This window comes from Carettochelys insculpta, chromosome 24 (assembly GCF_033958435.1).
Source record: "Carettochelys insculpta isolate YL-2023 chromosome 24, ASM3395843v1, whole genome shotgun sequence".
Classification (NCBI taxonomy): domain Eukaryota; kingdom Metazoa; phylum Chordata; order Testudines; family Carettochelyidae; genus Carettochelys; species Carettochelys insculpta.
Window position 1 is genome coordinate 11,101,648 of NC_134160.1, and position 50,817 is coordinate 11,152,464.

The window sequence follows — 50,817 nt, forward strand, 5'->3', positions numbered from 1 at the left end:
CTGCACCTTCCTGGCCCACTGAGCAACACATCTCCATGGGCAGCTGGGAGTGGAGGCTGCTCATGTTGCATGGTGAATCCAGGGCCAGGGGCTCAAATGGGAGGGGGGGAGACCCCCTGCCTGCCTGCCTGCCCCTCAAAAGCACTGGGCCTGGGGTAGCTGCCCAGCCTCTTCCTATGGACTCTAGCTGGGTGGGAGGCAGGTGCTTGTCCTGCTCCACCCAGCCAGATGCTCCTATCAGGAAGTGAGGTTCAGGTGCTCCTGCAGATGAGCCCAGTTGGGGTGGGGTGCTTGTCCTACAGCTCAGTGGGAGTGCCAGGCAGGGTGCAGTGGACTAGCCCCCTACTCCTTGGCAGGAGCACCTCAACTCCACTCCTTGGTAAGCACCAGGCAGGGCAGAGCAGGACAAGCACCTGTGTAGATCCCTTTCTGCAGAATCCTTTGTGATGGGGTTCAGGGGTCCCTGAGTACTGCACCCCAGCTGCAGGCAGGAGTGACTCTCACTCAGCAGCTAGAACAGGAAGTTTATTAGGTGACGGAGACACAGTTTTGTACAGAAGAGTCAGTGCAGCAGTCATTCCAACCCGTCCTGGGGAGAGGAGACCACGGGGTGCCCCTCTGGGTGTAGCTTCCCCCCTCGCCAGGCTGGCTGCCTTCCAGCTCCCTCTCCCCCAGCATCTAACTGCCACCCCCGATTCAAACCCAGGTCAGCTCCTCCCTCCTCTTTGTTCAGGGCGGAGGTGTTACCTGCCAGCCTAGGTTATAGCCCCAGGGTCATCCTTAGCTGCTGCGAGCTGCTCTGCTTGTCTCTCACACATCCAGCCTGAGTCTCACACTTGCACTCTCCCCCCCAACTCCCTCACATCCTTAGCTGCTCCAATAGCCATAAAAACAAACATGGATAGAGTGCACAGATTATGGAGCTCTGCACCCCCTGGTTGTGGGCCACTGATCTCTCCTGACTTCCAGCACACTACAGGTGACAGAACCTCACCTATCTGCCCCTGTAACAGACCCCCAACCCTGCCTGAGCCATCCAGACTAACACGGCTACCCCTCTGATACTTGATGTCCTCAAATCACCATTTAAAGAGCTCAAGCTACAGAGAACCCATCATTTACACTAGCTTAAGCCTGCAAGTGCCTCATGCCCATACTGCAGAAAACAACCAAAAAACCCCTCTGGACTCTGCCAATCTGACCAAGGAAAATTCCTTCCCAACTCCACATCCCTCTGCAGAGTTTAAACTCCTAAATCCTCGTCTCAGTCCAGAGCCCCCCTCTCCAGCTCAGGGCCTTGCTTCTCCCTCCTTTTTACCTTGCTCAGGTGTGCCAAGTGGAGCAAGGGCCCAGGCCCTTCCCTGGGGATGAGGAAGGAGAGCTGCCCCAGATCACAAAAGGACCAGGTGCCAGCTGAGCCTTTTTATCCCATCCCTTTGCTCCGCCCCTCACCAATGCTCATTGGTCAGCCCATCTGCCAGGGCACTTGCTATTCTCCTGCAGTGTGTTAAGTTTCATTTCTCCTGTTGAAATGCTCGTTATATTCTGGCAGAAACTGCCACGTGAGTCCAGGAAACTGAAAAGGATGTTTAAAGGGACCTAACTCAGTCAACAAATACGCATCTCCTGCCAAACATTTTACCTCCTATGTCCCAAGCCCCAGTCACTACTAGACTCTCCCCCTGCCCCCACCAGCATTGCTTCCAGTTTGTTCCCTTTGCATGCCCCACTTTCCTCTTTTGCACCTGACCCTATGAACTTTTACCCTCACACATCAGTAACTTTGCTCATGACAGGACCTCTTTCCCCCCAAGTAGGACACCCAACTAGCAGAGAGGTTGAGGCTCCAGCCACAGCTGCAAGAATGGGCAGCAGGGGCTACCATAGAGTGGGGGGAGGCACCAGGCCCTATACCCCCACCCCCTGCAGTCGGATGTGACTCCCACTCAGCCGGGAGAAGAGAGGGGTTATTAGGCGACAGGGACTCAGCTCAGAACAGACTTGTCAGCATAGAAATCAGAAGCTGTCAGTGCAATCCATTGTGTAGAAGCAGACATAGGTGTGTTTGTGTCAGAAGTCTACTCCTCTTCCTGAAGATGAATAAGCTATACTGGCATAAGATACCTTTATGCTGATGTAACTGCATCCACACTGAAACAATAATATTTTAAGTGCACTGATATAGTACAAATTGTGCAGTGAGGAGGTCTAGGTGACTTATTTTTACAGCAACAGGAATTCTCCTGGAACACAGGCAGCAGAGGGCTGTCATTTAGAACAAATGACCCCAGAGTTCTATCTCAGCATAAGAGTCATTCCTCTGCAAAGCCTCGTTTGTACCTGTCTTCAGCTCTGGAGAGACTGATCTTCTTTTGGGGGCTAGGATTCCAGCCAGCATGAGGCAGCATAGCGTTTTCTTGTTTTTTTTCACTGGGCCTTAGATTGATTTAGGTTATTTTACAATTTACTGTGATGACTCAGAAATGAGCTCTTTCCTCATTCCCAGCAGGATGCTAACTTGAATTCACATTCTACAGAGGAGTGATAGCTATGCAGAAATAAGACAGTGTAGGCTGTATTTGCAAAATATCTAAGGAACCCAGATTTCCAGATCCTTTATTCCCTTGATTGCAGTAACAAAACACAATTTTGGCTTTTAGAGTGTCATGATCTCGACTTTTCTTTCAACTGGTTAGTTTTGTATTTGTTACAGAGCAAATGGCTGAGTTGCCAAGTTCTATGGATTTTTTTTTCCTTTTCCATAGCAAACATTTTTCACACGTTGGGCATATTAGCTATAGAAGAAATGGAACGGAACCTCCAGATAGGTAGCTAAGGAACCTCCAGATAGGTAGCTAAGGAACTGTTTTGGAGGCCTGGACCAGACTCAGGCTTTGCCAATTGTGGCAATTGAGTTTTTGTCATTCAAAGGTGCTTAAATCCCATCACCACCACCCCCTACCTACACACCATCATGATAAAAGCTGTGTCAGGGCAAGCACTAGTGTAGACCATTCTCTCCTGCCAACAAAACAAACACTGGTGGAGGGTCATAAATTTTCTGTCCACAACAGTGCAGTGTTTATGCTGCCTGAGGTTTAGTGACATGGCTGTGTTGATTTAGCCATATGGCTAAAATCTGTGCAGTGTAGGCATACCCTCACATTGGCTTGAAAAAAGATGTGCTGTTCATAGTTTAGAGAGGATATATCTGAAGACATGCATCTCCAGATTCAACACAGATTTACATGTTGGTAGCAGATCATAATCTATTTTGACTTCACTGGAATTAGTCCAGATTTATTCCAGTGTAACTGAGATCAGAAGCTGCTCCTTACTCAATGGAGTCACTTCAGATTTACTCCTTGCACAACTGAGACTAGAATCTCACTAAATTTGGACACTTTTAGGTTGTCTGTTGGAAAAGAGACATTTTCTATCAGTTCTAGATCAAACACAACCCTGTTCAGAAGTCCCTACACAACCATCTGTAGACGCCCGTGCTATGATAACGCCCCTTGCTGGGCAACACGGGCTACCCCAGCTTGTCCCAAGTCCTAACGGACCCCGGGCTCTGGCTCCTTTAAGGAGTCGGCTGGCGGTCGGCCCAGCTGGGGAGGCCACCTCTGGCCCAGGCATGGCGGCCTCAAGCCTCACCTCTCCCTCTAGGCGAGGCAGCAGGCAGCCTGCAAGTAGTCCAGATGGCCCAGCCCTTGCAACAGGGTGGGGCAACAGGTAAGGCTGCATAGTTTGGGGACAAGAACCCAGCCCTCAGTTCAAGGCAGGGCAGCAGTCAAGGTTTGGCTCTCCCCTACGTGGGGTTGGCTTCACTTCGGTGAGGGTTTACCCTGCCGGGTAGGGGGTCCCAGTCAGCCTGGTCGGTGGGTCCCGGCGGGTAGGTCCCCTCCAAGTCGTCTGCCTTCGGGGGCTCCAGCCAGTCTGACATCTCTACGTCATTGGGGTAGTCTCGCGGCGGCAGCACGGTGGGTCCAAGGATGTCAAGGGCTTCTGCACTGCAGGGGTCCAGTGGAACTCCGGGGTCAGCCGCTCCCGGGGCCTCTGTGTGGCTAGGCCCAGGCCATCTGTTTAGCCCTGGCAGGCCCTCTGGGGAGGGGGTTCTCCACCGGCATGAGGGCCCTGTTAAATCTGGGAAGTCCGGACAGGTCCCCTGGGGCATCGGTATCGGTAGCAGCCCAGGCTGGGTAGCGGCGGGCTCTCTGCCCCTGGCGCCCAGGAGCCCAAGCAGGAGCTCCCTCCCAGCATGGCGGCCCAACAGTTAATGGGCACTGAGCTCCTCCCCTGGCCCTCTGGCTTCAGGCCCTGCCCTCTGAGGGGCGGGGCACTGGTGTTCCGGCTCAGGGCCCGCCCACCAGGGCCTCTGAGCAGCTGCCTCCTCCTCTGAATCTGCAGAGGGCCACAGCGGCTCGCTACAATCACTAAGACTAGTATTCTGGAAAGTGTTTAAGGAAGTTAAGTATCCAACTCCCAGTGATGTTCAATGGGATTTGCCACCTAAACTCATTTAGGTTCCTCTGCACATCCCAGCCCAAATTCTTCTGTGGCATATACCACACTGAGGCTGTGTTTACACTACAAAAATAACCTCAAAGCTGAGTATCTACACACACCCTACTTCAAAGTTAAACTTTGAAGTAGGGGACTACGCCATTTCCAGGAATGGAGTAAGGACTTGGAACTTGAGCTCCCTACTTCGAAGTAAGGGTAAATGCGTGTAGACTCTCTGCTGGCTACTTCGATGTAGTGCCTAACTTTTGAAGTTAGTTCCTAGTGTAGGTGCACCGTGAGTGTGCTATTTGCTCATTAAGAAGTAAATGTGCCTGCGTAGACATTTATGAGGCAGAATTTATTGAGGCTGAGGGCTGTTATTCATGGAAGGGTCCCATTTATGAATTGGCTATATCAGATGGTAAATCCAGGTAGATCAACAGCAACCCACAAACCTACTTCCTTGGCTCCTGCTAGCACTTCCTATGCGTAGATCACGGTGGTAGTTTGGGTAAATTGGAAAGTCCAGCTGCAAGTGGTGACAACAAACTTGTTCGGTTTTGTTCTGTTGATGCCAGAGGTGCTGTTACTGAGGCGTTTAAGTCCTGGGAGGGAACTCCCTGAGAGCATTTTCATAGAGCAAGACCTCCTCCTTTTCAGCCATCCAGTTGGACTCAGCCAGGCAAAGGCCTGCTGACATTTTTCCACCATCTTTTTCTTGGCCAGCAAGGTGAAGTAGTTAAGGATGTCTTCTGAGGTCTGCTTGACACTGAAAGCGCAGGACTGAAGATAGTTCTTGGTAGCCAGTTTCCATTTCTGTGCCCTGTCCTCAGCTCGATATTTCTCAGACTCCATCGCTAACTTCTGTATTTCCTCTTTGCTCAGTCGTCCTTTGTTGGCCTCCACGACAATGGGGTTCATGCTGCCAGCAACTTTGTCCAGGGCAAACACAGTCAAGATGCCATCTGCGTTTACGTAGAAGGTCACTTCCACCAAGACCATGCCACGAGGGGCGGGGGAAATGCCCTTCAAAAGAAAATGGCCAAGCAGGTGGTTCTCCTTGGTGGTAGGGCTCTCTCCCTCATAGGGTCGGATGAGCAGGTCAGACTGGTGGTCATCAAAGGTAGTGAAGGTCCGAGTTACCACTGCTGGGATGGCACTGTTGCGTCTGATCAAGGTGTGCATCTTCCCTGCACCCGTCTCAATCCCCAAAGACATGGAGACCACATCCAGAGCAAGCAGGCCCCTTGTGACTTCTGACCCGTCTCCCAAGAGGACGGCAGCTTGAAGAGCTGCCCCACGGGCAACAGCTTCATCTGGGTTGAGGCTTTTATTCAGCTGCCGACTGCCAAAGAAATCCTGTAGCATCTCCTGGATCTTGGGGATGCGGGTGGAAGCACCCACCAGGACTACATCATGGATCTCGGCCGGGCCCAGCTTTGCATCCTGTAGCGCCCTCTCCACGGGCTTCAGGGTCCCTTGGAAGAGGCTGGCACATAGCTCCTCAAACTGCGCCCGGGTGATGTCTGCATGGAAGTCGATACCTTTGTACAGACAATCCAAGTCAATACTGGCTTTGATGTTAGAGGACAGGGTACGTTTGGCAGCCTCACAGGCCATCCTGAGCCTCCACACCACTCTCCGGTCTTTGCTGATGTCCTCCTGATGTTTCTTTAGGAATGTCTCTATGAAAAAGCTCACTAGGCAGTTGTCAAAATCATCCCCTCCCAGATGGGTGTCCCCAGTGGTGGCCTTCACCTCAAGGATACCCCCATCAATGGTTAGGATGGAGACATTGAAGGTTCCTCCACCCATGTCAAAGATAAGCACATTGCGTTCTCCATTGCTAGGGCTGTCTAGACAGTAGGCTAAAGCGGCAGCTGTAGTCTCACTAAGGATCCTCAGTACATTGAGACCAGCGATTGCCCCAGCATCTTTGGTGGCCTGACGCTGGGAGTCATTGAAGTGGGCTGGCACAGTAAGAACAGCATGGGTGATGGTTTGGCCCAAGTAGTCCTCAGCCAGCTCCTTCAAGTTACCCAGCACCATGGCAGAGATCTCCTCTGGGTAGAAAGCTTTCTCCTTCCCCTTGTAGGACACCTGTACCTGGGGCTTCCCCTCAGCTCTCACTACCTGGAAGGGCCATAACTTCACATCTGCCTGTACAACAGGGTCCTCATATGTTCGGCCAATCAAGCGCTTGGTGCTGAATATGGTGTTAGGAGAGTTGAGGGCTGCCTGGTCCTTGGCCTCGTACCCTATCAGCCTCCCTGTCTCAGTGAAGGCCACACAGCTGGGCATGGTGCGGAGGCCCTGGCTGTTACCAATTATTTCCACCTTGCCATCTCGAAAGAGCCCCACACAGGATTTAGTGGTGCCCAAGTCGATACCAATTGCTGGGTGTTTCAGAGCAGGCTTGGGTGAATTCTTCTCCATGACATCACACTTTGCCAAAGAGGGATTCTCTTCATAGGCTGGTTAAACTCTCTTAAAAGTCCCCTCAGCAGAGCTAGCGGCAACGCCTGCTTTGATTCAGATGTGTCTCAACAAGGTGAGTAACCTAGCCAGTTCATCAGGTTCTCTCCAACAGGGCAGGTGGTAGCCCCTTCCTGGGTCCCCTCCCACTCAGCCGTGCTGGTAGCTTTCTCTTGGCTGCCTCTTGATCAACATACTCTGCAGCCCCTGCATACACCTTGGTGACCTCACAACATGTCACAATACAATTGAAGGCTTTCAGCCAATAACAGCAGAAATTGTGGATGCAACTCTCAGCTCTATCCACATTACTCACCATGGAGAGTTCTCTTGATTACTTTAACCATCATGGGGGTTGGCAAATCATCATTAGGTGGGAGAGTGGGCTGTTCTTGGGGAAAACAGCAGGGGATCTTATGAATCAGATGCATTCCAATGTGGAGGTCAGTCTGGACATTTGGACAGAATGTTAGGATGACTGAGCTCACTAAAGCTTCTAGTGCAAGCCAGCTAACTCCATGTCTCCCTAAATTTCAGCTGGACTGGGTTTTCTCCTTGCACTAACTAAACTGTTGCACAACATGTGACACCCACCCCAGAGGCAGCTGCACTTTTCTGGGTGAGTCATCTTTGTACAGCTCTGCTGTGTGGTTGTTAACAGCTACCATGCTCTAATCCCACAGACAGCTGCATTTCAGCACTGGATGATTATCTCTGTAATACATTTTCTGATTCTTGAAAAAGCAAGTTAATTATTCACAAAGCACTGGACAAAAGGAGAGTCAGAAATGGAAGAATCTGTCCATAAAACTTACTGAAGTAACTGTTTGGGTATTGAAAAACCCTACAATGTGAAACAGAAGAGAACCTGAATCAAGTTTTTCTTTGGCAAATTCTTTTACTCCTTGAACAGCCAAACCATTTGCTTTCTAAGCTGTTGAACATAAACTTCCAAATACAGACTCTATGGAATGGGATATAGGCTTATGTGCAAATGCAAAATATGGCACAAGACTGAAGGGAAAAAACCTGCCTACAACATGAACCTAACAAGCCATTTTTCTTGACATGTTACTCATAATATTTCAGATCCTAAGAAATAAGTTTTAAAACCCAACATAAGCCAGTTTGTTTTTTACTTTTGTCAGGGAGGGCAAAGAAAACCAATTAATATCATTCAATTTTCAGAATAATGAAAGTTAAAAAGTGGCACAAAAATTAAATGTAAAAACTTTTTTTCTGAAGTCTTAAAATCAGAAAACATTCTATCACTTTCACTTTTTACGAAAGCTTTCTTTTGAGAAAAAACAGGTTTTGGGCCACATTTAGATTCAGAGCACCTGATCTACATCAGTCAAGATGGCAGTTCTTGTCAGTTAATTTTTATCATTAAATTTAATACACTTCTGCATTGTAATGGTTTAGCCTTATATCGTTCCAGTAACTACACTTCCTAAGGCATTACTCTTACAAATACGCTCCAGTTCCCCAGCAGTTGATGAAGCTATGCCATGGGCTGCTGTGCATACTTTTGGCGCAAAGGAAGCTGCAATTTGAAATGCCAGTCCTAACCCAAACTTGACAATAGTGGCAAACTGCAGCTTGCATTATCTATTGCCATCCAAAAAAAAGCCAAAATCTCACTGGTCTCCACACACAGAATCCTACCTCCCTTTCTCACTTCTCTTTTAGACCCACTTTCCTTCCACTTTTGATGCATCTACACACCCATCAGTTTCCTCTCCTCTGCCCCCCTCTTAGCTCCTGGCTCTCACACAGCTCCCCCCAATCGCATCTGCTCCCCCTCCATTGGTACTGGCAGTATTATGCTAGCACCTCATGTGTCTCTCCTCAACCTAGCTGCTCCACCTCCCCCGTCTTCCTCCTCTACCCCATCTCCTGTTTTTCCCCATCCTCTCCTCCACCATCTCCACTTCTTCCTCCCCCCATCTCCACCCTCATCCCCTCCTCCACCTCTTCCATCATTTCCTCTCCTTCCCCCTGTCCCCTCCTCCACCGCTTCCTCTCTCTGCCCCCGCCCCCACTTCTCCCCCATCTGGCTCCGCCCCGGAAGCCGGCAGACCTCACTCTCACGAGCCTTCCCCACTTCCTGTCACCACCGCGCAGGGGCTTCTGGGGCCCTTCCGCCTCAGTGGTGCCCTCGCGGGAGGTGCCGGATGCTGGAGGAAGCCCCAGGGCGGGCGCCAGGGGTGACGTCACGGCGCCGTTCACTGCCCGGATGGGAGACCTCCCCAGTGACGTAAACGCTCCCGCTCCACCCAACCCCAAGCACTTCGACGCTCCCCGCCCCCTCACACACGACTGGCATTCCGGAGGACCAATGGGCGCCGTGAGACTGAACATGGTCGCCCGCCGCTCCCGATGAGCGACGTCCAATAGACCCAATGGCGGTGAGGGGTGGGTCATCCCCGCCTCGCGGCTGCCCGACTGCCCGGCCTAGGTTAGGCTGCGTCTGTCAGTGAGGGCGGCGGGATGGCGGCGCTTTACGCCTGCACCAAGTGCCATCAGCGCTTCCCCTTCGAGGCGCTGAGCCAGGGGCAGCAGCTGTGCAAGGTGCGGGGGCGGGGCCTCGGGAGGGCCCGAGGGGGCTATGGGAGGGGTTGGGTAGTCCTGGCAGGGGTGGGTGGATCTGGGGGAAGTGAGGAAGGGGCTGGGGGGGGGTTGGTGGGTGCAGTGGGGGCGGGGGTGAGGGCCGCGGGAGGTGGGGGGTTGGGAGAGCCCTGGGAGGGGATTGGAGCTCTGGGAAGGGTGGGGGGCTGGGAGAAATGGGGAGATGATGTGGGGGCCCTGGGAGGGGGTGGGGACACTGGGAAGGATGGGGGAGAGGAAGGGGACTGGGGTGCCAGGGGAGGAAGGGGGGTGGGGGCCCTGGGAGAAATGGGGAGAGGCTGTGGGGGCCCTGGGAGGGGGTGGGGACACTGGGAAGGATGGGGGAAAGGAAGGGGACTGGGGTGCCAGGGGAGGAGTAGAGAGAGGATGGGGACTCTGAAGGAGTTGGGGTGCTGGGAAGCGTGGGAATCTGGGAGGGACTGGGGGGGTCTGGCAACAATGGAAGAGGGGATGGGGGCAACCTGGAATGGGTGATGGTAGGATGGCTGGCAATGGCCGCTGTGAAAGATATTTCTGCTTTGTCCAAGCTGCTCCATTGTTGTGTTTGAGGGGGATTGCTGAGCTTTTGGGGCACTTGTGTGGGAAAAAAGTTCTAACTCTACTTTTTGCTGCAGGAGTGTCGGATTGCACATCCCATTGTCAAATGCACTTACTGCAGGACTGAATTCCAACAGGAAAGGTACATTTCTGCTGAGCTTAAATCAGGGGTGGGCAATAATTTTTGCAGAGGGGCTACTTTGGGAATTTTGGTAAATTGTCTGGGTCCAGCTCCTGGTCCCTAGAAGAGATGGGGCTGGAATGGGGTCTAGAAAGAGGGTGTGTGTATAAGACCAGATCTACACTAGACATTACGTTTGATTGTAGCTGTGCAATTCTAGCTATGGCAATCGAGTAGCTAGAATCAGCTTATCTACAGTCGAGTGAATTGGCCATTCTCATAGAGGGAGGTCAACAGGTGAAGACATACTCTGAGAGGGAGACTGTGTGTGTGTGTGTGCGCCTGTGTGCACTGGGTAAGTTTCTGAAAGACTCCATGTGCTGTCTCTTTCAGACAGGGGAAGTTGTCTTGCTCTGTTATGTCTCTCCTCCCCACCCCCTGCAGAGATGGGGTATATGGGTGCAGGAGGGAGAAGAGTGCATATGTGAGTGAATGTGAATGTCACAGCTGGCTGCTTGAGAAATCTTAGAAATAGTTCACTGCCTCTTAAGACAGGCCCTGTTCTCAGTCACTCATGATCCTTCAGGCTGGAGCAGTTCTGTTGTGTGTGTTCCTCTCCCCGACCCCTGCCCAGTAGAGATGGAGTGCAGGGGGGCAACCTGACTTCAGCACTCCCCTTGTCCCTTCCTGTACCAGCATCTCATACCCTGGCCCACCCTGATCTTTACATATCACCCATAAAGACTGAAGAGACAGTTTGACGGCCTTGCGAGTTAAGCTGAAAAAGTGAATGTGGTACATGATGTCAGTTGGGATTGGGTTTATAATGTGGGAACAAGGCAGAGAGCTGCCAAACTAATTTCACATAAGCCAGTGAGTATCAATCAGTTGGTCATAAACTTTGGTTAACTAGTGGCCTATGCTGCCTATGATTTGGTGAAAGTGTTCCTATTGTGTTGTTTAAACCCCTGAGCCATCCTTTCTCTCCACTACTGTTTTCTGTTGCAGAATGTTCCTGACATTAAACAGCTGTCCCCCTCTCTTCTCTTCTCATCTCCTTTCATTTCTTTGTGGCCATGACTCGTATATCATTTGGTTCCCTGAAACTGTTGTTATGACCCTTGCATTGTGCCTTGAAGGATGCAGCACTCGAAGTCATACAACATCCAGGTGGCCAGTGTTGTGCCACTTGAACGGGCTCTAATTTTAGTTCCAGTCTCTGTCAGGGCACACACATTCTGTGCTTTTAGTTTTGTAGCATGGTGTGGACCTGGCTTGGGAGTGGTCAGCTGTATCTTTCTGTGGAGGGGGTGCTGGGGGCAGCCAGCCCTCCATGCTGACCAGAGTGCACTGAAGCACCCAGAAGTGGCATGCTGGTGTGATTTAAAGGGCCCAGGGCTCCAGCCACCATTGCTCCTGTAGCAGTGGTGGTGCTCAGGAGCCCCGGGCCCTTTTGAATCACTGGGCCCCAGGGCAACTACCCCCTTCCCCACACTCCATCGGCTGGCATGGTTGTCTGTTAGAGGAAACTCAGCTCTCAAAATATTGTTGACACAATTGTCCTTCATTCTTGCTTTTTCTAAATCTTTTGTTTTAACAGCAAAACTAACACAATATGCAAGAAATGTGCTCAGAATGTGAAGCTCTATGGAACGGTAAGTACTAAGGATTCTCTTGTTCACATTCATTATAATTGTGTCTTTCATCCCAAAGCATGTTAGAGCCTGTCTGTGTGGAGGTTGTTTCACCCACTGCTGATACTGAAATGTAGTGTCCTTATGATGAACTGCAATACTTCACATTAGTTTAGGACAGTAAACTACCTGGAGGATTTAGGGAAGCCTGAATGTGATCACCTACATAGAAATTTGACCAGGAAACTGGATGAACATTTCTTCCATTTAGGATGGGGTTTGAAACTGAGGTCCTGACCACTTGTCATTAAAGATCCTTTGGCACCTTATAGAGAAGCGTATAACTTCAGGTGTCCTGGCTAATCACATATACTGAAGTTAGATTGGACCCCTGATATGTGGCTTATTTAGAAACGTACAAATCTTGGGTCACATGAATATGGGAGTGTTTGAGTAACAGGGCAAAAAAAAAAAGCAAATGCACAGGTGCAACATACTCACAAAGCATTGTTAAACTGTACAATATCTGTCTTTTTTTAAAAGCCAAAACCATGTCAGTACTGCAACATAATAGCAGCATTTATTGGCAACAAGTGCCAGCGCTGTACAAACTCTGAGAAGAAGTATGGGCCACCACACTCCTGTGAACAGTGCAAGCAACAGTGTGCATTCGACAGGAAGGATGATAGAAAGAAGGTAAGTTTCCATGGATAATGGGGCTGGAAACATCAGTATCAGTCTGTTCATCTTCTGTACAGGGTCACAGGATTTCTGTAACAGTAACACATCAGCTATGAAGTATTTGCTGGCCATCTCATAAATTTACATTTGCCATGAGAGGTGTTACAATGCTAACTTCATTGGATTGCTTTATATTTTTACTACTGTAGCTCCTTGATCACAACGTATTCTGAACTGGACTGAGTGTAGGTGCACAAACAAGTGGAAAGGGACTCTGGTATATACATCGGACAAACGGGACAGTCTCTACGTAAAAGAATAAACGCACACAAATCAGACATCAGAAATGGCAATATACAAAAACCCGTAGGAGAGCACTTCAATCTCCCAGGCCACACAGTAGCAAACTTAAAAGTAGCTATCCTACAGCAAAGAAATTTCAGGACCAGACTCCAAAGAGAAATTTCGGAGCTACAATTCATCTGCAAATTCGATGCCCTCAGCTCTGGCTGAAACAAAGACGGCGAATGGCCGGCTAAATACAGAAGCATCTCCCCCTCCCTTGGTATTCACACCTCCAGATCAACTGCTGGTAGTAAGCCTCACCCTTGCTGACTGAGCTAACCTTGTTATCCCCACCCTTGCTCTGGCTTATTTATACCTGGCCCTGCAGATTTCCAAGACCGGCGTCTGATGAAGTGAGTCTGTGCTCATGAAACCTCATGCTCAAAACTTCTCTGTTAGTCTATAAGGTGCCACAGGACCCTTCATTGCTGTTACAGATCCAGACTAACACGGCTACCCCTCCGATAATAGAGTATTAGTGTCTAGATTTCCAAAATATGCTCCTTGAAGGTCCAGGTGTTTATAAATACCCAAATTGTCTCGGATGTGAGTTTGTATTTCAAAATGTCTAGGAGAACACATGATGCAATAAGAAAAGAAGCGTCCGCTCAGAACAGATGGCAGGCTGTACAAATTGTTTTATCATTCTCACTTCACTAGCAGCGCTGAAAGCGGTCAACACCTTTCCAGCCACTTCAGGGATCCTGCGAGTCACTGCTTGTGTGTTGTTTGTGATTGTGTACCTGGGGCTTGTCTAGTCTGTGGTTGAGATGTGGGGGAGGAGGTGAGATAAAATCCTCTGACTCTACTCCTTGGCCTTTCAGGTGGATGGGAAACTGCTGTGCTGGTTGTGTACATTGTCTTACAAACGGGTCCTACAGAAGGCCAAAGAACAACGTAAACACCTGAGCAGCTCTTCGCGGACGAGCTTGCAGGAGAAGGAGCAGTTCAGCAGGCTCAGCAGTGGTAGCCACTACAACAGGTAATGTGGTGCATCTGTGCTGCCTTTTAGAATGTTCCTCCTTGTGTGGAACACACACACTGGGGGTGAGCCAGCAGGAGAACTGAATGTTTCAAACTCCTCAGACCCTCTTCCAGCAAAGGTGGGAAAATGTCTTCGGCCTCACTGCTGCGGTACTGTGGTGATGTTTAACATAGTTTATATGTTTTTTCAGTTAAGCCAGAATAATTCTGGCCTAACGAATATGCAAACCCGTTAATTCTGGCCTAAACTCCTAAGAGTGTCACAGCACTACTCAGGGAGGCAACTCTATGGTGAGATCTGTTTTAGGTAACATCGCCTGACATGTTACGCTGTTTTCTCAAATAATTAAAGGTAAGCAGCGTTTGTCAAATTGCCAACAGAAGTGCATTGACTCATGCAGTAGTCCTGCTCTTCAGTGGGGGTGAAGCTGCGATATGGACAAGTGAAATGACTTGTCCCTGATGACACAGCAGGTCAGCTGACAGGGGCTAGGACTCCTGACTTCCACTCTACTGATCTGACCACTAGGCATGTTTCCCCAGCATTCAGAACTGATTCAGATCAAACACTGTAGCTGAGATCGCCTGGGAGTTTCTTTATTATCATCGCTAGTTCATACATCTGGGGGCTGCTGTTGGGTTATTCTCAATGGGGGAACCCAGACCTTCAATTCCCACATGGGGGTGAGCTGATTGGGAAGGTGGCCATTTCTGCTCCTTGCGCAGAGGATTACCGTTCTTGTTGGTGTTGGGTCAGCATTGTTTGAAGCATACAATGTTCATGTACCTAAAGGTTTGACTGAAACACTGTATAAAATAAACTCTAGTTCCTCTGTAAGGAACAGTCTTTTATTTGGTCATTGCTTTGCTTTGAGCTCTCATCTCCCTAAGCTGATTGTTGAGGGTGTGTTTTAGGAAGGATGGTATGTATCTGTGCTCCTTTCTTGCTTCCAGATAGTCTCTGATTCACAGGCCTTCTAGGTTCTGACATGTTTCTTCATTGTTTTTTCATCATAGCCAGAAAACTTTATCCACCTCCTCTATTCAGAATGAAATTCCAAAGAAGAAACCCAAGTTTGAGGCCATATCAGCCAATGGTGACAGGTGAGCCAGGTGACAGGGGAAGATGCCAGCGGGTGGTCTCATTTAAGTTTGCAAAAGAGAGAATTGAGTGCAACTAGCAGGATACCTATATGACAGAATGGGACTCTCAAACATTGGGACTCAAGGGCTCCATTGAGCAGCTTTCTGGGACCCCATGGGCCAAGCCTCAATGGCACACAAACATATGCTTGAAAAATCAAAAGATGCCCAATATTTATACTTGTAAGAAACTGTTTGTTGGTTGAGTTCAGCAGCAGTTACAACTAGCAGCATGGATCGGCTTCATCCTTGCCCTGCAATGATGGGGGACTGTGGCCACAAGCTGTATGATAGGGTGCTGGTCTGTAATTTGGGCTCTTCTGGGCTAGAATGTTGTTTGAGTACAAACGAGGCTGCAATCAGAATACAGGATAGAATGCAGGGAGACAATTACAAGATGACAGAATATGGATAGAAACCTTATTTTCCCTCTTCCTGTGGAGGAGGGAAAGTGGACCTGATTCAGCTGCTGCTGTATGCATGCTGCTCCTGTTGACATCAGAGCTTGCTTGCAGCAGACACAAACTCACTAGTAATATCAGGAGAGAGTGAGATGGATTTTTTTTTTTACACTCTTGTACATGCATATTTTCATTCCTCCCTTTCCTCTCTAATTCTCAGCGTTCCTTCCTCTCCCGAGATGCTTTGCCCCCCTACACAGAGTGCCCCGTCCGTCTTGGTGCAGTGGGCAGCTTCCCAACAGAGTCCCGGTGCCCGTCATTATCCTGTTTCTCAAGGCACTGACGTCCTGAAGTGAGATCACCTATCGTTTTCTCCCCTGTTGCCCTCCTGCCCTGGGAATTGTCTTCTCTATGAAAACTGTCCCTGTCGATGGTTCTCCTTCCATATGACATTGAATTGGGAATACAGAGCAGAGCGTAGGCTCATTAGTGCTGGGGGGGGTTTTATTAAGTCTGTTGAAGTACTGGTAGAGCGCTCACCGTTTATTATTCATCATTTAACTCCAGGTCACCTCTAAGCCCATTGTCTGTGACTACTGATGTAAGAAATGCTGAAGCATGAAACTGAGTTTAAAGAATTCTTTAGGGTGTAGCCATTGCAGAATTCTTTAAACTGAGCTTAGTACTGATTACCTACATCTACACGAGCCCCAAACTTCGAAATGGCCACGCAAATGGCCATTTCGAAGTTTACTAACGAAGCGCTGAAATGCATATTCAGCGCTTCATTAGCACGCGGGCGGCGGCAGCACTTCGAAATTGACGCGCCTCACCGCCGCACGTCTTGTCCAGACGGGGCTCCTTTTCGAAAGGACCCCGCCTACTTTGAAGTCCCCTTATTCCCATCATCTCATGGGAATAAGGGGACTTCGAAGTAGCCGGCATCCTTTCGAAAAGGAGCCCCGTCTGGATGAGACGCACGGCGGCGAGCCGCATCAATTTTGAAGTGCCACGGCCGCCCGCGTGCTAATGAAGCGCTGAATATGCATTTCAGCGCTTCATTAGTAAACTTCGAAATGGCCATTTGCATGGCCATTTCGAAGTTTGGGGCTCGTGTAGACACGGCTATTGACTGGCAATCCAATGCCACCTCCCATGGCCAGAACAGGTTTGGCACTAGCAGTCGTCGAGCAAGCTGTCCTCTACTAGTACACCTCAAACTTGTCCTCTGTGGTCTGTTCAATCTTTGGCACCTCCACTGGGGCTGCCAACTGTATTGCAGAACAGTGCCATTTACGATGTTGGAACTTGTTAAATATCTGATCGCTAGGAGCTGGAGTGAGCTCCTTTAACTCATTTCACATAAACTACCATGCAGCAAGTAACAGAGCTTGCTCACAGGTGACCTGGAAGCACAAAGGCTCCACGTCCTATTACCAATTCCTAAGTTATCCGTTCATAAAAAGTTGCAAGTGATAAATAAATTACTTTATTTCAGGTTACTCTGGTACCATCTCTTGATCTCACTTTAAAGCTGTGGCAGGCAGTGATCCTCACCAAAACTTGCTCTGGTGTAAATCCCATTAAGAAGTTCTATGTAATTATAATGACTGCTACGAAGTTCCAACAATGGGCTCTGTACTGTCCAAGACAAAAGGTGCAGCCATTTTAAATACATGTGGCTTCACTTTTGTGGGGCAGCAGTGACACTTGCTGGTTGGTGAAGTTTAATTCCGGGCGTAATTCCTGGGAGAGGTTCCAGAAAGATAAATTCTGTGACTCAGCTGCCCCTATTTTTAACTCCAAAGTGTGGCTCACAGAGACTCTTTCTGCGTGGATGAGTCCTTTGTATTTGAGATGAAGGCAGCTACATCTTTATGCAGGGTAGGTGCTTGCCTGAGCGCTGGCACACTGCCAATGCCCAGCCTTTGGATGGGCCAAATTTGTGTGTTCTTGGGCTGACTGACCTGGTAACAACCCTTTCATGGTCCAGCTTTTCTCTGCTCTTCACCTGCGGGGGCTTTCCATCTTGGTGGGTGCAGGTTGGGAGGGGGGCGCTGTGTTGCATTTAGCTGCAGAACTCTCTCTGGGCCTCATGTACATGTTAAGTATCTGAGTTGATGATTCTCATGTTCTGTCACATGTATTGAGGATTCTTGAGTGACATCTGAGTGACTCATTTTAAAATGTCATGTTCTGGAGTTTTTTTTTTATGGTTAATGAGGGCCTGGGGGTTTGAATTCTGAAGTGTAGGGAGCAGAGTGGCTGAGAGCACTGGCTAAACCTGGGATAGCACAGGCTGAAGTTAGGTAACCCTCACAGTCCAGCTCTGTCAGTGCCACTCAGCACTGACCCAGAGCAAATCCTGCCCACAAGTCTGACAATACAGATCACTCAGTTCACTGCTCTTCCACTCATGAGTCCCACCCAGCTCTGATGTCATGTTCCGCACCTTGACTTGAGCACCTGTCTATGCCAATTCTGAGCCACTTCAATCCTGGCCAGCTGCACCCAGCCAGGGTTCTCCTGAACACAGGCTCACAGATCAGGTTAATTTCACCTGTATTCCTCCTCCATGGTTCCTTGAGGACTCCCAGTCCAGAGACCCATGTGTCTCCTCTCCTGAACTGGGGTTGATCAGGCTGCACAATTCCTTGCTTTCACTGTGATGTCTCCAGCAAGCCAGACTGCCTGACCAGGTGAGTATCTGGATTTTGCTCTAAGGTGAAGACAAGGCAGAGAAAACACATCAATAAAAATCAAAGAACCTGCATGCATGCTCAGAAGCTTAACAGAGATCACACCCCAACTCCAGCAGGGCCTCTTGTAGCAGTTTTCCATACACATAAGTTGTCCCCATGGTTACACATTCATGCCAGCCTTGGGTCAGAACTAGCATACTCATGAATAGTTCAGTCTAGTCGTTTCTTGGGCCTTTGATCTTGAGACTCTGGGAGACGCTGATTTCCAGACCATGAGTCTCTCCTGGGACATAGCTTTAAAAGAGAGGGTTTTGCATTGCGGTGGTGGAGAATTTGGATTCGTCTTCTGCCAGAGATTTTCCATGCAAACCACTTGACACTGTTGCAGAAGTCCTTGTCTAGTCCAGTGGCTCTGAACCAGAAGTCCGGGGACCACAAATAGATTTCAGGGGGTCCACCAAGCCGGGCTGTGATTAGACTTGCTGAGGCCTAGGACAGGAGGCTGAAGTCCCACCACCTGGGCTAAAGTCCGGAGCTCCAAGCCATGCCACCGGGAGCTAAAATTAAATCTTGAGCAACTTAGCTTTGCAGGGCTCCCTGTGGCCTTGAGGCCTGGGGAACTGCCCTGCTCTGCTTGCTATCCCTTAAGTTTGCTTGTTCTATGCAAAATAAGTTTGTTATGCCACAGGTGGGCCATGGGAATTTTATAGCATGTGGTGGGGGCCTCAGAGAAAATGTTTGAGCACCCCTGGTCTAGTCTGTTATTCAGTACAGTCCTTTGAAGTGTAAAACTTTCCCAGGGGTCACATCCTCTGTCTCCCTAAGATGGGTTACATGCAGTTCCAGCCCACAATAATACACTTTTCATTTAATACAGTGGGCCCCCAATTCAAGAAAGTTTTCAAGAATATTGCATGAAAGTGCCATGTTTGTCTCAATGAGGGATTAGATTAAAACACTAAAGTAAACCCTCAATTTTTATGAAACCCAGTGGACTTTGGGAACAATGGATGTCCCCCCCGCCCCATTTTTTCCTGAAGTCCACTGGGGTTCATCAAATCGCTGCTCCCCCACCCCACCCCAAAAAAAAAAAAAAAAATTAAAGGACTTACCACTGGTGCAGCCTGGAGGAGCTGCCACCGCCTCTGCTGGAGCTGCCAGGAATACATGGCAGCTCTGGCGGCAGCTCCTCCAGGCCCATGCGTTGGCCCCTCCAGCTGCTCCAGTCACGTGGAGGGGCAGCTTCAGCCACACACAGTGAGGCATCTCTGGCTGTGTGGCAGGGCACCTCCAGCCATGTGCGGCGAGGAAGCTGCAGCCATGGGGAGAGATGCCTCCGGCTGCAAGGCAGCTGCAGCCGTGTGGCCAGGTGCCCCCAGCCACGTGCAGCAAAGCAGCCCTGGCCACGTGGTGGGGCACCTTCAGTCATGTGTGGTGGGGCAGCTGCAGCCACATGGCCAGGTGCTTCCAGCCACGGGTGGAGAAGCAGCTCCGGCCGTGCGGCGGGGAGCCTCCAGTGACACGGCAGGGTCCAGCAGCTCCTCTGGTGAATGGCAGAGGTTTTTTGGGGGGTGGGGGCGAGGGAAGGCTGAGACTGGGGCTGGGGGACCCTGGAAGGGGGGGGTGGGAGGGTGGGTGGGCAGGTAAACCCTCACATATAATGAACTTTTGGCAACAGTGGATAACCTTCCCCCACATTAGTCTGCTATGTTGAGGGTTTACTGTACACTCCTTTCCAATTTGACCACAGACAGAGTCCATTTCCAGGACCTGAAGGGCTGGTGTGCTGACTCGGGCCGTCTCTTCAGCACAGAAAGATCATAAAAACCTTTACCTGGTCCTTGTGAGCAGCAAGACAGAGATGTGTTCACCCATATTGTCTTGAGGGAATACTGAGCCGGAAGTGTTCCCATGTGCAGAAACCTTCTGTGCTGATTACTGAAAAGTACTCAGTTTGCAGATGTGAAGAGAGTGGCTTGGAGTGAACTGCTTCTGCTCTGATGCCATTAGAGCAACCTTAGGCCAAGCTATTTCCATTTAGAAAATAATTGTTTCGGCAGGTATTTCATAATAGGGAGGAAATGTCTCAGTCATCTTCAGTGTAATTTGAATGTTGACCTTGATTGTGTCTCTTTAAACCTACTCAACTTTAGTAACAATGTCTCCAAACAGCTGAAACATCATCCCTGAGTAAGACTTCGGTTGTAGGAAAAGCGTCACCCCAGAATTTGGCCTTTTCTAACATGTGCAGGTATCATTGTACCATGGTTTGTATGTGTCATGGGCATTTTTCAGTTGGACTTCTTAAAGAAGCCCTTTTTGAAAATGTCGTATTGTTTGTTTTTCACTCTTATTTCTAATTTTGTAGACAACTTTGAAGCTTCCACTCCTAACTTGAAGTTAGGGTTTGAGATTCATTCAAGACAGGGAATAGAAACGCTTGTCTTGTTAACATGATTTTAAAAAAGTACCTTCTGATTTCTTTTTTCACCTTGAAGTAATTGCAGGAGCATGTTACTGCAGTTCGACCTACAATTATCTGATTATACTCAGAGATCAGTAAAGCAGATGCCTTGCCATTCTGGAATGTACTTACAGCCTGCACTTGCATAATTGACTCCCTTCCTCAGCATCTATTTCTAGGCACCAAACCCAAGAGTGAGTTCAGGATCTTTTTTGGTATGGGGCCTCCGTTCTTTCTTGTGACTTGCCAATATTTCTTAATGATGCAACAGGGCGAGAAGCTCTCTTTAAAGCAGGCTTCAGATGACTATCCTTTTAGTTTTTTGCTGCGGAGAGCAGGTGGGTCTTTCTTCCAGTATTCTCTTCTGCCTTAATGAGTACTTTTGCCCAGAAGTAAGCTAGGGAGTGAATAATTTCCCGAGTGGATGGCCCTGGGAAGGCTGTGAATCTCATGACAATGTTGATTGCCTTTGGATGCAGCAGGGGGATTCATGGAGCAATCTTGGAACTGCTAGCTCCAGGAACTCATGGAGGGTGGGGCAGATCCCACAGAACAAAGACGACCCAGGACATTGTAGACTGGTCAGACTAACTTTGCTACCACAACAAATGATTAAACAGTTAATTTGCAAGTATGACTAATAGGTTGATGAGGAGTAGCCAGTGCAGATTTGTCGAGAACGAATTGTGCCATATCAACCACATTTCCTTCTTTGACAGAATTACTTGCCTAGTGGATGAGAGGAAGCGATAGATGTGATATGTCTTGGTTTTAGCGAGTCTTTTGACACAGTCCCATCTGACGACATTGAGAAATGTGGTCTAGATGGAATTACTCTAAGGTGTGTGCACAGCTAACTGAAAGGCTGTACTCAGAGAGTAGCTATCAGTTGTTCGCTATCAGACTGATACAGGGTGACACGAGGGGTCACATGACCTCCAAATGCCCTGAATGGAAGCGCCAGCCAGCCGCTGATGGGTGGGAGGGTCCAGCCCCCTGCACACACTGGCAGTGGCAGGGGAAGAGAAGCAAGGCTGCTCCAGGGGAAAGGAAGAAGTTGGGGCGGGGTGGAGCAAAGGCAAGGAGAGGCAGGGCCTGGATGGAGGAGAGATGTCTTGGGCTGGGGGTGGGTCACATGGCCAGTGGTCCCCTAGGTTTCCCTCTGAGCAGTCACTTCTAAACTGATAGGACTTATTTGGTATGGTCCTGCTAGTGTCTGTTCTGGGTCTGATACTAGTCAGTGTTTTCACTAATGATTTGGATGATGGAGTGGAGATTATACTTCTAAAATCTGCAGATGACACCAAGCTGGAGAGGTTGTAAGCACTCTGGAAGACAGGGTTAGAATTCAATGTGACTTTGACAGTTTGGGAGCATCTCTGAAATCAACAATATGAAATTCCATAAAGACCAGTTCAAAGCACAACAATGAGGAATAAAAAATTAAATATGCCACTACAAAATGGGGGATAACTAGCTCGGTGGTAGTACTGCTGAAAAGGATTCGGCAACTGTAGCAGATCACAAAATGAATATTAGTCAACACTGGTGCAGCTGTGAAAAATGCTAATGCCATCCTGGGGTGTATTAACAGTAGTGATGTGTGTAAGGCGTGGGAGTTAATTGTCACACTTTACTTAGCACTAGGGTGACCTCATCTGGGGTACTGTATCCATTTCTAGGTGCCACACCTTATGAGATATGTGGACAAATTGGAGAGAGTCCAGAGGAGAGCAGCAAACATGACAAAAAATTAGAAAACCTGACTGAAAGGGAAGGTTAAAAATTGAATGTGTTTAGTCTTGAGAAAAGCATGTTGAAGTGGGGATCCTGAAAGGCTGCTGTAAAAAGGATAGTGGTCAGTAGTTCTCCAGGTCCATTGAAGGTAGGGCAAGAAGTCATGGGCTCAATCCACACAAAGGGAGATTGAGGTTAGATATTAGGACAAACTTTGCAATTATAAGGCTAGTTAAGCACTGGAATAAGCATCTAAAGGAAGTTGTGGAATTCTTGTTTAGCACCAGGTTGGACCTTTCACAGATGGTTTATATTTCCTTGGCCTTGCCTCAGAACAGGGGGTTGGACTTGATGGCCTGTCTATGATTTTGAAAGCCCATTGTGGCCAAGGAACAGAGCAGGATAGGCATTGACTTACTTGTAAATACAAAATTCAGTGAAGAAATGTGGCTTCCCCTCTCCTCCCCACACACAGAGTTTAACACTGACATGCTGTTCAATACCTCTTGTCTAGATCAAGCCTGTAACACAGATAAATCCGCACAGACCCACAGCATTAAGCTTCCATTTGCTCCCTGGCCAGGAATTCTTCCCCATCCCTGCAAGACTTTCCTGTTACTCGTATGACCTATGCTCCACTGGGAGTACAAGGATGTCAGTCACATAAGTCAACTCTCTTAATTGAATTTCTTGCCTTGGACCCCCAATAGTGACCCTCCCACTCACCACCAAATAAGGGCCTTTCTTCACCATATCCATGAGCCTTTGTTCCATCATTCAACCTCTGTCCAGTTAGCTTCTGCCTTTCAAAGGGCTGAAGAAACACCCTGGGAAGGCAGGCAGCAGATATTCTTATTCCCATTTTACAAAGGGTGAAGCTGAGGCACGAGTGATGTAACTTGTCCCGGGCCACAGAGTGAGTCAGTAAACAGTTATGGTTACATTTGTAATCTGGTGATCCTTGGCTTTCTGTGCATTAAGCAACAGTGCATTTGCCTGAGACTCCACCCATGTTAGTTCAGAATTCACATTCCAAATCCTGAGTCCAGGTGAGATACTTGCATTATTTATTATTAATTTTTTAAATAACGTATACAGCATTAACATATAATATTGGGAAACTATTTCTTAGCACCAATGAGTAACTATTAGATATATTCAAAAACACCAAGAAGTCCTGTGGCACCTTATAGACTAACAGATATTTTGGAGCATAAGCTTTCGTGGGCAAAGATGCATCCATCTGATGAAGCAGGTCTTTGCCCACGAAACCTTATGCTCCAAAATATCTGTTAGTCTATAAGGTGCCACAGGACTTCTTGGTGTTTTTGAAGATATGGACTAACTCGGCTACCTCTCTGATATTAGATATATTGTAATGACAGGCTAAACGGTCCAGAAGTGGTGGCTAGGTAGATACGTGGGGCAGGGACTGTCTCTCTATTTTGTGTTTGTACTATGACAAGCACAGTGGGAGGTCTGGCCATGACTGGGTCTCCTAGGTATTACTGCAATTTGGACAATATTAAACTTACCTGTACAGAACATAGATACTTCATGGGGAAACTTCGTGCTTTATCTGAGGTGGGTAATGTGCATCTCACTCAAACAAGCTCTGAGCCAGGCAACTAGATTCATAGTGTCTGACAGCATGTGACTGGCATCCCAAAAGGATGTCCATGTCTTTTCTTCACCCCTTACTTCCTGAATTATCTTTTTCTCCTTTGATGTGATAATGAAGTTTTTCCTCGAATTATTGGGCCATGGCTAGAATCAAAATACGAAAAGCCCAATGCTTCTCTTCCTGGTTCCCTTCTCTCCCTCCCCTTTCTATTGTTTGTTTACTTCTCAGGATTAACTTGTTTCTTTTCCTGTTCCATGGTTACCAGGATCTTGATTTGCATTTAGTGAAAGGTTTCTCCCTCTACACTTCCATGGATTCCTTCTGATCTAAAGAGGCTTCACAGTTGATTGTGTAAAATTTCATTAACTCATTGATTGCTTTTCCCCACGTCTTGGTTTGAAAATGGATAATTTCCTTGCAAGTAAAGGTAGTCACAGACAGTGTCTAATGGTTGAAAACATCCCTAGAAGTCCTCAGTTGTTTCTTACTGAACACTTGAATATTCAACATGTTGTCATAGATACAAATCAATATTGCATATCAGGACATCACCATCATGCCATGTGACTACCTCTGAATCCCAGTGATGTCGGTTTATTAGGCTGCGGGGCAATATCTCCTGTAGCCTTTGAGGTAACTTTGAAATGAGGTTACTTTGAGATGAAGTTATTCGGATGCAGCTTCCGGAGACGAAATCTCCTTTTTCCTGATGTCATCTCTGAACGGAGGTCCATGTTCCAGTGAGTAAAAGGAGGTTTGATGAGATCCTTTCCCTTCTCTCTCTTACAGCTTTTCTCCAGACCTTGCCCTGGACTCCCCGGGCACTGACCACTTTGTTATCATCGCCCAGCTGAAGGAAGAAGTAGCCACTCTGAAAAAGATGCTGCACCAGAAGGATCAGATGATCTTGGAGAAAGAGAAGAAGGTACAGCTTTCTCTCACAAACTGCAGAGGGGATTACAAATTAAAGGTCCTTACCTTGCATATGTGTACAGTGTCTGTCTTGGTAGCCTTGTGGAAACCAGCTAACACTCAGGTGGGTGCTGTCTGCAAGTGGGTTAAAGACTCAGGCACTGTGGCAGGAAGAAAGGTGGCTTTCTGGCTGTTTGAAGGTGGGATGGCAGAGAGGATCAAGTTCTGACCATCCACCGCCACTTAATGAATATGATCCCTTTGCCTTCTACTCCCAGTATGCCCAGTCTGACATGCTGCCAGTCCTCGAGCATTGCTGCAGGCCATGAAATGGCAATAAGCAGGTCAGCTGCATAAGGGGACCAAGAAAGCCCAGAGCTGCTCCGTGTGCACAGGTAACACTGACGTGAGCCTCAACCCCAATTCGTGGCGTCCCAGGCAGCTCTGCTAATGTACCCTCCAGCCTGGCAGCTTTCACAGCATAGTGGGAGAATCTTCTTTCTTACTCAGAGTATGTCTAGTAACAGTCAGACTTTATATAGCGCGCTACAAATGTTAATTAATCCACTCCCACAAACCCCACTCCAACAAGGATAATTACCATGATCTCCATTTGAGGGAGAGAGAAAATGAGGCACAGAATGGTTAGTGGACTGTTGGTGCTCAGCAGGGCAGAAGTGAACGAGAGCTGTCAGTGGTCAGCTCCTAGGGAAGTGAGGGCAGAGACTAAATGCTCAGTGTCACAGAAAGCACTGGGGTTATAATAGATTCACCTGAGCTGGGGCCCTACAGGGATCCCACCTTTGCTATCAGCCTCAACTCTTGATGCAAGTCCTTTGGCCTGCAACCGGGCAGTTAAATGTTCTGAACCCTCTTTGGCCGACAGGATCTGTTACCCCACAGGTGCCAATTTCTGGATGTGTCCCTTTCGCCAAGGTGGCTTGCACTGATACGCTTCCCAGGCCAGGACATCCATCCATCTGGGACAAAGGAATCTGGGCACTCCCCTTTTCTCCTCACTCACCCAAATGCTGCTTGCTTGTTTCTCCTTAGATCACGGAGCTCAAGGCTGACCTGCAGTACCAAGAGTCCCAGATGAGGGCAAAAATGAACCAAATGGAGAAGACACACAAGGAAGTGATGGAGCAGTTACAGGTGACATCATGTCTGTTCTAATTTGTTGCATTCTGATCTCTGCAGGAGTGAATGAAAACACTGCCTAGATCAGAACGCTTCGCAGGCTTCCCCCCGCACAGGTCTGCTATTGCCTTGAATACTGCCTGTGGAATTAGTATATGGCCCCACAGTACTCTGCCAGTACACCTGAATCTTTGCAGCTCCCCTTGCTAATCTCTGTCTGAGCTGTTTTATTGCATTGTGTGGCATAGTTGTGTCCCCAGTAAATTGAATGGACACCATGAAATGCATTTTACTTATTAGATATGTCATGTTTGAACACAGGCCTATTTGTCTACCCATTGCATCATGGAGCTCTTGATTTATTAGTTCAGTAGCCAAGGAGAACAAAGGGTAACAAACAAATTTCAGAGAGGTAGCTGTGTTAGTGTGTATCATCGCAAAAACAAAAAAGCAGTCCTGTACCACTTTAAAGACTATCAATACAATTTATTAGGTGAGCTTTTGTGGGACAGATCCACTTCTTTAGATCTGGAAAATCTTGATAAATGATAACTGAGAGGAAGAGAATTTAACAGAAGATAGAAAAAAATGAAATAAAAACTGACAAATCAGCTAGACAGGAGAGGAGGAGGGGTGGAGAAAGCGGAAGAGAAATACAACAAGTCCTGTGGCACGTTATAGACTAACCGATATTTTGGAGCATAAGCTGATGAAGCGGGTCTTTGCCCACAAAAGCTTATATCGGTTAGTCTATAAGGTGCCACGGGACTTCTTGTTTTTGAAGATACAGACTAACTCAGCTACCTCTCTGATACTTACCACCATGCAAGGAAAAAAATAGTTTCTGCAAGTGTTTATCAAGTTGTGGGCTGCCTGGGATCACTACAAATATCAAGGGCGGACAATCTGTCCATGTAATGCCTAAGGTCGTTGATATCTTTGAGTCCAAGGTAAAAAAAGTATCCAACTTACGAATGAACTCCAGTTCAGATGTCTCCTGTTGTAATATGGTGTTAAAACCTCTTTGTTTTAGAATGCAGATTTTTAAGTTTTGGATGCTATGACCTGTTGTGTGGTTGCTAGTGAGAATTTTCCTGAGGTTAGGAAGTTGTTTGTAGGAAAGAACAGGTCTGTCACCCAGGCATGTAAGAATGCAGCAGCATGTTCCAGTATAGATTGTTGATAATGTGCTGGAGGGGTTTGAGTTGGGGGCTACAGGTGATGACAAGTGGTGTTCTGCTATTAACGTTCTTGGGCCTGTCTAGAAGTAGCTCACTAGCAACCACATGCCACACCACAGAACTACTAATCCTGGACCTTTCCTTGCAACAAATGCCATTGCCAGCTCTGTCCACATATTTACACTGGGGACACCATCACTGGACCTAACCACGTCAGTTACATGATCAGGGATTCATATTCCTGCATGTCCACCAATGTGATATATGCCACCATGTGCCAGCAATGCCCCTCTGCCATGTATGTTGGATGAACTGGACAATCGCTTCGCTAAAGAATAAATGGGCACAAATCAGACATTAGGAATCTGAATACATATAAGCCTATCAGTGAGCATTTCAATCTAGCAGGTCATAGCATCCAACACTTAAAAATCTGCATTCTAAAATAAAGAGACTAACCCCAGATTACAAAGGGAGAGATCTAAATTGGAGTTCATTCTCAAGTTTGATGCTTTCCACCTTGGACTTACACATTATGCACCTTATGCATTACAAGTATAATTTCCCCACCTTTGTAGTGATCCCAGGCAGCTGACTTAACTCCATAGACACTTGCTGAAGCTATTTTTCTTCCCCTTTCCTCCCTCCTTCTGTCCTATCTATCTGATTCATAAGTTTTTATTTAATTTTTTTCTGTCTTTCTGTTAAATTCTGTTCATCTCAGTTATCATTTTATTAGGATTTTCCAGATCTGAAGAAGTGGGTCTCTCTCATGAAAGCTCATCACCTAATAAATTATATTGTTAGTCTTTAAAGTGCTACAGGACTGCTTTTTTGTTTTTGTAAACAAAAATTTGTTGGACTAAATAAATATCATTGTAAAGAAATCTGTTTGCTTACAGGAAATGTCTATTTTTGATCAGGCCATGAAAAGAGTATGTTGGTGGGATGGATTTTGGTCTGAAGAAGAGAGCAAGTCAACAGGGAATTGGTTAAAAGAATTCATATACAGGATGCAAAGTTCATCTCCTTAATTACTCTGTCTGGAGCTTACAATCACCTAAAGCTCTAGCAATGAGGGGAGGGAAAAACACTCGGGTGCAGATAAGACAAACCAGAAAATGTTCTTACCCCATCACCACACACCCAAGTTAATTATTAGGGCAAGACAAGTTTTTGTAGATTACAGTTGTCAGAAATCTATCACTACTTGAGTTCAGGTCCATTGTGCAACTTAATTTGTCTGAGACTATCCAAGGTTTTGAGTACAGTTCTCTTCTGTATGTTGTTGTCTTGTGAGGGATAGGAATTGAGACCTCTTTATTTGGAAGTAAAATATTAGGAGACACCAGATGGCTTGTGTGGGTGACAATGGGAGTCAGTCAGCCCCTGATCTCTTATTTTGGTTCCCTGAGTCTTCCCAGGTGACCCAAAATTCCTTCCCAGTTAGGTGGCCTTTGTAGAAAAAGCTGACAGTCTCATTCCAGTTCCTAATAGATTAGACAGATGTTCATGTTTGTTGCCCCTGCCTGGTTGCCTTTCTTGGCAGTCTCAACAGAGAAGCCAATGGGAACTGAGCTCCCTTTTGTCTTTTGAGACCCACCCTCTACATCAAAGCAGACACACATCTGTCAGGCAGCATGTGGGGAAGCTGGCACTTCCACAGCGTGTACTGTAGCTGTTTTACGGCCAGAGAGAGGACTTCAGTCCATCATCTTTTAATAGCAGTAAACTGCTCAGTTTTTTAAAAATCAAAGATAAATCAAATGACTGAACTGACTTGTCCTCGCACACCAGTCAGTCCTGGGTGGAGAAGTGTGTGTGTTTTAAACTGAGCTCTAAATGAGAGAGCCCAGAACTTGGTCATTCCAGCCTGAGTATAATACTTCAGCTAGCACTGGGAGAGGCTTTGGAAATGATTTTTCTGCAATGATTCCAAAATAAAAGTTCAGTTTGTGGCAGTGTATTGTGGGTGCCTTGAAGTGTTCATTAGAATCACTATGTTTTTAAAAAAATTCTTGAATATCCTGGTTTTTGGAGGGGGTCCAGGTTTGTGTGGGTGCAAGAGGCAGAGGTAATTCCTTTCTACTCTAGTGCTGCATAGAGTATCAGTTCTCTTGTTTGTGATCCATCTGCCCAGGGCAGCTGGAGACGTGACTGATACAAATTCTCCACTGTAGCACCTGTATGTCCACTCGATGCAGTTTGCAAACTGAACCAGAACAACCGTGGCTGGCTTTGCATGCAGACAGCCATCATCAACTTGCGCTGTACCAACAAAACAAGCAGAAGGCCAGAGAGTTTGGAGAGTGGTGGTTCAGAGGCTGTACAATAAGACATAGAGCCTTGTACTACTAGGTTCCTTCTTTGAATCCAGCCTAAGTTTTTGAAGTGACTGAAATTTAGCAGTGACTGACATAAGAAAGACGATAAGAAATCGTCTCGTCACTTGTGCGTGGAGACCTGGATTCATATCGCACAGCTCATCAATGCAACGGTGCTTCCTGGTAGCGTTGGCAAAGGGTACGAGGCCAGGAGTACTGATCAGGTCATTCACTCCTACAGCCAAAGAAGACCATAGATTCAGTGGGGAGGGGGGGAGGCTTGCACTGCTGCTATTCCTGCGCCTTTGTTCTGTGGACTTTGGTGTCCAGAGCTGCTAATCTAGCACTTCTCCCAAACAAATAATGGGGGGTTGGGGAATGGAAGCTTCCCAGGTAATTCCCCATGGAACTAAAAGGCCCCTCCCTATTTTGTCTAGTGAAAAACCACTTAATCTGTTGCACTTCATGATGGACGCTGGTTACCAGCAGCAGGTGGGAAGGAATTTCTTCCCCTCTACCCTCTTTCCATTTTGACTGGTCAGGTGCATTGGAATTTTCCTGCCTCTGTAGCTTCAGGTACTTCCAGCTGGTGGAAGTAGAACACCAGACTTGCTGGTGTGATCCAGTACCGTAACTTCTACATCACTTTTGGTCGGCATCCAAGAAGCCAGCTGTGCCTGTCCGGGTTGTTCTTGGGTAACAATGATCCATGCCATTAAAACTCCCATTTTCACTGTGTTTCCAGGCCAAGAACAGAGAACTCCTGAAGCAAGCAGCTGCCCTATCCAAGGGCAAAAAGCCTGAGAAGTCAGGAGCAATAACCTCCCCTTAAAAAAAACAAACAAACTGGGAGCTTCCCCAGCATTAACCAAGGAGGCCTGTCTGTTCAGCTGGAATCCAAAACCTCAGTCTTGTTACTACCCTATTGCTGTGGACTCGATGGAAACGCCTGGCGTGTGTTGCCTTTCGACAGCATGTTTGAGTGTGTCTGGTTTCAATATCTGTTGAATACTGTTATGTAGTATAGTGATACATGGGGAACAGAGCCCCGCACATCTAACTGGCTGCCATGCTGTGGAACCAGTGGTCTCCAGAAGACACCTGTTTGGAAGACAGATATTACCACTGCCACTTTACACGTTAGGAAAGAGGCATCCTGTTACATTGGACACCTGTCTCTGCAGTGTCCAATCTGCTGGCCTGAGGCACAGTCCGGTGTTGGCTGTTTTTCAGGCTTGCCAACAGCTTTGGAGGCATGATGAGAGCTTCTTTTTATTCCTTCTTGCAAGGGGAAGACCTTAATAGTGCTCTCCAGCAGGAGAGAGCAGAAGGGAGCACACGGATCTTCCCGGCACAGTTAAGCTGTATTTTAATTACTTTTCTAAAACTCAGATTATATATTTATCTTGGGTTTTTACAATCTAGACTTGGCCAATCTAACCGCCTCTTTTAATAACTTTTGGCGTGAGAGTCTTACAGAATAATTGCATAGAACCATCCAGTGGCCCTGTGGGGCTCTGGTTAACAGTAACGACTGGGTTCAGTTTATGTTAGAAGTGGATTGGTCTAATCTATCCTCTCTGGCACTGCTCTTTGCAGTAATGGCAGATGAGCGCTTGAGACTCTTACACACTCCTCACCTCCCCTCAGTCCCAGATCAAGTTCATCTCCTCCTCTCCACCCTACCTCACATTTTATATACCTCCCTTCCTGACTAAGCTGTAGCATGAGGCTGGTTACAAGAAGTGAGATTCATCAGGTCAGTAGTGACATGAAGTAGGAAGTGTTTTGTGGATGCTGGGCAGAGAAGCCCTCAACCCCCATCCTCCACAAAAGCCAGTAGGATAAAAGGCTAAGAAAAGGGTATTTGCTTTTCTGAAACAGTCTGACTTCAGAGGCAAAGAGGCCATAAACTGCTCTAGCAAAGTCAACCAGAATGCATACTCCCAACCCAGGCTCATTAGAGGAGAGCTGAGCTGAGTAGCACAGCTGTCTGAGCCTTGCCTTCAGGGCATTTGTTAGAGGGGGATTAAAGAGCACTCTGCTATTGGGGGGAAACGTGCAGATGGGCACTCAAACCAGCAGTCTCGGGCCCGGTTACTCCATGAAATCCCAGTGGGCTGCTGTGTTCACACAAGGTGAAGAAAGACCCCACCCTGAGACAGAGGTGGAGTCGTGGGAAGGAATAGGGGAAAGAAACAACCCTAATGTGTACAGGAACCAAATGGAAAGAGATGAGATACCAAGCCTTTGGGATAGGGACAGCGGCTCTAGCTGGGTTTTTATAAATCTTTTTAAGTAGAGAATTATGATTTTTTTTTTTAAATTAAGATGAGTTCATTCAAAGGCACTTCTCAGACATCAGCTTTGTGCGTGGATGAGCACACTGAAGCATCCAGGACTGTTGTGTATTTTTGTTTTTCGCGACTACAGGATGCTAAGAAATCATTGCACTCGGGCAAAGTGCGACAGCTGGAAAAACCCCACCTAATTTTATACTTCATGTATTTTTAGAAGCAGTCTGAAATACATTACTAGGATTTTTTTAAAAGGGGGCTTTGGTTCTTAGTTTCCCTCAGTACACAGAAAGGGAGAAGGGCCTTGTATATATAATATTTTTTGGTTTTTGTTTTTTTTTTTTAATTGTGACACATTGATCATGCAACTAATAATGTTTCTTTGTATGTTTGTAATAATGGAGATTTTAAAGGGATGCTTTGATTTGTACAAAACTCTGACAAATGTTAAAAGTGTTTTAAAAAAAAATCCTCTTAACCTGTGTGATATTTTCTGCTTGCCCATTTTTGAGCGAGTCCATAAGAGGCATCCTTAGCTCTCCACTGGCACTCATTGGTCTGGTGATCCTGCCTGTGCATTTGAAGCACAATGGTTTAAGGATGATACTCTTGGGTGTGTTGTGTATAAAGAATTCAACAGCATTTTCTTTCATCCAGCTTTCTTGTACTTTTACTTCTGTTTTTTAAATGCTCATAGTCAGAGTTGTTGAAAGAATCTTTTTTACTTACCTAGTTACATCCATCCACTTCAAATTTATCTAGGATGTGCCAGAGAAGATGATCCTCTTTCATTTGGCTTTCCCAGCTGGAATTGCTGCATGAATCAAAATCAAGCTGGGAACAGCACTGCCTTTAATGGGGGAAAAGAGTAAGGCTAAGTCTATACTAGACATGGAAGCTGACCGCAGATACGAGATTTTAGTTATGTCATTTGCGTAGCTAAAATTGATGTATCTATGCTCAGCTTATTTGTCTGTCTTAACAGGGGAAGATCGACGGGAGCGTTTCTCCCTTCAACCTTCTTTACTCCTTGCTTCTCGTGAGGAGCACAGGGATCAACTTAGACCCCTGAGAGCTTGATTTCATGCATGTGCAAAATCACACCCTGGAACATCGACCCTGAGCTGGTCAATTTTCTGCAGCAGTGTAGATTAAGCCTTGGGAATAGATTTTTCAAGACACTATGAATAGCAGATGCTGAACTGCCATTTGCAACTCTCCTCCTAGATCATCTGTTAGTAGGGTTGGTGGAAGAAACGGGTTTTGATGAGATAATTCCAACTGCACAAGGTTTAATCTTGACAACTAAGCCTTTTCAGTTTACACATGCTCTCACAGTGCCTGCTGCAAGATGTAGTGTGGGCATCTCATGTTTATTCTGTTCTATTGACTGGACTTCCCTGGTGAGCTTTTGGGCCTTGTCTACGTTACCGCATGCTGTCAACCTAAGTTAACCAGCTTCAGCTATGTGAATAAGGGAGGTGAATTCAGCATACTTGGGTTTGCGTACTGCAGTGTCTCCATCACAGTACGTCAACAGCTGATGCTCTCCTGTCAACTCCACTTACTCTTCTCATTCTGGTGGGGTACCAGAGTCGACAGGAGGGTGCTTGGCAGTTGATTATTGCATCTCAACCCTTGCTGGATCAACTGCTGCCCATTGATCCACCCCGTAGTGATGAGACACCCGGAGACAGGGAAGGCAGCATGCCTGGGAGGTGTAATCTGGCCACTGAGCCCAGCCTGTGGAGAACAGGTACATGAAGCAATCAATTGAACTACAGCTCACATTGAGGCACCACCACAACGTTCCTGAATCAAATATTTTAGGGTTTGGGTTTCGTTTTTCAAAGCCAAACCCATTCTGCCTGCAAAAAGCACCAGTTTTAGGTGGACTGTATCAGTTAAGCTAAAATCTGATTTTTCTGTCAAAACAGTTTTAATGAAAACTTTTGTGCTGCCCTGTCTTTTAGGAGGTAAGTGCAAAATAGGGGAGGGATACCTCAGTGGTTTGAGTATCAGCCTATTAAACCTAGGGTTGTGAGTTCAATCCTTAAATGGGCCATTTAGAGATCAGGGCCAAATAGATCCTAAAAAAAGGGACAGTGCTTGGTCTTACCAAGAGGGCAGGTGACTGGACTGACTACCCCTCCTGAAGTTCCTTTTCGTTCTGAGATGTCTATCTCCATATATTATACTATCAAAAAGAAACACATTTAAAAGCAAGCTGGAGGGGGCTTGGGGTTTTTTATGGCTTTTGTCAATTCTCCAGAGCCCTTTTCAACATTTCAAAACAAAAAAGCAGGAAACGAGCATTTTAAAAACTAACAAAATAATTTAAGTGGTGAGCTTTTGTGGGACAGACCCACTTCTTCAGACCATAGAGATACTAGAGCAGACAATATTTAAGGCATAGAGAACCAAAAACAGTGATCAAGGTTGATAACATTTTGTGACTTTGTGACTTTTCAACATTTGTGTGACTTGCCATGGGGAGAGGTGGGGAACTTGGACATATACTCAGTTTTCTCCTCTTATATGTTTACAGAAGTCCTGAGGGGGTTGTTTTGTTTTGTTTTGTTTTTAAACTGACAAGTTTTTCAACTGAAAAAAATATCAAGATTGTTACACCTTGTATTGCTGGTGTTCCAGTGCTCTAAGCCGCCTGAAAGCCCCTTGAAATTTGGAGAGTGATAGGGTAGTTCATGCCCAGGGACTAGTTGTGTGGCTTCCAATTAAGGAGGACACAAGTAAAGAAAACCACAATAGGGCAATAACATTTACCGTTTCTATGGTGCTTTCAATCTTTTGAGTTATGTGTAAACATTATTTTATCCCTGCCTGCAAGTTATCTCCCCCCACCCCCCCAAAAGCTAAGAAGATGGGTAGGTGAATTAGTTTGCTCAAAACTATCTGGAAAGTCAGCAGCAGAGATGGAAACAGAATGCAGGATCCTGACCAGTGTTTCCTGTAAGCTGAGTGGTTGGGCGGCTGCCCAGGAGAAATTCAGGTGCCGCCTACCTGATGAGCAGAGCTCCCCCAGAAGCTCACAGGCACAGGCATGTTTTTCTATTGGTGGTGTGTGCTGCACATACCTTGGTGCTCATAAAATTTATTCCACTGGTGCATGGAAAAAAAATTAGAGGGAACATCGCTCCTGAGTTTGGCTCCTTTGCTCTGACCCCTCCACAAGCATTCTCTTAAAATGCCCATCCCGCCTTTCAGTCTATAACATGGGTGCTACTCAATAGCACTTCTCTTGGTATAACTTGGGGGGGATAGGGATGAAAAAATCTACCCCATTGACCATCATAAGTTACACTGACCTCAGTGCAAATGTGGATGGCACTATATCAGTGGAAGAGTTTCTGTGCAGACGTAGCTATCGCCGCTTGCAGAGGCAGATCTATTATGCCTATGGGACAGCACTCTTCCATTGGCGCACAGCAGTGGTCTCTGTGCTGCTGCTCCACTGTAGTGATTCTAGTGTTGATTAATCAACAGAGTGGAAATTTCAAGGCACAAATGCTCCAACGTCTTTGGCATATCTGAAATTTCCACCCCCAGATTGAATAAGAGTTTAATAGCTTCTGGCTACTAGCCCACACTTCCTCCTCCAAAACAAGGTAATCACTAGTCCAACAGATTCAACATTCATAATTACACCTTGTAGCATTTGCTGGTTGTATTTCAAAGTTTTATGAACAGATTCTCCAAGTTATTTGGTAGAAAGTTGCAAGCCTTTGCAAGTCAGGTGCAAGCACTTGCAAACCATGGACAGGTGAGCCTCCTGCTAGCCTATCCTGCCCTAACAACAAAATGGAAAAAATTGTAGCCAGAGATACCCTTTACAGAAATGAACAAGGAAAGGAGGGGGGAAGAGCAGAATCCATCTGTAATAACCGAGCAAGGGAGGAGGCGCTGCTATCACCATTGATAGGTGTTTTGCGTCGCTTTGAATATGAGGCATGAATGAACTTCAGGGTTCTTCATGACAGAGAGAGTGTGTGTGTATGTATTATTATGTATATAATAGTGTGGCTTAGTGGCTAGTGCACTGGGGGTAGGATTCTTGAGACTAGTTCTATTACTGGCTCTACCACTAGTGTGCTGGGTGACCTTGGGTGAGTCACTTCTCCACCTCCATGTCTTCAGTTTTCTCATGTGTAAAACAAGGCCAATGACATTGTCTTCTTTTGTATAGCACTTGAGCTCATCTGCTGAAATGGGCTAGATTATTATTTACTTATAACGCTTTACATTTCGATACACAATGTCCTGACCATAACTCTAGGCACCCTGGCTGTTAGGTGGAATTGCAGCCTGTATGCGTGAATAAACATCTAGCAGCCTTTGCTCACAATAAAAGTAAATTAGCTCACCCAACTGGTAATTTCAGGGAGAAAACAAAACCCCTCTCATTCCTTGAACACTGCCTAAAAGTCCAAGCAAACAGATGGATTTTGCAACGTGCTCTGAAGGTCAGCAGGTTGGGGCTACTTTGCCTTTTTAACCTAGGATCTCAAAACATTTTACAAGCTTCAGTTAACTACGCTTTATAACTCATCCAGGAGGTAGGTAAACATTATCTTCGTTTTACAGGGTGGGAGAAGGAAGGCCAGAGAGGTGAGGAGATTTGCCTGAAGCCCACAAGATGAGACGTTGGAATGGAACCCCAGAGTCCTGGTTCCCAGTCCTGTCTACTCACCAGGTGTCTTGATGTCCATTGCTGCCTTTTGATCTGTAAGTCACTTCCTAGTAGCGTGCCACATGCCAGCGATGAACCCTAGTAACCCTGTGTTGGTGCCACACCCTTCTAGTGGTATTAGGGAACCTTTCATGTTGAACCCCAACCATTTCTTAGCCTAGGCTCCCTTTCTCAAAGGAAATCTCTCTCACTTCAGAGCATCCATGCAACAGGTGGAAGTTCTGCTGCATGAACAATGCCTTACCAACCTAGCAACCAGCAGTTACGCTTCCAAAGCACATGGCTGCTTCTCGCTTAAAGCCCCAACACAAGACTTGTCTATATTAGAGATTTTTCACTTGTGCAAAACCCTGTTTCTATCTGTAGACTGTCTCCAGGATGGGTTCCTGCAGGGGCAGCTGTATTAGAGTACAAGTTGAACCTCTCTCATCTGACTCCTTTGGGCCGGACCGATACCAAACGGATTTGCTGGACCATGGGAGATCAACATTGTCTAACATGTTACTCACGCTTCCACTGCTTACTAGGCTCTTAGCAGACATTCAGGGGTAAATTACAGGTAACTAAGCACATAACACTCAGTGGGACTACAGGAAACTTGGCCACACGTGATAAGTGGTCATTCGGCTAACTAGAATCACAGGTGTCACCAAATAAGAGAGTTCTGGATTAGAGAGGTTCAACCTGTAGTTATAAAGTAATAGAGAGGAAGCCGTGCTAGTCTATACACTATCAAAACGAAAAGCAGTCAAGTAGCACTTTAAAGACTAGCAAAATAGTTTATTAGGTGAGCTTTCGTGGGACAGACCCACTTCTTCAGACCAATATGGAGTCTGTTCTGGTCTGGCTATGGTCTGAAGAAGTGGGTCTGTCCCACGAAAGCTCATCACCTAATAAACTATTTTGCTAGTCTTTAAAGTGCTACTTGACTGCTTTTTGTTCTGTAGTTATAAAGTGTAAAATCCTGAATCCAGCTAAGCTCTAGAGCCCAATTTTCAAGTGTGCTGAGCACCTGCAGCTCCATTTGCCTGCAGTTGGAAATGGAAGTGCCAGGCATCTCGGGGTAATTGGTTTTAACTCAGGTCCATGCATGTTGTGCAGCATCCGGTGCTTTTGTAAAGCTGTATCTTTGCGGGCACTTCTGTTAATGGTTCCACTAACATGCCACACGAGTGCCGATCCTTCAGTCGTCTGTCCGGCTCTTCACTGCACCCTTGTCAATCCATTTTAAACTGTGGTCACCAGACCTCTGTGCCGAATTCCAGCCTCAGCAGTGCCGTAGACAGGCTGAAATCCCCATGCTGCACTGACTCGCTAGTCCCCTGTCTGTACAGCCAATGGTTGCATTAAGCCCGTTTTGCTTTGAGGCATGAGATTGTGGAGGAAAAGGGGAGACGTTACCCTGAGAGCGAGTGTTTCCCCACAGCAGCATGTGGGAGATCTGCTTCCCTGTTCTGTGCCACACAAAGAGAATGGCGAGTCCCAGGAGGCCCCTGAACTGTTTCTCCAGGGCCTCTTTTACCTGGGCAGCTGCAGCTTTGGCTCGGATCAGATTACCAGATAGACTGGCCAATAAGACAGCATCAGCCAGAGATCCTTTCGCAGCCTGCCCAGGCACTGCTTTGACTGCGGTCTGTCTGTTTGCTTTGTAGAACATGCAGCTCACCTCTTGCAGAGCTGAGGCACAACTGGGTCTCCTTAGCTGCACATCATAACCAGCTGCCTGATCACAGAATCCTAGGGCTAGAGGGGACCTCACAAGTCCAGCTCCCTGCTTCAAACTGAGTTCTTCCCGCACCAACAGACAACAGGGCTTTCGGATAAAGCAGCCTGATTCTAAATTAACCTAGGGCCTTCTTTCTGATCCAGCAAAACAGATAGGTGCTAGCATTTAAAAAGATGTCTCAATCCTTATCAAAGGGTCAGAAGGACTGACACATACCAAGTTGTCATACTGGAGTTGGGATAAGCTTTTTAGCACGTGTATAGTTTCTTTTCTTGTTTTTGGTATATTTCCTCTCTTGTACTTGCTCCTCAAGAATAAATGTGCTTTTGAAATTCCAGGGCCTGAAATCTGATGAGCAAAGAGCAGCTGGAGGGCCTACTGCAGCTTTCAAAACCCCTTGGAGGACAAAGGCCAGTGGCAGCATTGAGGAACCGCACTGGCTGAGTCTGGGGTTGTCCAGCACACTGCTGGCAGAGGAGCTACTGGGTATTTTCCCTGAGCCTTGGTTTTCTTAAGATCCCATTTGCTTCCCCATGGTCACAGGCCACAATGGCAGATGCTGATATGCTGCCTGCTAGAGATGCTTTGGAAGGTGCAGCTGCTGAGCCCTTGGGAAAGCCAAAAGTGGCAGCCCAGAAGGGTTTGGATACTGGAAGATGGGTGAGGCTGTGCAGCAGAGAGGGGACCAGCCAAGAAGCAGTGGGTGCCACTGCTGAATGGCATCCAAAGTGTGTGCCCTTCCCAGAATGCACCTGTGAAGGGAGAGACAGAACTTGCACCCTCTGGTCTCCACCAGATGTTGGTGCAACAAACACACACACACACACACACACACAAAGTTGGCCCTGTTGTGTCAGACTCAACAAGAAACCTGGTGACTATGTCTATATGGAGAATAAACTACCCTGCCCCACCCCTCATCCAGTGTGGCAAGTGTGCACATCATCAGTCGTTGTCCTGCTCAGTGAGTGCCCACCTGGTGCTTCACAGCAGAGGGCAAACAAAGAGAAGGGTGGGGGGGTGGCACAGGATGTGCATGTAAAGGGCCTGGGGCAGTGGCAGCTAAGGGTTATGACCTATTCACATGGGGCTGGGAGCTGGGAGGTTTTGCATCTTAAGCCCAGCTCTGGCAGTGACTTTCAGCCTCAGCTGTCGTGTCTCCCTCTGTAGCGTAGGATTGTGATGCCAGAGCAAGGGGCTTGTGTGGGGATGAATGAGTCAATGCTTTAGTGATGGGGCACAGGATTACAGACTTGTGCAGCCTGCCTGTTAGAGGCTGCGAAGTCCTGCTCGGGTCTTTGCCAAGCTAGTCAGCACTGCTGTAAAGCAAAGAGCAAACGACATGAGTCAGGCAAAGCTGCTGACTGCCCAAAGCAGCTGGTAAATGGGAGGAAGCAACACAAACAGCCCAGGAAAAGTGCTGAGATTGCAGGTGACTGACTTTATGCCTCTAATTGGCTGTGTACGGATCACCACAGGCTAAGGAGTGGTGGCAGGTGGGGGTGTCTGGTGCCACTCCTTATTGCAGAGTTTATGGCTTGAATGCACTGCAGACAGGCCTTGCTTCATCTATCCTGTCTCTCAGCTAAAGGTTGCGGGGCAGGGGGCTCTTGTGTAATCAGTTCTTCTTTGCAAGCAATCGCATGCACCGGGCCTGTCTTTTCAAGACTGAGCAGCTGCCTCTCCAGCAAGGCCAGAATCAGAGAGGTAGCCAGGTTAGTCTGTATCTTCAAACACAACAAGAAGTCCTGTGGCACCTTATAGACTAACAGATATTCTGGAGCATTAGCTTTCGTGGGAAAAGACCAGCTTTTTCAGGTGCACCAGTAAGGTCTCTCTTGGCATTTGCTTCAACACTTTGTGATGAGATGTTTTTGTCTCAAATATTTTGTGTGCTCTGGAAGTGTCACTGCTCAGTTCAATCACCAGTGTTCACCTTCATTTCCTGCCCTGCATGCTTGCAGAGAGGTTTTTGCACACTGCTGAGCAACGGCTGCATTCCGCCCCAGAAATGGTTGCACATCACTGCTGGGTGAAGTGAACGCTGGAAGGCTAGAATGTGCCTTAGTGAGCTGCGGGATAAAAGATGAGATGTAGACAGGATATGTTCCTGTGTGATGGACCCATTGAACTAATAACTCAGGCATGAAGACCTGAGTTCTTGTGCTGATCACTGAACTGTTCTATCTTTGTAAGTCACACCCGCTATTTCCGTGCCTCGGTTTCCCTTTTCCACCATTTGCTTGGCTTCGCTATTTATACTAAAAGGTCTTCAGGGGAGAGACACACACGGCACCAGGGAGGTCTGATCTTGTGGAAGGCTGGCTTGCACGCTCCTTGCAAAGAATGACAGTTTCACATTGGGGGGCTGAGTTTTGTAAACACACATCCGGCAAACAAATAAGTTTCACGCTGGAACAGGAGAGTGGGGCCTGGATTTCAGGATGCCTGGGAATGGCCCATGTGCTACCACGTGTCAGTGTGGATTACTGCACTGTGACCCAGTCAGGCACAGCCCAAACTGGCAGCTGAGCCAGTCCCCTGAGCAAGGCCCTGTGGCTGGGGCCCCAGGCACCACAGAGCTGCGGAACTGACCATCTTGTCCAGGGGAGGTTTGCCTGCCTGGGTCCTGCCCTGCAGCGAGATTGCTCTGCATTTCTCTGGCACCTTCCTGTGCCTGCTCAGACCTCCTCCTTTTGCAGGCAGTGGGGAGCTATCTTATCCAAGAGAGCATGGTTACTGTACCATCCTGACAAGGATACAGCAAGTGCTCGTCAAGTGGCTTGTGTGGAGGATGGGTAGCCCTGGCTCCATCCTCTCCCTTCGTGTCTTCTCTTCCTGTTGCTACCCCGAAGAGGTCTTCGCTGCAGGTGCCCAATGTGTGCATCCCTCTGCAGCCAAGAATCCCGTCACCTACCAAAGAGGTGCAGCCAGCTCTGGGGTGAAAAGCTGCAGCCAGAGCATAGAAAAACAGGCAGGGTAAAAATCTTCCAAACCCCTGAAAGAAAACTCCCTGGAGATCAGAAACCTCACAGGATCTGCGTTGTTGGGCAGGGCTGGGGGAACTTGGGTAATCAGGTATGCAGTGACTCCACTGATCAGCCCCATCTGATGGCATTTGAACCCCTGGATGCAGTGAATCTAGATGCTCTACATGTGCCAAGCTGCCCCACTGGCCTGTCAGCTAATAACCCACAGCTGCCCAGACCGTGGCATGTACCCCCACCACAGCCCACAGAGCCGCATGGCGTGTGGCACTCTGGTGGAGATTTAAAGGGTCTGGGGCTCTGGTTGCCACTGCTACCATAGTACCAACAGCCGTGGCCGGGAGCCCGGGGCCCCTTTGAAACACCAGGCTCCAGAGCAACTGCCCCTTTTGCCCCATTGGCAGGGCTGGTGAGAGGCGTTCGCTAGGCGGGACAGTACCACACAGGGGTGCTCAGGAAGGCACGTACTGAGGCTTGTCCCAACCTGTCTGGCCAGGAGAGCAGGACACACCATCAAAGAGTCAGGTTCTGAGTGTTAGGCACCTCCACACTGTGACCCACTGATGGGAGGCCAGGCCACTGTCTGCCACAGCAGCATGGGAGGTGAATCACCAAAACCAGGAGATTTGCAATGCTCCCCCTCACCTTTTCTATCCAGACGCAGATGTTTTTTCCAGCCATGCATAGAATAAATTTTATGTGCACCAAGGCATGTGCACCACCAGTAGAAACACAAAACCTACCTGTGGGCACTCTGCTAGTCAGCTGGGCAGCACTGGAATCTTCTGAGCAGCTGCACAAGGGCACAGCTAACGCAGGTTGAGAGGTCCCTTGCAGAGCTCTCAGGCTGGCTCTCTTGCCTCTTAGCTGGATTTTTGTGCCTGTCCCAATGTAAGAGCTAGCAGAGGAAGAAAACAAGAATGAGGGTCATTATCAGCTGGAAAGCATCTGCAGGCAATCTTGTCCAGCCTCCCGCAAACCAGCCCTGCTCTCATGCACTGCTTTGCATGTCCTCAGAGAAGCCTAGGATCTGTATCAGGTGGTGGCTCAGTGACAGAATAAATCTGCAGGACCAGCCCTGCTTTTCCTGATAAATTTGCTACTGGAGAGTGTGTGAGACTGTGCCACCACTTGTTTATGGAAATATGTTTAGAATATGACTATGCATAACTCAGATCTGCTTTATGCAAAACAGGGCAAGCAACCTGTAGTTCAAGAGCCTGTACATGTGTATATTCTCTTTGTGAGCATGTGTCAGTCTGGCATGTGAAGATAGAAAGATGAAGTGTAAACCTGCTAATTAATTTAGAATTTCTAGGAGAGCCATTAGTGATGCTAATGACAATGATCTGGGAATGGCTTTGTTTTTCCTGTAAATCCAGTCCTACAAAGACATAAGACCGTAACACCTGATGCTAGAGTCCATCTTGAATCTGTTGCATCTGATGAAGCGGGTCTTTGCCCATGAAAGCTTATGCTCCAAAATATCTGTTAGTCCATAAGGTGCCACAGGACTTTTTGTTGTTCATCTTGAATCTGGTATTTTTCCATGGGGATAGGGAGGCTTAAACAAAGGGTCCTCACCCTGGGGAAATTGTGTTTAAGGTGCGTCTAACAAAGCCGGTCTTTGCCCACGAAAGCTTATGCTCCAAAATATCTGTTAGTCTATAAGGTGCCCCAGGATCTCTCGGTATTTTTGTGTGTCGCAGCCCTGTCGGAAAAGGACTGCTGTGCAGATGTAGCCTGAGTGATCAGGAGGAATAAACCATTTTCAAATGGGATTCGGTGTTCTAAGCAGCTGCAGTAGCAGGGGAGAAGGCTCTTGAACCAAGAAGATCCAAGTATGAAACGTTGGGGGTGTGGTATGAGAAGGACCAAGTGGAGGACAGACAGGCTATAGGTCCACAGAGCAAAGTAAGGCCAAGATCCTGCTCTTTCATCCTGTTTACACTGGTCTAACGCTACTGATTTCAGTGGAGTTACTCCTGATTTACACCAGCTTAAGTGAGAGCAGAGCCAGGCTCCAGCCTGAATGGTTAAATTAGAGCAAATCCACGGTTTGTGACCCTGAATAGCAGCAGCCCTTGCGTCTGCAGGTGGGCATGGCAACATATCTCTTCGTGATCAGGTACAATGCAGCGCTGGGTGCTTTCAAGCACAGGGAGCCAGCGGCAGTGGGCCTATCTCCTCCTCCTTCCTCGTGCACCTTGTGTCTAGGGAACAGGGTGGTTTAGCAGCCTAAGCCTTAGGCTTACTCTACCCAGACTTCCTGGAGCCAAAGGTTCAAACCTCATCTGGATCACATCAGCCTGTCTGTGCACATGTGGCAGCTAAACAGCATTTTGGGTGACTTCCCATGGGGTGGCTGTTGGCAGTGAGTTATTAAAACCCTCTCTGCGAGGACATTGAGTAGTGGGTTTGTCCAACCATCCCGTTAGCAAATCTGTGCCTTGTGCAGCGCTTTAGGACTCTACCCCAGGAACTACCCTGTCAGGAGATCCCACAGCACCGTCTACCAGAGGCTCTCAGCTTTGCAAGCATGCATGAAAGAAGCATCACAGCCCATTCTGCTCTGTGCAGCAAAGAGTTCCAACCCCCATTTCACAGATGGGGAAACTGAGTCGGAGAAAGAGAAGTGACTTGCACAAGGCCATACCGTGCAGCAGTAGCAGAATCAGGTATGGCACTCAGGAGTCCTGTTCTCCAGTCACTAAACCACACATCCTCCTTCTGAGGTGTGTTGGGAGCTGGGAAGTTACTGAAGGAGGGAGGGTGTTCTGCTTGCCAGGGAAGACTATGTGACAGAGACCCAGACAGGCAAGTCATTGGGCTGCTTAGGGGAGGGAGAAAGCTTTGGGAGCCAGCCAAAGGGGGGACTTGCCTTTCTGCCCCATGGTAACAGCTCCTGGGGCCTAGGATGTTGTGAGGGATAATAATGGAGATGCACACGCTCATTAACCAGCCTAAAAGGGGAAGCAGCTCTGGGGACAGACTGCAGCCCAACCTGCTGCTGCTTGGGGCTTTGTCCAAGTCGCCGGGTGCACAAGAGGCCCTAGCATTCAGCCTCAGTGTTAATTGCCTCAGCGACCTCCAAAGGCCAGCTGCTGCTCAAGGCATCTGTCACTCCTGGGCTCCTGACAAACAGCCGCGCTGGTCAGACTGCCCACACCAGGCACCATCTAGGACCCTGCACTGGGGGTGGTGAGCCTGGTGAAGCTCCTCCAGCCCTTTACTTCTGCTGCCTGTACAGCGTTGTACTGGGGTGGAGGGGCCAAATAATGGCAGAGGATCGCTGTGAGCGGGAGGTAAGGCTCCAAGGGGAGAGACTGGCTTGAGTGCCAGTAGAGCTCGCTCCTCTCACGCACCCTCCGTCCAGGCTTGGCAGGGGCTGGCTAGCAGGAAGCCGGCCCAGAGAGCTGCAAGGGTACAGGCTCTGCGGAGCACAGTGTGGTGAGATGGATCTACTCTCCCTTGCGGCAACCTCATGCTGCTGCCTCCTGATCTACCCTGGGTATGAGGGGAGCTGATTCTGCCCTGCCACCCCATGTCACCATTCATGCTGGTGAAAACTGTGCGCGCCATGGGAGCAGGTGATGAGCTTTACACCCTCTCTCCCCAGGTGTAAATGAGGAGGCAGGATGTCAAGCTGCGGTAAAACAATTTCCAGCTGTGCAATTTGCTCCTGGATCGACGTTTTGGGTGCATCGGTGTCTGAAGATATGGAGCCATGCTGTGGAGTTTGCATTTGAATTCCAAGCTGGAAGCAAATTTTGCCAAAGTTTGGCCTGTTCAGAGATACATCAGTTCTGATTTGGGACGGAGAGCGAAGTCCAAGCTGGGGGATCTGGAGCCCTAGTTCTGCTTTGGAACCATTATCGCGACAGGCCCATCCTTCCCCAGAACTCAGGAGGTGGCTCTGGGACTTGTCTCCATCTCGAAGCAAATCAAAAAGGTGAAAAAAATTGCTTTTAAGAAAAGCAAATTCAAAAGGCGCTTGGCCCCTCCCAGTTTGGTCTCTCCAGAGTTTTAATCTGGGGATCAGTGGTGTCCAAAAATAATTTACCGGCACACCACTGCCCTCCCCCCCAGCAAGGCCTACCCTGCTTCCCACATTACTCACTGGAGCCATGGGGCACAAGTCGCCCCAAGCCACCACACGGTGTGACCCACCCCTGTGAACTGCTGTGGAACCCGAGCCTCCCAAGCTGCTGCACATCGTGATCTGCCCCCCATCAAGCTGCCGCGCAGTGCGAGCCACCCAAGCCCCTTGAGCTGCCACATGGCGTGAGCCACCCGAGCCACCATGCCGCCCCCCAAACTGCCCCAGCTCCCACGCCGCACAAACTGCTGGGGCCATCTGGTGGGGCGCGTGCACCGGAGCGGCTGGAGGGCCACCCCACATATACGGCTCTCTTGAGCCACATTCACAACAAAATGCTGCCCTGTTCGCCACACGTGAAATGAGGAGAATATGGGACACTGTGGGACTAGAGTAACATGGGAAAAGTCAGACCCAATGAGTTTACACAAGCAAGAAGAATCTGGCCTCCCTGACTGCACTGGTCAAGTGGTTAAGGAATCCATGCTAGACTTTGCTACAATGACTTGAGTCGGGGGGTAGCCGCATTAGTCTGTAATGTCACCAAAAAAAAAAAACAAAAAAAAAAAAAAAAAACCAAACCCTGCTGATTACTTTCAATAAATGGTGAACGTCTAGAAGCCCAAAAATGAGCAACTCGTGTCTAAATAGCAAGCGACATGTGATCTTGAAATGTTGGATAATTACTCCCCCCTTAATATGTGCAGCACATTGTGGGATGCGAGACTGAATCTCTGTTTTGAGCATGTTGCTAATAAAGTCTTGATTTTGAAAACGAAAAGGAAACTTGCGGCATTCCGGCTGTGAAGGGCAACACACATTTTAAGAGAGAAAACTGAAATTAAACATGAAATAAAATTGGCATAACTAAAGTGGGGTTGGAATGGCTTTAAAAAGAGAGGAAAATCAAAGATGAAAACAGAGAATTTCAAATTGAATGGCCCCAACCCTTTGCATTCATATCGAGTTCAGCTGAGCTCCGTTTATGTCCCACTTGCAATGAGAAATTCACCAGCAACAAAAAAATGCAACCTCAACAGAATATGCAAAAGGTCTGCAAATGTCCTGCAGTAAATACATCTCACATTACAAATCACTGTGTGCATAGTTCTTAACACCGGGGATACAAAAAATATGGTTTGACTTTATTTATTAAGGACCATCTTGTATTCACCTGCACTGAGGCTCTTGAATTACTGAGATTTTTACTAAATTTGAAAAAAAAGTGGTTCTTCTTGCTATTTTGGTTGCTGACCCCTGCCCGAAGGGTAGGCATACCACCAGTTGAGAAACATGGTCCTAAGGTAATCTGAGGTCTTGAAATAAAGGCCATTCAGCCTTTCCAGATGACTGTACCCTTTTCAGGAGTCAGATTTATTTTGCATAGCATGAAGTTACACCTCACTTAAAAACTTACTTACAAAAACATGTAAACATATCACACAAGACGACGACTGAAAACTTGCTGACTTTCTACCGTCTTATCATCTAATAAATGAATTGGAACAGAACTATTGTACTTAATTCAGCATATAGCATAGGAAGCAGTAGAAACAAGTCATTGTCTGAATGAACTTTTAGATGGGACTGACTTTACTTGTGTTTTCATGTAGCCTGTTGTAAAACTAGGCAAATATGTAGATGAGTTGATGCACCCCCTGGAAGACCTCGGTGCACCCCCACAAGTACTCGTATCACTGGTTGATAAACACTGCTGTAGCACCTTAAAAAACAACAATTTTATTTATTAGGTAATGAGCTTTCGTGGGTCAGACCTGAGGAAGTAGGTCTTATCCACGAAAGCTCCTTATCCAAAAAATAAAACTGTTAGCCTTTCAGGTGCTTCAGGACTGCTTGTTTTTTAACACTGGCTTGAGTTGCCGCATCCACCGGTCTGTGGGGAGATAGCAGGCAAAGTGGGGTCTCTGCACAGAAAGGCAGATGAAGGACACAGAACGCTGCAAAGCCAGTTTTGCGGTAAAGCTGCAATCGCAAAATGCTGCTAAAAATAACATGAGTTCCGTGGGGTTGTTATCTATCAGCCACAGGGACAAAATCAGTTTGACTGTGTAAGATGCAACTGCAAGCTTCCTCTTTTCCCTTTGTTGTGCTTCTTGCAGGGACTGGCTGAGCTGCCTGCATTCTCAACCAACACGCTCTGCCAGCCCTGCCTCAGCTGCATATCCATTGGCAAGGTAGAAGGACATTTTCACCTAACTGGCAGGCGCTGGAGATTGGAGCCAGAGGAGGCTGTTGCCAGGCAAACACAGACCTGTTTGCGCAGCTACTTCTGTTTTCTGGACTTTGCCATGTGCAGCCCTTGACGCCAAAGCAGATTGTTCTCGGCACTATTGTCCGGGCTCTTTCTTTGGCAGAAATGTGGTGTTTGTTATTCAAATCCCCGGGGGTGGAAATGAATGGGGCTTGCACCAGGGTGGCAGAAAGCAGAATTTGGCACGGCACTTTCTGATCAATTAGTCAATGAAATAACAGACCCACTTTGTTGCCATTCCTACTGCTGCCTCTTGTCTGGCCTTCTGTGCTGCTTATGAAAATCTGTGTGTTAACGTAGGGATGATAAGCCATGTTGAAACCAGATATAAAGGACCAGGAAGAGAGAGTGAGTTCTACCCTGTCTCCAGGACACATCAAACATACAGTTCAATGACTGGGTCACAGAATAGCAGAAGAAGCTACAGGGGCTTTCAGCTCCCCCTTTTATTCCAGTCCTGGGTTCCCCTCTTCCACTTTGCTACTACCAGTGTTCCCTGTAAGCTGAGCACTTGGGCGGCTGCCCAGAGAGATTCAGAAGCCACCCAGCTGGTTAGCAGAGCACCCACAGCAGGCAGCCTGTGTTTCTCCTGGTGGTGCACATCACACACGCCTGGGTGCACATGACAAAATTTATTCTGCCCATGGATGGAAAAAAAAATGGAACCCTGGCTACTACCTCATAATCCTTATTGGTTGTAAAACCCCACAACGACTGGTCCATTATCTCCCTGAACATCAGTTATGCTGACAAAACACTATTCTGGGGGTGTAGCTGCACCTACAATGAGCATTTTGTCAGCATAACTAGGTGGTCTCTAACAGCCTACTCCAATAAGGTGGGTCTTACCCATGAAAGCTCATATATTTGTTAGTCTTTGAGGTGCTACTGGACTACTTGTTATTTGTGAAGCTACAGACCTACCCAACAACCACTCTGCAGCTAGGTGTATTTTTTTCACACCCTAGTCTGATGAAGCGATACCCTGTACGCGTGAAATGTAGACGAAGCCTTAGTCCAGGCTGGAGGAAACTGATGAGAGAGAATAATCAAACCCAGTATATGTGATTGTTTCTCTCCTTGTGGACCTTGAGTTCCTTTCATAGAAAATGGCCTGCCCATGCATTGCCTTATGCTGACATTTACACACACGCAAAAGTGAATGGAACACTACTGTTCTACTGCCATAGCATTTCACACCGGCTTTGCACTAGTGCAAATAACAGCAGTGAATGAGCGCAGGACACCTATGTGCAGACGTTCAGAAATCCCTCAGGGGGAATTCTCTGAGCCCTTTGAGCCTGCAGCGAACAGATGTTCATTAAACAGGGTAATCTCTAAACACCCATCATTGCCTCTTTACTCCCATGTTGTTTTTCTCCTGATTGGTTGTTTTGCACCATCCAAGAAAAACACAGTTAAAAAAATGTATTGCTTAAGCTCTTAGCTGGCCACACCCAAAAAGCCAGTCACGGAATTCAGACTAGAACATGGCTTCTTTGTGACTTCCACAAAATTTCTGACCCTGAATGTAGCTGAATTACATCTGTGCATGACAGAGAGGGAGTCAGGCCCTTAATGTTTGTTTAACGTTATCTCCTTTATTTAATTAGGGTTTGTTTTGATTTTTGTACTCTCTCTGCTTGGCAGGTTTACTTGGGAAAGACTGAGGTTTCTTTTATTAGCCTTTAACATGTGAGCTTCAAGTTATTGTTATCTTTTAGACCGGTGTTTCCTAAAGTGTAGTACTTGTACCACTGGTGGAACACCAAAGGATTTCAAGAGGTATGCGGCAGAAAATAAATAACTAAAAATCAGGAGATAAGCACTGGGATGGCACTGAGAGAGGGGATACACCAATAAGGCCCAAGTCCTGAAAGAGATACACAAATGTTTTAAGTTTGGGAAACACTTGGTCAGATCAACGGTCCATCTAGCCCAGTATGCTATCTTCCAACAGTGGCCAATGCCAGATGCCCCAGAAGGAGTGAATAAAACAGGCAAACATTGAGCGATCCCTCTCCTGTCATCTATTTCCAGGCTCTGACAAAGAGACACTATTCCTATCCATCCTGCCTAATAAGTACAGATGGACGACCTAATCTCCATTTATTTATCTAGTTCTTTTTTCAACCCTGATAAAGTCCTCGGCTACCTCTACACTAGAGCGATCTGTAGGCAGAAGTTGCTGTCCGAAGTTCTGACAAAACTTCTGTCGACAGATTGTGTCCAGACACAAAAGTGGATCGCTCTGTCAACCTGCTCCGTCGACAAAGAGTGGCCAGACTGCCCAGCCGCTCTCTCAACAGAACGGCCGACCAGAAGCACAGCAAACAGGGCTGCCTGGTGACCCGTACGCCCTGTCGGTCAACAGTGGGCCCCCCTGGAGTGTCCACATGGCTTTTTTGTTGACAAATTCTGTTGAGAAAGACGTTCGGCCTCGTGGGGGAGGGGAAGAAGGCTGTCAGCAAAAGTGTTGACAGAACACATTTTTAGTATGGACACTCTGCAGGTTTTGTCAACAAAATGCCTGTTTTGTTGACAAAACCCTCTAGTGTAGATGTAGCCCTGGTGCTCACAACATCCTCTGGCGAGGAGTTCCACAGGTTGTGTGGTGTGTGAAGAAAAACTTATTTTTGTCTGTTTTAAACCTGCTAATTATTAATTTCATTTGGTGACCTCTAGTTCTTATGATAGGGAACTAATAAATAACTTTTCCTTATTCACTTTCTCCATACCTATCATGATTTTATAGACCTCTATCATATCCCCCCTTACTCCCCTCTTTTCTAATCTGAAAAGTCCCAGGCTTTTAAATCTCTCTTCACATGACACTCCTTCCAAATCCCTAATCTTTTTTGTTGCCATTTTCTGACCTTATTCCATGCCAATATATCTCTTTGGAGGCAAGGCAACCACATCTATACACAGTGTTTGAGATGACCATGGATTTACACAGAGGGAATAAGATATTCTTTGTTTTATTCTCTATTTCTTTTTAATGATTCCTAGCATTCTGTTTGCCTCCTTGCTGCAGCACATTGAGTGGATGTTTTCCGATAACTATCCACAATGACTCCAAGATCCCTCTCTTGAGTGGATCGATCCATTGATTGGGGCGTAAGGGTGCTCAAAGTGCAGGAATGGTGAGAAGGGGTCACAGACCAAGCCATAAAAAGATATACC

The 50,817-nt window shown here is 47.5% G+C and overlaps 3 protein-coding genes and 1 long non-coding RNA gene across 6 annotated transcripts in view; 2 read left to right on the forward strand and 2 right to left on the reverse strand.

Moving 5' to 3' along the window:
* The window catches only part of IFI6 (interferon alpha inducible protein 6), a 9,316-nt gene extending 7,922 nt beyond the window's left edge, over positions 1 to 1,394 (reverse strand). The window contains exon 1 of the mRNA XM_074976369.1: positions 1,319 to 1,394. The gene's annotated coding sequence lies outside the window, so the exon portion shown is untranslated. The remainder of the gene's footprint in view (positions 1 to 1,318) is intronic.
* Positions 1,395 to 4,970: 3,576 nt separating this feature from the next.
* Positions 4,971 to 7,105, reverse strand: LOC142001330 (heat shock 70 kDa protein 1-like). The gene has a single exon (XM_074976420.1). It carries the CDS (start codon positions 6,940 to 6,942, stop codon positions 4,990 to 4,992), a length of 1,953 nt encoding a protein of 650 aa, XP_074832521.1. The 5' UTR covers positions 6,943 to 7,105; the 3' UTR covers positions 4,971 to 4,989.
* A 2,318-nt stretch (positions 7,106 to 9,423) lies between these two features.
* FAM76A (family with sequence similarity 76 member A) lies at positions 9,424 to 32,385 on the forward strand. 3 transcript variants are annotated; one of them, XM_074976267.1, is made up of 10 exons: positions 9,424 to 9,555; positions 10,227 to 10,291; positions 11,871 to 11,925; positions 12,448 to 12,600; positions 13,755 to 13,912; positions 14,932 to 15,018; positions 15,679 to 15,810; positions 24,775 to 24,910; positions 25,951 to 26,052; positions 30,288 to 32,381. In XM_074976267.1, exons 1-10 carry the CDS (start codon positions 9,475 to 9,477, stop codon positions 30,372 to 30,374), a joined length of 1,056 nt encoding a protein of 351 aa, XP_074832368.1. In that variant the 5' UTR covers positions 9,424 to 9,474; the 3' UTR covers positions 30,375 to 32,381. The 3 variants fall into 3 exon arrangements, with proteins under 3 accessions (XP_074832368.1, XP_074832371.1, XP_074832370.1); XM_074976270.1 differs by lacking the exon at positions 12,448 to 12,600 and having other exon boundaries at positions 30,288 to 32,385; XM_074976269.1 differs by lacking the exon at positions 15,679 to 15,810.
* Positions 32,386 to 36,458: 4,073 nt separating this feature from the next.
* LOC142001235 (uncharacterized) lies at positions 36,459 to 44,947 on the forward strand. The gene is made up of 3 exons (XR_012642420.1): positions 36,459 to 36,582; positions 38,612 to 38,759; positions 44,880 to 44,947. It is a non-coding gene; the product is annotated as an uncharacterized LOC142001235 (long non-coding RNA).
* The last annotated feature ends 5,870 nt before the right edge of the window (positions 44,948 to 50,817 follow it).

What these genes read in the sequence shown, in the direction of transcription:
- LOC142001330 (XM_074976420.1), bottom strand. Translation starts at nt 6,942, where the DNA reads ATGGAGAAGAATTCACCCAAGCCTGCTCTGAAACACCCAGCAATTGGT.
- FAM76A (XM_074976267.1), top strand. Translation starts at nt 9,475, where the DNA reads ATGGCGGCGCTTTACGCCTGCACCAAGTGCCATCAGCGCTTCCCCTTC. An exon ending in ATGTGAAGCTCTATGGAACG is followed by an intron (nt 11,926 to 12,447) that starts GTAAGTACTAAG and finishes TTTTTTTAAAAG; the next exon opens with CCAAAACCATGTCAGTACTG. An exon ending in TCTTGGAGAAAGAGAAGAAG is followed by an intron (nt 24,911 to 25,950) that starts GTACAGCTTTCT and finishes GTTTCTCCTTAG; the next exon opens with ATCACGGAGCTCAAGGCTGA.